This window comes from Tenrec ecaudatus, chromosome 15, assembly GCF_050624435.1.
Source record: "Tenrec ecaudatus isolate mTenEca1 chromosome 15, mTenEca1.hap1, whole genome shotgun sequence".
Taxonomy (NCBI): Eukaryota; Metazoa; Chordata; class Mammalia; order Afrosoricida; family Tenrecidae; genus Tenrec; species Tenrec ecaudatus.
Genome location: NC_134544.1, coordinates 14654831 through 14726535, shown reverse-complemented (window position 1 = coordinate 14726535; position 71705 = coordinate 14654831). Strand labels below are relative to the sequence as shown.

The following is a 71705-nucleotide window of genomic DNA, read 5'->3' as shown; positions in this document are numbered from 1 at the left end:
CAATATGTTGATGTAACAAATTCGGAAAGCAAGGATGAAGCTGTAAATCCACTTTATGAATCTTATTATTCTACTTTGGAGATAATTTTAGCAGGGAATTTGGTTAATGTTTGGTCCCACTTACAAACCCTATTAATTAAAAAAAACTTTTAGAAAAGCAATGTGCATTCATAAAGTTCATATATTCTGGATTATCCTGTAGATATGTATTTGTGATTTTAGTTACTTCTGTATTGTTGGGGTCACCCCTATTTTACTTTGAAAATAGTTGTATCTGTTCTATTAGGATACATTTGTAGTATTAGAAGTCCTGGTGACCTAGAGGATCACCCAATTTGAAAGCAACAGCTGCTCTGAGGGAGGCAGGCGAGGCGTCCTGTTGCGGTGACGATCTACAGCTTCGGAAAGCCACAGGGCCGCTCTGGACTCAGAGGGGACTTGATGGCCAGGAGTTTGTTTGGTTTGAGATTAAATGGAACAAAGTTTCCTCATCTATCCTTCGTCTGGATATAATGATTGATAATGTTTTTCTACATTTGTTCCTTTTTATGCAAGTACTTTTTTTTCTGGAGTCATTTGAAAAATGAACTGAGCTGTAGCTACCATGCCATTTCAACCTTAAATGCATGTACCTCTTGAAAATAAGATTTATTTCTATCTAACTACCATTCTCTCCTAATAAAATGAACACAAATACAATATCTAATAATAAATCTACCTTTGTTTACTTAATTACCCTAAAATATCTTTTATTTGTGTACTTGAATTAAAGAGCCTATCAGGGATCGTGAACTGCGTTTAGTTGGTGCATCCCTTTAGGTTCATTATAAGAGTTCCCTCGCAGGCCTTTGCTTTCATGATATTAATATTTTTGAATATCCAGGTCAGTTATCTTGTATACTGCCCCTCAATCCAGATTTGCCTTATTCATGATTATATTCAGTTTAAATATTGGACTTAGAACACTGCAACTTTTGTTTGGCACTCCAGTGGCCTCGGTGCTCTGGAGAGGAACATACTATTCAGAAAATAACACCATTTTGTTGTTGGCGATGCTAACTTTGATCATAGGCTAAAGGTAGCATTCACTACACTTATCCATGCAAAACTGTCTTTCCTCTTTAAATTAAATCAGAGCATGTGACTATTTCATTCCCCAACACTCTTACGGCAGGAAAGGAAACACCGCAAAGATTTGTGGCTTCAAAATGATACTTTCTTCATCATTTCCTTCTAGATTTTTCTATGTGGCATTTAATTTGTGGAGAAGGGCTATTTTCTGCTCTTCTTGTGTCCCATTTTTTCTTTGAGGGTTTCTTGGACTTGTGATTTTTGCTCAGCAGCACCATCTTAGTTTATGTTTTGATGTTTGAATTCTGCCAAATTAGCCCAGTAAGAAGCCTTTCAGGCTGACTCATGCGTCCTTCTGACTGACCCCAATCATTCTTCAAACAATCGCTTGCTTTCTGGTAAACTCTCCTTCCCATCCTGGAATTAGCCATTTTTCTCATTCTTTTTGGTGGAAACCAACACCTTGGTGCTTCCCTCATTCTCAGAGGCTGACCTTTCCGACCTCCTCGCCATATGCTCTGCTGTGGGGACTTTACTGTAGAGCCCAATGCTGTGTAGCATGTACTACATACTGGAAAGTATGGGAACTCTGCGTGAATGGTAATAATAAGGTATTTTACCAGTTATCACAAAGAGATGATCTAGAAGCAGATGAGAGCTTCGAAACCACAATGACCACTCAGACAATCCCGAAATCATTGCCTCCCTTTCAGAATGTGTTATAGGCGATCCCGGTGGCAATCGGGACGCTTTGGGCTGCAAGTGAGACTCCAGTATAAACGACTTAAGGAATATCTTATTTATCATAATTTAGAAAACTCTGAAAAAATGATACGCTTAGTATGATTGAGACCATGGCTCCTTTCATCTTTAAGGAGTCCTGGTAGTGTAGGTAGTGTGCTATGGGTTGGGCAGCTAACCACGAGGTTTGTAACTCTAGGCCGCCAGCATTCTGAGGGAGAAAGATGAAGTTCTCTCTTCCCATAAAGATCCACCGTGTCTGAAACTCACAGGGGCAGTTCTACTCTGTCCTTCAGTGTCACTCTGAGTCTAAATCAACTCAGTGGCAGTGGGTTTGATTTGGGGGCCCTCCTCTCTGGCATTTCTCATGGTTGAAAATGACCCACAGCAGAAACTCCATGGTAACTACCCCAAAATAGCCACAAGCTCCTCCACAAGTGCTTTTTTCATTTCTTCCATTAGAAGTAGGGTCTGTTTCTTTACTCCTTGCATCTGGGTGTGACCTCGTAATTTCCTCTGGGGAGGGAGAGGTTAACAAACATGGCACCAGCAAGGTTGAAAGCTCTTGCACCCTGGGGCTTGTCTTCACTCACTGTGAGATAATCATGGGAAGGAGCCCATAGTAGCCATGTGGAGCCTGAGAACCCCCAGAGGCCCTCTCCACCAATGCTGTCCCAGCCATCCCAGGAAAATGGGAGGGGCTGTTCTAGACCATTCAGCCCTAATCAAGTGGCTTCAGACTAGCAGCCAATCCAGAATCATGACCTAAAAGTGATTTACTTCAAATCATTACATTTGGGGACGGTTTCTTAAGTAGCTCAAGCTACCTGGCATGTTATTTCCTATATGCGAAAAAAACGGATAAAGTCTTTTTATCTTTTTAAAAAAATCTTTTAATATATTTTTATTCCTTCTAATGTGGCTTTTTTAAATTTTATGCCTACCTCTTTTGATCAATTGTATTTATCAAGGAAATGTCATGGACTGATAGAAACCTGGATTTCTAAACTGATTGGCAAGGAATATGGAATCTCCTGATTGGTGAGCTTATCAAGATCTGGCTAGGGTGTCCCCTGAGCCACATGGACTCTGGGAGAAGGCTGGATACTTGAACAAAACCAAGCTCTTTTACGAAGAAGAAAGGGTAATTGATGGTGAATTTGAATCTGGCTTGACGATCAATGGCATTCAATACATTCACTAATTAGACATTATCATGTGTCATAGATTAAATTGTGGCTGCCCCCCCCCAATAATAGTGGTTTGGCAGTCATATAATGATACACAAGGGGGTAGTTACCCCCCCAAAAACACTGATTTCCCCCCATAGCTGTGTATGTAATTTTTTAAAAACAACCTTTTCACCTTCAAAGTACTCTCCATTACATTTAATACATTTATCACATCTGCCATTCCATTGTTGGAAACATTTTTCAAACTCATCTGCTTGGAAGACTGACAGCACCTCCCTCATTTTTTTCATCACATCTTTTATGTGGTCAAATTGTGCTCTAATGTCCCCCTGCATTCTCAGAAACAAAAAGATGCCGCTTGGTGAGAGGTCAGGTGAGTAAAGTACATGGGGCAAGAAAGGCATGCTATTTTTTGGTCAACAGTTGGCGTAGGGAGATAGCTATGTGAGCAGGTGCATTGTCATGGTGGCAAAACCAGTGCCCACATCTGCCACAAATAAGGCCTATTTTGTTACACAATCTTTTCAGAACCTCTAACTAGAAAACTTGATTAACAGTCTGACTGGGTAAAACAAAGTCCAAATGCACCATGAGTCAGCATTTTCACCCATTTGGGAAATTGATGGATGTCCCGAATGAGGTTTGTCATCGACATTTCACCTTTTGTGAAGCGAGAAAACCACTCATACCCTTGAGCTTTCCCATAGTGCAGTCCTTGCAAGCTGTGTCCAACATCACAACCGTTTCTGCAGCAAACCTTCCTAGGCAACATTGCTGGGAGCACTAACTTAGAGCTGCTGATGCTTGCCCAGGGGCAAAATGCTTACTAGAAAGCATTTTACACGCTTCACAGTGAGTGAAGACAAGCTCCCAGTATGCAAGAGCTGTTCAACCTTGCTTTCCCATTGTTTTGGGGGGCGGGGGTAGGGGAGGGGAACCCTTCATAATTTAGCAGTTACGTGTTGATGTAATCACATAGTCTCTTGTGATTAGCCAATCAGGTGTTGATGAATTAGAGTGGGCTGTAACAGCCCTTACAATTCCCAGCCTTAAGCTACCAGTAGTTTCCCTGAGGTGTGGCCTACATCACCTTTTATCTTACAAAAGTTAGGTGAAAGGAGCAACAAAGAGGGACCTACACCAAGAAAAAACTATGTGTGTGGATGTGCCCTATCCAAGGCCTCAGAGTTGAGAACCTCCTAGACCAGCGGTTCTCAACCTGTGGGTCATGACCCCTTTGGGGGCTGAAGGACCCTTTCATAGGGGTTGCCTAAAATCATCGGAAAACACATATTTCCAATGGTCTTAGGAACTGAGACATCACTCCTCTATCCATCTCCAGGCAGGTCCACCCACATGCTGATACACCCACATCCGAGTACCTGGCGTGAAGACTGTTTACCCATGCTACACTATGCTTCAAGACAAAAATTCATTTACTTGAAATTAGAACTAAATATTTCACAAAATATAATTACTTGTTTTGTGATTAATCCATTTTAATTATGTTCAATTTGTAACAATGAAAATGCATCCTGCATATCAGAGACGTACATTATGATTAATAACAGTAACAAAATGACAGTTATGAAGTGGCGATGAAAAAAATGTTATGGTTGGAGGTCCCTACCACACAAGGAACTGTATTAAAGGGTGGCGGCATTAGGAAGGTTGAGAACCACTGTCCTAGATTCAGGCGAAGATTGACACTAAGGCATATGGAGCATCTCCAAGGAACACTGGGCCGACCGATGTCGAAAAGAGACAACGACCTTCCTCTAGAGCAGTGGTTCTCAGAGAACTAGGGACCTTAGTTCCTGGTCTCTTCCCTGGTAAGCCTCACCATCATCTACTTCTTTAAGTTCTAATAGAAGCTAGCAGTCTGTGCTTTCCCCCAAACACATCACGTTAGGATCTATTTCCTTTTGAGACAGCCTGTTAAAAGATGGGTGGGTTTCAGCATTTCTCTAAGAGTTTCATTGTACATGTGGAGAACTTGGGAGACTGGGCAGCCTGCGCCCTTAAGAGCCCTTCTAACCAATAGAAACTCTGCTCTAAGGAGACCATGTCCTCAACCAAGTCATCTTCCAGAAAAGTGGGGGGCCTGAGGTCCCTGCTTATCGACGGGAACATTGCCACCGTGGTAATCCTGAGGTTCTCTTTTATCTCAAATCTGTTTTATAGAGTTTTTTTTTTTTTTGGTAAAAACCCTTATTCATTTTAATGTATCATTAATTTAGTTCCAAGTTGTGTAACAATGAATAATTTACCTATGATGTTTACAAGACCTTTAGATCCAATTTAAGTGTAATCTTGGAAGAGAAATGGATATTTATTATCTCTAAAAATAAATACTATGAGGGAAGAGGCTTCCAAAAGTCCCTGGGAAATTTTCATTATCTTTTAATTCAATTTTTCCATGAACTCTCTGAAGCCCCTTGTATCTGTTAACCTGAGTAATAATTTATTTTTGAGGTACCAGAACCCTATGACAATTTAAACGATTAGAATGACAGCTGGTAAGTGCCGTGATACTAGACACGGATTGGTAGCTTTCTCCGCTTCTCGGCAGTTCCTCTCTCGCCTTTCCTGCAGCTCCTGATTTCTCCTGGGGGGATCTGTATGATTCCGAAGGCGCTGGCTGCATTTCTCTGGCCCTGGTGATTGATCAGGGATAGGCCATGCATCCTATGCCAATTCAATTAAAGTGAGTCTCGAGACGAACTTGGCACTGCCAGGACGCAGATGTTTTCTCTTTGTGCTAGACACGAACAAGGATGCTGGTACTCTGGGGAGTCACCAGCTGTTGCTTTTAGGTCCCGGGGCTTTACTCCTCATTCATTCACATCGACTCTGCACCAGGTGAGGATAAAAGAAATGGAATTAGACATGGTCACTGACATGAAGACATTTCACTCTTAATGGAAGAAGCAAGATGCACAAGGGGAGAGGTGGCAAATAGGCCGTGCTTCACAAGGACGTGAGGGGACATACTTCTGGGTGGACTGGCTGGACTCATCCAGCTCCCAGTTGAGGGAGAAGTGGGCGTAGGTGGGCATCCCTTGTATACAGTTCATAAAATGTCTGGCGGTGACTTAATTTCCAAAGGGAGGGCTGCACAGTATATAGTCTTTTCAATCACTCATTAGCTAGTGTTTTAGTCCAAAGTACAATTTCAACTTGAAACCAGTTTTCCATGGCTTAACTTGAAACCAAGATTACATATAAAGATTGGGAATGTGATATAAATCATAGCATCTGTTATTGTTAAAGAGGTCGAAGACAGCACTATGTATATATTTTAAATATCTAGGAATGAGAAACATAAGCCATTTGGTCCTTACAGATGTCTTTCATAGGATTACTCTATGAAAGATGTGGATTAAAGACTTCACACTTACTATTTTGACAGTAAACAAAACCTGGCCCAGTTGAACTGGTCAGTCAGAGCCAGGCAGGTTTGGAACCCTGGTGGCACAGAGGGTTAGGTGCTGAGCTGTTACGCACAAAGTCAGGAGTCACAGTCTCAGAAAACCCAGAGGCAGTTCTACCCTGTCCTATAGGGTCACTATGGGTCATAACTGACTTCATGGTAGTGAGTTTTAAGTGAAAGTAGGTCTTCTCAAGAGATAGGGTGGGGTGAGAGGGACACCTCTGTCCGGTATCATTATTAGATACCGGAGTAGAATTTATCAACTAAACATATCCCACACCACCTGGGCTTTTCATCTGCCCCTCTCTCTGAAAAGCAGTGAAATATCGAATCATTTTTATTGGATGAGTTTCATCTCTTATTGCATCAGAGGATATATAGCAAACTGACCAACTGATGGATGGTAACCAGAATCATTATATATCTCACTCATGCATAGGACTTTTTATCACTGCATTTTCATCTGTTGGCCAAAGTTAGGAGCAAAACAGTTATAACCAGCTACTTATCTGAATTCTGATGGTTAGCATACGAATCAAGCATGATGAAGAGTTTATACACAAAATGGTTTTTTAAAATTTTTTATTATTTAAAAAAAATCATTGTATTGGGGGCCCATACAGCTCTTATTACAATACATACTTACATCGTATCAAGATGTATGTACATTTGTTGCCATCATCATCTTCAAAACATTTTCTCTCTACTTGAGCCCTTGGTATCAGCTCATTTTTTCCTCTTCCTCTCTCACGAACTCTTAATAATTTATAAATTATTATTTTTCCATGTTTTACCTGTTTTTTTCTCCATTCCCCAGGGAGGGGGTTATATGTAGACCATTATGATAGGTTCCCCCTTTCTCCCAGAACCTTCCCCTTACCCTCTTGGTATCACTACTCTCATTGTTGGTCCTAAGGGGTTTATCTCTCCTGGATTCCCTGTTTCCAGCTTTTATCTCTACCTATGGACATGCTCTGGTCTAGCCAGATTTTAAGGTAGAATTGGGATCATGATAGAGGTGGGGAGGAAGCATTAAAGAACTAGAGGAAAGTTGTATGTTTCATCAGTGCTATGCTGCACCCTGACTGGCTTGTCTCCTCCTTGTGACCCTTCTTTAAGGGACTGTCCAATTCTCTACAGATGGGCTTTGAGTCTCCACTCTGCACTCCCCCTCATTCACATTGAACAAAATGTGTTCTGGTAGCCAAGGAAAATATAATAAATGAGCTTTCATCTGGGACACGTGTAAAATCCAACTAAGGGTAAATGGGTGGCTGGTGGTAGAGATCTAGCAAGACTAGTAGACCCACAGGAATACTGATGACCTCAAGTATCAAGTATTTCACTCAGCTTTACAAATGTGGGACTAGGAAATGAGACAGGAGAGGATTCAGGGAAGTTGAGGTTGACATCAAAAGAGGCTTTAGTTCTGTCCAAGCTCTTGGCTTTTGTTAATAAAACACAAAACAAACCCACTGTCATTGAGTCAATTCCAACTCATAGACCTTGTAGACAGGGTAGAACTGCCCCTGTGGGTTTCCAAGATGCTCTATAGGAGTAGAAAGCTTAATCTTTCCCCCAATTTGTTAGTAAAAGTCTTCATAACATTGTCACTAAACTGTTGTAACACTCCTATATAACATCCAAAGAATAAAAGGAAATAGCAAATTAATTGGAGGGAAATGGCCTTCATATTTTGCCAATTGCAAATGTGTTGAATTCTCCTGAACCCAAATAATTTTGTCACTCACTATTTTTTTTTTAACTTTGATTGTCAGGTAGGTGAAGGTTAAAGAGCAGGTCATAGTTTTACATGCAACCACTCAGACACATTCTCCTTCAACCCCACCATGCATTCCCCTCAGGGTGCCATCATTTGTGCCACTTCTCCCTGCATTTCCTATTTCCATTCCTCCTCCTTTCCTCCCCTCTGAACTTTATCCTTGGTTAAGCACTGCCCCTTTCACTGACCCACCCAAGGGAAGGGTATTGTTTGTGTCTCCACAGGGAAAGGGGGACCAGATATAAAGCCAGTGCCAGACGAATGCAGTATACCGGCAAGGAGTGGGGAGCCAGTGGAGGGGCCTGAGAGCTCGGCCCCCATACCAGCCACGTGGACAACTGCCCCTCACCCCAGAAGAATTTACTTGAGAGAACGGCACTGAAGCTACAGCTAGGGGAGAGGGCATGTTCAATCAGAGCAAATGGGAGCAAAGAAAGGGGAGGAAGAGAGAGTGGAGCACATCCTGGCCCATCAGGCCTGGAGGATGATCTCTCTGCTCTGAAAAACCAATGGACAGAGTGGACAATATGGCTGATCCCACTATGAGACACACCGTCCCTTGATGGCCCAGGGCCCTAAGGGGGACAACGCTAGAGACTCAGGGCCAGGACTGGCCCAGATTGACCCTGTGACACTGAGGCAAACCACTAAAAACGTGCAGCAAAGCAACCATGGGAGCAGAGCAGGGAGCCCCCAAGGGAGTACAAAGGACAGACTCTGGGGCCAAAGCATGGTACCCCATTGGACCTGAGTGAAGGTCACGCCTAGAGATAAAAAAAAAAAAATCAGACCTTGATCTATTTACAGGTTTTTCTTTCTTTAAAAAATTTTTTTCTTTTAATTAATTTATTCTTCTATGGGTAATTGGTTTCCCTTTTTGTTGTCATAGCTGTGTTCTCACTCATCGCCTATCTCGCTATGACTTGATTTTTGGTGCATATTATTATCTCTACAGATCTATCTAGATAAGATAGACTGGATGAATAATCTGGAGGATAAAACAACGGGACCAATAGAGAGGGGGAGGAGGGGACAAGGAGGTGGTGCTGACCAACCCAGGGATAGGGGAGCAATAAATGATCCAAGATCAGTAGCAAGGAGGGTGTGAGAGGCCTGGTAGGGATTCAGCAAGGGCAAGGTAACCGAGAGAAATTACTGAAACCCAAATGAAGGCTGAGCATGATAGTGGGACAAGAGGAAAGTAAAAGGAAATAGAGGAAAGAACTAGGTGACAAAGGATATTTATAGAGGTCCAAAGACTGGAATGTACATATGTAAATATATTTATATGAATGTAAGGAAACAGAGCTATGTGCATATATTTATAGGTTAAGTACTAAGGCAGCAGATGGACATTGGGCCTCTACTCAAGCACTTATTCAATGCAAGAACATTTTGTTCTATTAAATTGGCATCCCAGGATGCACACCTTCCTGACACGATTCCTGAAGAAAAATGTGTGCATAAGCAAATGTGAAGAAAGATGAGTGTCTGGCTATCAAAAGATATAGCGTCTGGGGTCTTAAAGGCTTGAAGATAAACAAGTGGTCATCTAGCTGAGAAGCATCAAAGCCCACATGGAAGAAGCACACCAGCCTGTCTGGCCACAAGGTGCACAAGGGACCAGTTATTAGACATGAAAGAACTAAAACTCCTATTAATGGGTGCCCACCTCCCTGATACGATCAATGAAGACAAACGTGTGCATAAACAAAGGTGGTGAAGAAAGCTGATGGTGCCCAGCTATCAAAAGATATAGCATCTGGGGTCATAAAGGCTCGAAGATAAACAAGGGGCCATCTATCTCAGAAGCAACAAAGCCCACATGGAACAAACACATCAGCCTGTGTGACCACGAGCTGTCAAAGGGATCATGTATCAAGCATCAAGGAACAAAAAATCATAGCATTGAAAATGTGGGTGAGTGCAGAGTAGAGACTCAAAGCCCATTGGTAGCCAACTGGACACCCCTTACTGAAGGGTTGTGGGGAGGAGATGAGTCAGTCAGGGTACAGGGAAGCAATGATGAAACATAACATTCCTCTAGTTCTTAAATGTTCCCCCCGCCCCACTATCATGATCCCAATTGTACCTTACAAATCTGGCTAGACCAGAGGATACACATAGGCACAGAGAGCAACTGGAAATACAGGGAACCCAGAACAGATGACTCCTTCAGGACCAGTGGTGAGAGTGGCGATGCCTGGAGGGTGGAGAGAATGTGGGGTAGAAAGGGGGAACTGATTATAAGAATGAACATATAGCCTCCTCCCTGGGGGAGGGAAAGCAGAGAAGAAGGCTGGGGGAGACATCAGACAGTGTAATATATGACAAAATAATAATAATTTATGAATTATGAAGGGTTCATGAGGTAGGGGGCAGTGGGGAGGGAGGGGGAAAATGAGCAGCAGATATTAAGGGCTCAAGTAGAAGGCAAATGTTTTGAGAATGATGATGGCAACAAATGTACATATGTGCTTGACACAATGGATATATGTATGGATTGTGATAAAATTGTTTAAGCCCCCAGTAAAATGATTAAATTAAAAAAATACAGTCTTTGACTTTCAATGGTTGACTATTCTAACACAAAGGTTAGTTTCATTCCAGACCAGTCCTGGGGTCTCACCAGTCAGTCTCTATTGGTCCAGTAAGCCTGGTCTCTTTTCTTCCACATTTTCCTCCCACTCGGCCCTTCTACTGTGCGTCTTTCGAGTAGATGGCAGTGGTCGCTGGGCACCATCTTGTTCTTCTGGTTTCAGGGCTGTTTTCATGGGTATTGTTTAGTCCACTGGACAAGTTGTTAACATGTGTCTTCCTATTTTCCTCTGGCCTGGGAGAGACGAAGAGTTTGGGTCCTTCTGGCTACTCACAAGCTTTTAGCCGCTAACTCAATTAAGATGTAGAATATTCTCTTTGTGAACTGTTATGCCAACTGACCATGGCACCCCAGCTCCAAGACTATGGTTCTGATCCCTCAAGTCTAAGAGTCGCTTGATTCATGGCTCTATTTACAGCGAAAGTTAATGTACATGCTGTCAGCTCTACACACGGAGGGGTGTCACCCACTCTTAAAGCTGGAATGCATTTAGGCTTCCATTCAGCCTTTTACTGATTTACCAATTAATTAGCTTCTTGGGGTATGAATGTGAGGCGAAATGGATTATTTCCTCCCCAGACGCCCAGTGGTAGCAGTCTCTCACTGCCATCCAGGCGGTGCCAACTCAAGACCCTGTACGACCTAACTGCCTAACGTGGAACCTCTGTGGCACCCATTAACCATCAACACGCACACCCTAAGTCTAACTATCCAGCTGGGTTTGAAAGATCTGCAGTATGTACTAAAGCAACAGTGCCAGAGAGAGACCTATTGGAGGTGTTCAAAGTGTCACAAAACTTTAATGTGGAGCCTGTCAGCTTACTAGATCCCTGCAGCCAGTGTACCCACCAGGGGGTTTAAAACGCGAGGTGTAGGCATCAAACTGTTCAGCAACTCAACGGATGCACAAAAGATGGTGGAGGCGAGGCGCTGGGCAGTGCGGGTTACTTTTCCTAACACGTCGTTGGTAGAATTTTCGGAGCGTGGCAGGTCCCCGGCAGCCGTTGGTCCGGCCGCCCGGCCTCAGCGACCTCCAGACCTGGCCCAGCGAGCGCCCGGCTCCGCCCGAGCCCGAGTCGAGGCCTCGGAGCGGGGCCTGCGGGCGGCGGGCCCCCAGCCTACCTCGCGACCTGGCCCCTGGCTCCCGGGGGACCGCCGGAGGCAAAGGCACAGGTCCCAGGGGAGTTTCGGTGCGAAGGGTCCCACACGGAGCTTCGGGAAGTCGGCGAGGCTGGGAGCCTCGAGGAGCTTTCCAGGGACGAGCGCGCTCGCTGGCTTCACAGCCAGGATCCCGCTCTAGGACGCCCGCCGTCCGGCACCGAGAGGGCGAGGGCGAGGTGGGCCCGGGCGTTCCTGGAAGCGCTCAGCCTCCGGCTTCCCCTCGCGTTGCCGCGAGCATCCCAACCTCCGTCCACCCTCCGCCCGGCTGGTGGCCGCGGCCTTTAGGAGCGCGCGGGAGCCGCCTGGAGGGAGGCGGCCGGGCAGCAGCGGGGCGTGGCTTCTCGGAGAGGGGCGGGCCCTTGGGGCGGGGAGATCAACGTCACCACCGGCTGGAGGCGCTGATTGGCTGGGGCTCAGTGCGCGGAGCCCGCAAGCGTCTCCGCCCGTCCGGCCGCTCCTCCTCTCCCGCCGCCTGTCGGCACCACCTCGTGAGGAAACCGCTCCGGCGCCGCCGCCGCCGCTGCCGCCCGGCCCAGTGCGGACGACGGGGAGAGTAGGCGGAAGGAGGACCCCTGGTTTGCTCGCTCCCGCCGTGCTTGCGCCCCGGAGCCGGAGCCGGAGCCGGCGCGGAGCCAGGGGGAGGAGCTGCCGCGGCTCGCCCCGCCCCGGCCCGCCGCTGCCCGCGACCCCGCGGCCGGCCGCCGCCCCCAACGCCCCGGCCCGCCCGGCGGCATGGAGCGGCCGCGCTCCTGAGGCCGCCGCCGCCCCCGCTCAATGTCCGCGCCGCCCTAGCCGAGGATGCTGAGGATGAAGCTGCCGCCGAAGCCGACGCACGCCGCCGAGCCGCCGCCCGAGGCGGACGAGCCGGAGGCCAGGGCGCCGCCGCCGCCGCGCCGCCGCCGGGACTGCCGCCCGCCGCCCTCCGGCCCACCGCGGGCCCCGCCGCCCGCCCGTGGGCTCGGGCCGCCTGTTGCCGGCGGGGCGGCGCCGGGGCCGGCGGCGGCGGCGCTGCGCGAGCAGGAGCGCGTGTACGAGTGGTTCGGGCTGGGGCTGGGCTCGGCGCAGCGCCTGGAGTTCCTGTGCGGGCTGCTGGACCTGTGCAACCCGCTGGAGCTGCGCTTTCTCGGCTCGTGCCTCGAGGACCTCGCGCGCAAGGACTACCACTACCTGCGCGACTCGGAGGCCAAGGCCAACGGGCTTTCGGACCCGGGCCCGCTGGCTGACTTCCGCGAGCCCGCCGTGCGCTCGCGCCTCATCGTCTACCTGGCGCTGCTCGGCTCGGAGAACCGCGAGGCCGCCGGCCGCCTGCACCGGCTGCTGCCCCAGGTGGACTCGGTGCTTCAGAGCCTGCGCGCCGCCCGGCCCGAGGGCTCGCAGGTGGACGCCGAGGGCGGCGCGGACGCCGAGCAGGACGGCTCCGGGCCGGAAGGCTGCGGCGCCGAGTCTCGGGCAGGCGGCGCGCTCGGCCTCCGGGCGCAGGAGGAGCTCCTGCTGCTCTTCACCATGGCCTCGCTGCACCCGGCCTTTTCCTTCCACCAGCGGGTCACGCTGCGTGAGCACCTGGAGCGACTCCGCGCCGCGCTGCGCCGGGGCCCCGCCAACGCCCAGCCGGGCCCCTTTGGCGGCCCCAGGGCTCAGGTAAGGCGCGGCCCCGGGGTGTGATTCTCTGCCGCCGCAGGTGGCTCGCGGGCCCTCCCCTCGGCGCAGCCCCAATCCGGGGTTCTGCTGAGCCTGGCCACCAACCCCCCTATCCACACCACGCACGCACACACACACTCGCCATTATCGGAACGCTCTAGAAGTCTTCTCCAGGCCGGAGTTGCCACGAGGGCAAGGACTTCGGGCTTGTGTCACCCCTCGGAGGAAAGGACTTGGGACCTCTGTGGCCTGGAGCATCTTTCCAGCACCAGGTGCCGCTGCCAACTGCAGTGTGCCGGGCCGCACCTCTCCAGGCGGGCTGACATCGTGGGGGAGGGGAGGGGTCGCCCTGCCTCTCTGTCGGGGGCCAAAGGGGCCCTGTGGACATCTTGGTCTCTGACACCTTCAGCTCTTAGAGGAAAGCTAGGTGGGGACCTGTGAATTGACCCCAATGGGCAGGCTCTAAGGTGGTTAGACAGATGCCCCTGTGGCAGGCTGGGCGGGCCCTCTTCCCTCCACACCCTCCCCCCTAAGCTGGGATCACCTTCTTCCTAATAGGCCTGGATCTCCCCACAGAGTGGGATCAGGGGCATTTGATAGACCTTCCCTCCAATCCTGCAGTGGGAGAAGGCTGGGGCCACACAGGACAGCCCTCCATCAACTCAGTGCTATCGAGTTGATTCCAACACGCAGTGGCCCACAGCGACTCATAGGTCAGAGACCTGCCCCTGTGGGTTTCTGAGGCTCTAACCCTTTAAGGAGCTGACAGCCTCGTTTGTTTTGTTTCCTGCAGAGGGGCTGGTGGGTTCCAACTGCTGACCTTATGGTTAGCAGCCCAACCCCTTAGCCCACTATACCACCTGGGCGTGTTAGTTAAAAGGCTGAAGGCAGCCAATTGAATGGGGGATGGGGAGGCTTCAGTTAAGCGTAAATGTCATGTATAATAATGAGCTTCTGTCTTTGGGTCGCAATCTTTTAAAAGATTAAGTTGGATGCCATGCTTTTCAATTTATGTGGTCCTTCGGATGCTAATAGTGCAATAGGCGACCCTCTTGCTTAAAAGTGAACGCACCCTGGGCTTCTGCTGTCACACGGCCTGGCAGCTACAACTGGGTGTTATATATCGCTAATGGCTGTGTCGATCAAGAATTTCTGGGGGATTTAGAGATAATCTAGGTTGAGTTCCTCTTTTGAAAGACAAGTCTTCCAAGAAGTGATTTAGGCATGTACTAGGACTTAACAGCTTATCCAACTCGGAGGTGGCCATGCCTCCTGCCAGCCACATCCTCCACCAGCTTTTGCTGGGTTTTATTTTTAACTGCCTTCCGATGTCTGCTTACTACCACCATAGGAAGCATTGGTACTGGCATATGTCCGCCACCCTCCTTGGAAAAATAATTCCAAAAAGTTGTCAGAATTTACCAGTTTATATGCCAGTCCCCTCCCCCCAGTCCCAGTGCCCTCCAATGGATTCCTACTCATAGCAACCTTAGACGGTAGAGCCCCGTGGGGTTTCCTCCAAAGCCCTGGTAGGCTGGCAGCCTCAGCCCTCTGCGGAGCAGCTGTTGAGTTACCAGCCCAGCGCTTCACCTGTGCTGACAGAGTGCTGCACACACTCCTGTTTAGACCGCCGCAGGAGCACTGCCTAGTTTCCCCAATGGCGTGTGTATTGTAAAGATGACCTTAGATTGTGGGTCCAGTGGCAATACCCCACAGTAAACAGTCTGCTGTCTGATTTAGCCAGCCCGGCTGTCCGAATTCTGATAGTAATGAACTGCCAGCAGCCTAGCTTCCCTTTTTGAAAATACCGATTGCCATGTTGGAAGGCAGCAAGGATCGAGGTGGAAGATTGCAGCCACCACGTGTAAGGAGATTTTGCTCTGGACCGCAGTGCGTGGTCTTCTTGGCCACCGTGGGTGCAGGGAGGGTGGGCAGCCCAGCTGCTGATTACAGAGCCCTTACAAGCCCAGGCTACGGCTGGCACGTGACCTGGGGAGCGAAACCTCGGGGCTCATGGACCACAGGTGAAGGGGAGGCTAGTCCCAGGCCCCGGAGGGTTTGGGGCGTTGTTTCGGAGTGCTGAACCACCTCGTTTTCTGCTCATTAGAGTGGATTCACAGCCCGAGCTGCGGCTGTCTAGCGTAGAGGGCTTCTCAGCGTATCCGGTTGCTCCCAGGCTGTCACCCCAGAGGCTGCTGATGAGCGTGGAGGGATTTCCATCCTGATTCGCTCGCAGCTCGCGCCAGCCGGTGCCCAGTGCCTGGGGAAGGGAGGGTGCCCCTCCGAGTCTGCAGGAACGAGCCCGAGGGTCGTGGCCCTCTGGTGGAAGCGATGAAGCCCTCTTACGGGTCCCTTGGTCTCACTGCGAGACCGGGCCCAGGGCGACGAACGGCGGCCCCAAGCCACGAACGGCGGCCCCGAGCTCCTCCCCTCCCCTCCCCACCCCGGCCCTGCAAGATGGCGGCGGTTCGCAAGTCACGTGAAGGTGCTGGTCACGCCCCCGGGTCGCCTCTGGGCCTCTGCTAGGAGCGGACCGGAGGCTGCGGGCCCGGTGGAAGCCACGTGGGTTACCTACTAGAAAGGTTGGCCTGTGACATTGGATAGGGGATTGTGTGGCAGCGTTTTAGTCCTCCAGAAGTATTCTTTCAGATAGATGCATGCAACTTTTTAATTGCTTAGGAATTCTTTTACACTGTCTAGTCAAGTTCTTTGGCACTACAGACTATATTTGCATCCATATTAAATCGACTGCTTTTCTGTTGCACTGTCTGCGAACCTAGGTGTATCCATCTCGGTGTTCTCTCTAATTTATAAAGGAAACAGCTGCTCTCGAAATAACAGCAGGATGCCTGCGTGATCTCTCCTGGTGATGGGCCGGGTGTTTTTATGCCAATTATATATATATATATATATATATATATATATATATATATATATATATATATATATATATATATTGTCCAGGTGACAAGGACCAGCAACTTTGTAGCAGTGAACCATGGTTATGATTTTAATGGTTGAGTTGACAAGTTCACAAGCTTACCTGGTCATGTTAGAATAATGGAGGAAGATTCAGCAAATCATTTTCTACTTTACTTTTAAATAAATGGGGTTTTTTTCGTTTTATTATAAATCATTTTATTGGGGGCTCCTATCACTCTTATAACAAACCAAACATCAATTGTATCAAGCATCTTTGTGCATATGTTGCCTTCATCATTTTCAAAAAATTTTCTTTCTGTTTGAGCCCTTGGTATCAGCTCCTCTCCCCCCCTCCCTCGTTTTCTACTTTAAAAGTAACACTTTTGGTTACATCTCCATCGTTTTTATTTGTGATATGGATTATCACATACCCCACCCCCCCAAAAAAAAACTCACTGCGGTCACTAGAAAGCTTCATCTGACTTCCACTGAGTGACCGGTGGTTTTGAACTAACTGCTAACCTTGTGGTTAGTAACTCAGCGCCTAACCCAGGACACCATCAGGGCTCTAGGATGATTACATAGTAAATATGAAATAAGATTACTGAAACGTTAACACTACTTTTTAGAGACCTTGTTCATAGATCTCAGGTTCCTTAAAATTGGGCAGCCTGTGTAAATACTCGTTGAAGTATTCTATCTGAGGCTGCTTCAGAAATGGAATTGGAAGATACTGGGATTTTCCCATGAACTCAAAGCCCTCTCGTGTGTGTGTGTGTGTGTGTGTGTGTGTGTGTGTGTGTGTGTGTGTGTATGTGTGTGTGTGTGTATACACACCCATTACATCTAACAGCGACATAAAGGATTGATTAAGGTCTGTGTTAGAACGTTACAGAATTCCCGTTAGCAGGCTCTCCAAAATGGAATACTAAACTAGTAGGATTTTCCATGTGCTTTTTGAAGCCCTTGGTCTAATATAACCGAAAAGACCTGATTTAAGAGACAGGTCCCGCTCTATTTTTTGGAACCCACACTAGAAGTAGGGTTTTAGCAATAGCAACAACACTGCAGATGTATTTGTAAAGGTGATTGCTTCGTGGCTTTCGGAGAGAAGCCAGGTGGATCTAGTGAGGCCTCCTTTGTGAGGACCCTGTCTGGGGAAGTGATCATGGAAACGGTGTTGTGACTTTGGAAGCCTAGCGGCCCACAGACAAGTCACAGAGATGATCACAGCCGTGGTACTTCCCTTGAGGTTTCAGTGTTTTCAAAACTTCATTGATTGACTTGACATAGAGTGCTCAGGCTTAAATGAAACATGCTTAAACGGTCAACTTTAATAAATTCCAATATAGTTTCATTTGAACGCAGAACTGGTAAACTGTGTGATTTGTCAGAAAATTGAGGTAGCCAGGGTCTTTTACTTATAAAAATCTGCAAAGTTAGTTTAAAAACTTGGCAAAATTGCCACATTTCAGAAGCACCTTGTTCTACCAAATACCTTAGCTTATCTTATAGATAAAGGGGTTAGTGGCTTTAGGACGTGGAGAAAGAAATGTCTTGGTAACTTGGCTGCACGCATGGCCACACAATCCTAATACACAGGCAGCCTGCTGAAGGGGGGAACAAAAGAGAAGGCTAGTTGTCTGAATTTTAGTTGCCATTCATTGTAGAAAGCATTAAAAAGACACTTTGCCAACTCATTTCTGTTAAATACACTTACAGTAAAGCATTTGCCATTTCAGCATTTCTTAGGCGTACAGCTCTGACCTTAACTGTGTCTGTCTGTTGTGTGCACTCATGGCCACCAGCCATTCCCTTTTTTTTTCCTTTTCACTCTGTTGATCCTTACTTTTATTGATTTGATTTGTTGTTTCCTGTTGGGAGCTGGGTCGCTGGGAGTCAGAAGTGACTGGAAGATGGTGAGTTGAGGTTAGTGCCACCGGAGGGATGGGTAATGACGGAGAAGCCACCCCACCAAAGTGGAGCCAGTGAGAGTACTTACATTAGGATGGGGTGAACGTGCCCTTGTAGGGTGACATGGGGTATGTGATCTGCAGTAAATGTTAGCTGGTATAAGGCAGTGGTGCCATGTTGGCACATAGGTTAAGCGCTTGGACTACTAGCCTAGAACAGTGATTGGAACCCACCAGTCACACTTCTGGGAGAAAGATGAAAACTGTGTTCCTGGAAGGGTTTACAGTCGAAAACTCTGCGAAGTAGTTGTACTCCGTCCTAGAGGGTTGCTGTGAGTTCAGATGGACTCAAGGCTGTGGATTTTTTATAGAAAAATAGGAAGCCTTGCTAGGAGGACGGAGGAGGGGTGGGTACAAATGAATAAAGGTAATTGAGTTCTAGAAGGCCAATTGGGAAGTCTGTTAGAATACCGGAATTCAATAGTGATTGTTTTGTTTACAAATTAGAGTTATTAGCTGTTCTCTTGTGCAGTTTTCTCAGGGAAGGAGAATTCATTTGTTCCATAGTAGAGAAGAAGAGGGAGTTGTTGGAGTTAGAAGTCCTTTTTTTTTTTTTTTTTTTTTTACATCAATTGCTTGCACTCTTTCCAGGTGTTTTTCCAATTGGAAGAGACCGGAAGTGGGTTATAGACTATGAAGTTGTTGTTAGATATTATCCAACTGGTTCCGACTCACAGTGACTTTACAACAGAACAAGTCACTGCATTGCCCTGTGCCATCCTCAAGTGTTGGTTGTGCTGGAGCTTGTTGTTGGGGCCACTGTGTCCATTTCATTGAGGGTCTCCGCTTTTTCATAGGTCCTGTACCAAGAATGATGTCTTGTCCCCAAAACTGTTCTTTCCTATTGTGAGATAACATCTCATTGTCCTTGCTTCCGACAAGGAACATTCTTTAAAAGCATCTATTTGTTCTTCTCTGGTCTTCTTTATTTTCTGTCCAGATTTCACATGTACATTAAGATGCATGGAAATACCATGGTTTAAGTGAGGTGCACCTTAGTCCTCAAAGTGACACCCTGGCCTTTGAGTTAAGTTGTAGAGTCTCAAAAGGCCACAAAGCTCTGCATGTGACTCTGAAATAGAAACAAGATCTGGCACGTTGGTCTGAACCTTGGGTTCATCCGTAAGGTGGGGCTACCTCTCCTTCACCTCACTTCACCTGTGAGATAGGGATAACTTTATAGAGGGTATGGTGATGGCATTCATGAGAGCAGAGAGAAAGTAATTCACAGTCTGAATTGCACACACATTATCTGCTGAGAATGGTGCTCAGTGGATTGTTCACCATGCTTTAGGCCTCCTCAGACCAGTTGCTTTCCATTGCCTTTGCATTTTAAATTCCATGGAAATCCGTCTAGTTGAATACCTTTTATTTGTTCTCTGTGACCATACTTCCAAATAAATTTATGTCCAGGAAGGAAACATAATTGAAAAGGGTATATTTAAGATCAATTGTTTTGCAGAAGTTATTAATGTGGAAATAAGGAATCTGATATGCTACTGATAAAGCCAAGGAAGTCCTCCTCTGGGTCATGAATCATTAAAATCCATCATCTCCCCAGATTGGATTTGGGGATAATTCGAGGGAAAACACAGATTATGAGTTTGGATTATCATTAATTCCCATGCCATTGCTTATATTTTTGCCCAGTTTTAACTCTTATCTAGAATACTAGTCTACAATCTAAAGCTATTTTATACTTACATTATATAATTCTTCATTAATTCAGAGCACAGTCTGAAATCCAGAGATCATTAAGAAACATTCTTAAGCCATTTTTATAGAAGCAATAATTTGACTTTTGGGGTTTCATGTTTTGTCCTTCCGTGAGACATGTTAAAGCTTAAAAAAATAATAAGTTCCACATTGCCGCCAAAGAGATTGGGCTTGAATTATATTGACTGTATTATTTATAGAGGATCTTTGTCACAAAAACCTCCTCCATCCAGTTACTTTTTTTGGTTCCTATCTATGTAAACAGTCATTCTGGAAGGGAAGTGCCTGATCATGTGTTTATGGTACAGGTGGTGGGGTGGCTTCCTCCTGTGCTTCCTATGTATGCTCCAGGGAGCAGGGATGTGCTTGCAGGAGCACGAGTTCTGCTCATTCCACAGGTCATTTCTTTGAAGTTCCAGTTAGGCTTTAAAAAGGTCCCTTTGCCATGTGACTTGGTCTCAGTGGGTTTCCGACTGTTGCTCAGTATCAGGTAGGGAGATAATTGCCACCCATCGCAGGCCATTGTCCTGGAGATGAATGTGATAATGTGTGTGAAAACGCTTGGTGAACAAGTGATGGCCTGTTAGAGAACATCTCCTTGCAGTGGAGGCCGGAGGAGCTCATAGGGATTTTATTAGAAGCCCTCGGAGTGGTTAGGTTGTCAGCAGGTTGTGTCGGGGCCAATGAAGGCTTGGGTATGTGTCTGTGTTCTGAAGCTCCCTGGATTGCCCTTTGCTGTTTGAGACTTACCTGTATAAAACTAATGCACATTCATTGATATATAGCTCATCCAGTGTTCTCAAAGGTACCATTGTACTTCCAGTCCCTCTGATGTGCTTGATAACTCTAATCCTTAATTAACTCTCTCCTTCTCTGTATCCTGAGTCCATCCTCACCCTCACTCTTGTTGACCCCCTTCTCTTGCCCAGACCTTTGTAGTCTGTCTCCACCAAATCCCCTACTTTGAACCTTCCTCCCATTTACCTGTTGATGTCACTGCCAGATACATCCTTCCCAAATGCCCTTTCCATCCTATTACTTTTGGGCTGCGAACCCAAAAGATCAATGGTTCAAACCCACCAGCCCTTCAGCAGGGGAAAAAAACGGACTGTCTGCTCTTGTGAAGATGTACAAACTCGAAAACTACATAGGGTCATTCAAGTCTAAATCTCCTGATGGCAGTAGGTATTTTTGGTGGTTGCATTTTCTTTCAGAGACCCTTGGAGCATGCCCACTAATAGTATGGAATGGGAAGAGCACCTTGCTTGTGTCTAGAAGAATTGGATAAGTTTTTGGCCCCCAATCCCTCAGCTGCCTTCCCTGTACGTGCCCTACCATTCCTTGAGGCTGAGCTCCTGCATTGTGGTTTTCTTTGGAATCATCACAGTGACCACATTTCCATATTTCTTCAGCACCTCTGAACATATTTTCTGGTGTTCTAATTTTGGTACCTCTCATCCAATACATTGTATTATTTTAACATAGAAAACTGGTCTTCTCTACTAGATTTTAGTCCCCCAAATGCTCAGACATCATTTTGGGCTGCATCACATCTACCCCAACTGTTCAGTCATAATCTCCTATGTGTAGGCTTTTCACAAATATCTCTGATAAATTGTCTGAACATTAAATTGCCTCAGACGGTGATTTTGCCTGTTCTGAATTATACTTGCCCAGTTCTTTCACAAAAAATATTTATCACTAGACTGGAAACCCTATGGGACAGTTCCTCTGTCCTATAGGGTTGCCATGGGTCGGAATCAACTCAACAGCAAGGGCTTCTATTTTTTTAGTTCTGTAGTGGAGGTCCAACTGCGTTGGGAATAACGAAAGAGATTAGTCCATGGATTTGAACTGAGTTGTTGATGGATGCATGTCGAGTAGTTGTGTTTAGTAATCGGATCACATGCACGCCTTAAGTAAACTATGTAAGCTTTTGTGGGGTTAGGCTGTAAAAGAGACAGGAGGGCTGATGGGCCAGGAGGGGAGAGCATGCCTACTCCAGGTCCTCTTGAGTGATAGCTCAGAGTATGGAGTTTGAAGATTTGGGGGCTGCTGGCTGGGTGTAGCATAAATGGGTGCAGACCTCGAGGTGATGTATTGATAGGATGAAAAATTATAAGCAATTTTCTCATCTGGGTGGTTGTCTGTAGGGAGCCATTAGTATTTTACCTCAGTTAATAATTTGCTTGAGTGTCAGTAGGGAATCAGATATGAAATGGGAAGAGCACCTGGTTTGTGACTAGAAGAATTGAAAACTAAGTTTGATCACCAAATTGAACATTCTTTATAGTGTTCGGGTAGTAGTATTTTCATGTTTCTTGTTAAGGAATGTCCAAACTGGAATAGTTGGTAGCATCTTGTACCACAATTAATTTTTCTTGTGCATATCAGTCAAATGGTGGGAACACACTAGAAGGGACACCATGGTGATGTGTAAGTCACTGTCATGTTTGGAGAGGAACAGGTGCTCCAGTGTGCAGGGGGAGTCCACCAACAGAGGTTTTGCTATTCAATGCCTGTTCAGACAGGTGGCATTAAACATAAGTCCTGGCTCAATGCTTTTCAGTTCTGTGATATTTGCCAATCCATAACTCACTGCTGAGGATTTCTCAGACTACGTGAGCATCAGCTCTGGTAGGGGAAGGCTCCTGTGCCAGAGCTGGAAAGCCTGTCAGTTCCCAGAGCTATCGGCTGCTGCACTCTGGTTCCCACTGGGATAAGAAGGGGTCAGGGAGAAGACAGATAGATGGCTAGACCCGGGTGGAGAAGAGATCATGACTTATCTGGATTCCCTGAGTGCTGGAGGGCTCAGAGGTATGAAGGGTTAAAGATCTGGGGATGTTGGCTCAGCTTCCCAATTCCCAGGGTAAGAGAGGAGAGCTTTCCTCTCAGCTAGTAAGCTGAGTCTACACCTCAGGTTTTGTGATCCGGTTTCAGAGTGTATCTATCATACCTGTCCACCCATCTGTTAACAGACAGTGAGCGATATTCAGGTTGGACTTGAAGATGCATAAAAGGAGTTTTACTAGAAAGACACCCCAAATTAATTCTCGGGTAAAAACCGTTGACCTCACTTCTCCATTTCCCTCCTTCCCATAAGCTACCTTATCCATATTCTCTAAGAAAGATAATGACCTCAATAATTTTAAAAAATTTATATTAAATGTATTTAGTTCCCCCCAAATCACAGAGACCGTTATAGCATAGTTTCCCTCTCCCATCTTGCTTACTCAATTCCAACCCACCCCACAAGTAAGCACCATTAGTTCATAAAGGCCTTGCAGTGGGGAACTGATGTAGCTTCTCTTGCAGTGGCCAAGTCTGGTCTGTGGGCTGCAACAACAAGGTTTGTAGAGATCACACCGTTTGCCCCTGCCCCTGCAGGGTTTAGGAATGAAGAGTGCATTTACCTGTGCTGATGGGCCACACTTTCCTTGCTGAATCATCTCAGACCCACGTTTCTGATTTACCTGAACAGTGAATACACTCAATAGGAAGCGATCCTACGATCCAGCAGAATTCTACACCTTGCTGTGTCTGTGCCATGGAGTCACTGCTTTTTCCTGTGTGAACCGGCGGGTGGGTTGGGTGCCTGCAGCACACCTGCCCTGCCTTTCCTTGCCTTGCCTGCAGGGGCCTGGCATCAGGTGCTGCAGGTGACTTAGGCACCACTTTGGGTTTCATTGTGCCAGCTCATTGAACAGAGAGAACAAACGGCCATCTCTCTGCCACATCCTCGCCATCAGGGAGGCCTGCCCTCCCACAGAAATGGATGAGTCTTGACATCAGTGATGTTTTCTAATAAAGAATCATTTTCTAACATTCAGCACAAAACTTGCTTTGAATTTTGTTTAAATAATAACATATTCTTCAGTTGCAGCTCTGATTATTTCAAGATGAGAAGTTTAAAATATATCGTTGTGTAACTACCTTCCCAAAGTGGAGTGATCTAAAACAGCACCCAGTTTAGCTCCCCAACCCCCAGTAGCAGCTGTAGCTATTTCTCACCCGGGCCAGGCATGCAGACAGGTGGTGATAAGAAGGAAGATGTGTTTCCCTGCCCAGGGCCGTCAGGGCACACCTGGGGTAACTTCTGCAGCTGGGGGCCTGGGTAGTCTCTGCAACAACCACCACCCCCAAACACATACTCTATTTCTCTCTCTCTCTCTCTCTCTCTCTCTCTCTCTCTCTCTCCCCCCCCCCCCCCCTAGAATAGTAACCTCTGGGTATGCTGGCTCAGGATAGTGAGGGAAAATCCTCCACGAGGCCCAGCCAACCCTGGAAGATTGCTTCCATCACATCTGATTGGTCAAGCAAGCCGCTCAGGCCAGCTGAGATGCACAGGTGCCTGCTGATGGTGCAGTAGGGTAAATGTTGGGGTGCCAACTGTAGGTTCATTGGTTTAGACACACCAGCCACTCAGGGGTGAAAGATGAAGCTGTCAGCTCCTATAAAGGTTGACATAGTCTCTGAGACACTCAGTGGCAGTGCATTTGGTTTGGTTTACAGTGGGAGGGGTGTCATACGCTGCACGTACTTTCTGTCGGCCAGTGACCAGGTCTCACGGGCCAGCTGTGGAGGTTGCTCCTTCAGAGTTTAGGCCAGTGATTTTATAGTGTCGATACATGCTCTGGGCTCAGTTGCAGGGTCGAGTGTGTTCATGATGGGTTGACAGATTTCATTCCCAGGTAGGCACTGAAACCCACCTCCCTCCTTGGCTTATTAAACTTGTATGTTAAACTGCGTGCTTAAAGTCACTTCAGTCTTTAGCAATATTTACCCACCCCCTTTGCTTCAGTCCTTGGTAAGCATGGATTAACTCTAGCCTCATGGGGTTATTTCTTATAAATGGACTGATAAAATACATGTCCTTCTATGTCTGACTTAATTTTGCTTAGCATGTTTCCAAATACAATGAGTGTAAATGGTGTCTGGGTTGGGCTTTTATTTGCGGGGAGGTTTTTGATACTGGTTCTTGTTACAGGTTAGCTGAGATTTCTGATTTCTTTTTAAATCCCCTTAGGGCAGTGGTTCTCAACCTTCCTAATGCCGCGACCCTTTAATACAATCCCTTGTGTTGTGACCCCCCCCACACCCATAAAATTATTCTTGTTGCTACTTCATAACTGTCATTTTGCTACTGTTAAGAATGAGGTGACCCCTGTGAAAGGGTCGTTCGACCCCCAAAGGGGTCACAACCCACAGGTTGAGAACCACTGCTTTAGGTAAATGGTTGTGGGCATTTGCCCATTTTTATTTAAATTGTCTAATTTGTTAGCTTCCAAGTTATTCATAACATTCCCTTATAATCCTTTTTTTTAATCTGTAGAGTCTGTAGTTCAACATGCTAAGCGAAATCAAGTTCAGTGTTTCATTCCTGATTTTTGGTTTTGCATCTCTTCTCTCTCATCAGTCTAGCTGTACTGATTTTGTAAGTACGAGAGGACATCAAAAAGGTTTTGGAAAAATTGAATGAAAGGATAATGGAAATTTTCTGCAGACTTTTTGAAGCTGCCTTGTACTGAACCAGCAGAATTTATGTTTAAGAAGTAAAGTCTTGCTTCAGCAAGTGTGCTTTTGTCGGTGTCGCTGAGGTCTGGGGTAGGACACACTTCTTTGTTGCAGTGTGGATGGACTCTTTCACACCCACATCTTTGATCAGTATTGAAACTTGGTAACTGCCCTTAAGGTCCCCGCATTCCTCCTTGGGTGGTTTTTTCCTGGGGCATCAGGGAAAGTCAGACAAACTGGCTGGGCTGGAGCCCTCTAGAATCCCCCAGAAATCTAATGGTTCACTGGCACCCCTTCCCTCTCAGGCAGCCCAAGTGCTTAGAAACAGAACAAACTGTGTTCAGTGATACACTTGGGATTTGGGGGGGCCTTTGCCTCACCTCCTCACACATAAATTTTTAAAATTCAGTGTACATTGTTCATCGCAGATTTTTAAAATTGTAAAAGACTCAAAAAGGCAATTTTGGTGTGAGTAGTGTTTGAGCTTCTGCACGTGAATGGGGTGAGGTAAGGTAGGCACTGTGATAAGAGAACAATAGAGAGCTAGGTTTCAGGCCTAGAAAGGTGTCAATTGAAAAGAAAAAAAAAAAACTGCCACAGTGACCCTGTATAGGGTTTCCACAGCTGTAAATCTTTCCTGAGGCAGACAGCTTCATCTCCCCTCACCAGTGTGCCACAGTGACTGAAACAGGCGGTGCCTTCTCCAGGTGATCACACCCGATCTTCGTCATCCCAAGCAGCCCATCTCCTAGGAGTCAGCCTGGCTCCAGTTTACTAGCGGTTGAGCTTTAGAGTCCCCATTGATATTAGACGATTTATCAATAGGATACCCAGTGGCCACGCACATTCTTGGTTCAGAAAAAGATTTGGTGTGTACCGATAATACTTTTTGTGAAATCATCTTTTCCCTGACAAAAATAACTGATTAGAGGTTCCCTAAAACCAAGCAATACATGCAAATTGTATGATGAATATATTAGACTTAAAAATGCAACTGCCCTTTCATATGGGGCATTCATGTAAAGGATGTGTTCTTTCTAGTCTGGTTCAATTTAGTGTAAAATTGGCAACTCAGAATTATAACATGCTAATTTATATGTCCCAAGAAAGCTGGGGCAGGAACTAACCATCAGGCTATCCCTGGGATGGGGAGCCTTGGGGACTGCTCTGCCCATAGTGTGTAACCACAGGTCTGGTCACTGAGCAGTTACCAGCATGGTTGCTGTGTGGAAGTGTAAGACAGTAGACGTTTTCTAATTTAGTTTTGTTTTCTGGCATTTGCCATTCATGGTCTGTGGTGTAGATTGGCACACCCTTCTTTGTCCTCTAGAACGATCCTGCTCCCGGGGATTGCACACACAGTAACGAGAGTGGTATACTAGAAGACGCCTCCGTACCTCACGACGGACTTCCTCTGGCCCCTCACAGGGCCCAACGAGAAGGTATGCATCGTAAAGTATCAACAGATTCAAAGGTCTCTGGATAGTTTTATATTGACAGCTCTGTTGCCTGTGGGAGTGAAGAAAACCTCCTGGCCCTTCTACCCTTCTAGTTCCATTGTGCCCACCCCCCACCCCCAACCTTTATCAACCACATTCTCGGTTCTGCTTGGTCTGTCCATGTCTTTGTGGCTCTCTCTGAAACCAGCTCGGTGATTTTGGATGGCGAGGGCTCTGCTGTGCTCTGTCTATAGTCTGTTACAGCGGTTCGCTGTGAGAGGGGTGGGACTGGAAGGGCATGACCATCTAATTAAAAGACCAAAGTTCTGATAGTCTTTTCCCTCTGGGTCCGTGGGCACAGGAAGGTAAGAACAGGAAGTATGCGCTATCAGAAGCCTGGTACATCATGCTCAGCTGGAATACTTGTGATTTTGTCATGATCACTTTTGAGGAACAAGGACATAGTCTGTGTCTATAAAGAATAAAACCAAGCCCACCACTGTGGAGTCAATGCCATAGGGCACAGTATAACTGCCCAGATGTTCTTTCAAAGCTCTTTGTCTTTCTGGAAGCAACCTGCTACATCCCTGTCCCATATACTGACTATTGGTTTGAACCCAAGTCTAGCACTCTTGGCCACTGTACCTTCCGGCCTTACAACCCTGGGGGCAGCTCAACGTGCCCTGTAGGGTAACTGTGCACTAGAATCAGCTCCTCCATGGCAATAGTCTGCGCGTGTTTAATAACTCTTTTCCGTCCCCGTGATCTTTTTAGCATGATACATTTTATACCTTTTCCTCATAAAGAAAAAAACAATATGATGCGTAATGTTTTAAAGCCTTTGCATAATTAATTGTTACTGCTGGAGTCTTCCCTGCCATCTCCTCCTCATTCCAGCCAAGCCATGTAGTCCTGAAGCTGGAGTGACCTCGGGGTGAATGGAAGTGTTTTTGTGAAGTGGTGACCTGTGCAAAGGAAGCTTAGTTGACTTTTATTATATTCCTATATACTTTTAAATTTTACTTTAACTTTAATCCCATTATCATCCATTCCTCACCGCAGACAGCTCTTCTTTTGATTCTGACAGCAGCCAGGGTGTGGGGTAGTGCCATGGAGGCTGCAGGGGTAGCCATGCCCTTGGACTCTGTGAGGCCATCGTTGCCTGTGTCTGCTAAGACAAACTCGGATCTGACCCAACAAGGGAGCCCTTCCCCCTTGGGCCTCTGGTTTGCCTAGTAGAGCCCCTTTATTTCTGCATTAGCTGGTGGTGCCGTCCTTTTAATAATGTGCTAGTGAAACCTTTGCAGGCTGCAGACTTGGTCTTTCTACAGTATTCTTGGCCTTTCACCTGGCGTTGGGCTTCTGCCTCAGTAAGGGAAAATTGGCCCATCAAACACATTACTATGGAGTTGAAAGAAGTTCATGGAAAAAAGAATTCAAGGATAACTTTTCCATGAACTTTCTGAAGCTTCCGGTGTATATTTGAATGATGTTGCCACAGAGTGTCAGGAGCCTCTGCTTCACACTGCCTTTCCCTCCTTGGCCTGTAACAGTCTGTTCTCCAGCACGCCTGTAACTCTGTGTTCTGCGTCATCTGCTCTAACTTTTCCCTTTAGGGCCAAACACATCGTTCTCTTTCCTCCCCTGTGTCCTGCTCCCCTGTTCTGTCCAGGCATGCTCCTTCCTTTGTGACCTTTGTCCTATCCCTGTCACCAACCTCTTGACCCCTTGGTCTCCCAGCAATCGTGCTGCTGTTGTGCACACCATGTTCACACTGTCACCGAAGGGCTCCATTTGTAAAATGCGTATGTTCTTTTCTTGCTATGTTCACATTTGTATGGACGTTCACTTCGTGAATAAGCTGCTATTTTTATCTAGTTCTGTTCTGAGTTACTATGTTTAAGTCATGACAGTCACCTATCTCTACTGTTTTAGTTTTATGATTAGTTGAAATTTCGATAACCTTCAGAGTTCAGTATGATATGTTGTATTAAAGATCACGTTTGAGAAAACAATTTTTTTAAATTTCTGGTTTGACAGCAATTGTTACCAGTTTGGGATATTATTTTTGAGTAATTTTTTTCATCTTCTAATCTATAATCAGCTGAATGAACCATATTTACCCCACCAAAACCTATTGGCTCATAGCAACCCTGTATAGGGTTTCTAAGTCTAAATCTTCATGGGAGCAGATCACCCCATTGCTGCAGGGCAATGGTGGATTTGAACTGCCAACCTTGTTAGCAGCCCAGTGCTTGCCCGACAGCATCACCAAGTTTAGTTCATCCTAAAATGAGTTACTGTTGATATCATCCAGAAACAAAACCTTAATGCTAGCATCTATTATTATACAGTGTGGTTTCAAGAAGGCCATGGAAAATGGGATTTAAAAGAGAATGGAATTTTCCCGTGAGCATTTCTAAGCCTCCTTGTATATATATCTTTTCAGTGTCTGGAGCTGAGCAGGGCACTCAAAACTACCCAGTCCCTCAGCCTGGTAGATAGATAGAGCAAACATCGTTTCCCTGCTGGAGGGTGCCCCGCTCCTGCATGCTTATGTTATGACTGAGGGCCAGTGGTAAAGACCAGGTCAATAGCTTAATTATTACGTATTTGTCAAATTATAGGGCTGCTCTCGGTAACTGAAAGTTTTATCTAGACGCTGAAAGTAAAGTTACATGTGCTTTTTTTCATGTCAGCTGTACACATCGAGAAGATTCTGCTGACGGGGGTCCAGAGTAAAAGGGCTGACAAGTATTGGGAGTACACCTTCAAGGTAAGTTGCTGGCTCCCATCCCAGACCAATGAGCTTGGGAGAGAATGAAAACCGATCTTTGGGAAAACATATGGCAGATTTGTGAACTTAAGAACACTAATTAGATGTAGATAAATAAAAGATAGGTGTGTGTATTCTCTCTAATTAATGGAAGAACTATTTTTAGTGTACTTAGCATGGTTTGCTATGTTAAACACTCTTTAATTTTATCCCTATAAAATTACTTTGAAAATCTTGATGAAAAACAAAACCGGCAAGCAGCCTTAGATTTCGGGAGGCCCTTCCGGTGTGAGGTGTACCTGCAGAGAGGAGGGACTGGCATCTTTTCCAGTGTTTCTAATCCTGGTTGCAGGCACATTCTTTCCTGGCTTTGTTCTCTCTCCTCTCCTTGTCTCTGTGACATGTTTATTCCCTGGCCTTTTGTCACTTGACTTTTTCACCATCACTTCTCTCGTGCCAGCCCAGTTCTGATCATGTTCCTCCCAGGTTATGGGCTACAATGCCTCTTTATTGCCTATTGGCTGCCATGGGATTTCTCAGTACATGGCCCTTATTCTTCCCTGCGTGGACATCAGCTCCCCGCTGTGGCCTTTCCCTCAACAGCTGGACTGCACACACTCTGAGGTAGTGAGGGACACCTGCGGGAGACGCATTTCTCTCATGGGCTCATGACTGATGTGCCAACAGAGTGTCTTCTCGGTCATTCAAATGTCACCTTACCAGCTGCTTCTCATCTTGTGGAAAGCAGGACTTTATGTCCGTGGGCCATCCCACCATTTCTGAGCTACTTAGGACATTTATTGGATGACTTCTGCCTAGTGGGAGAAATGGCCTCTCCATGTGCCCGGCCTGCAGCTTGGCCATGTGGGGTCCCAGCCCCTCTGCTCTGCACTTAGTCCCAAGCTCCCCTCCAGGTGCCACAGCTTACAGGTTCTCTCCCCACAGGGTAAGTGGGGTCCTCTGCTCTGGTACAATGCTCGCTGCGTGTTCTGTATTGGCACTGGGCACTGGTTAAAGGGCTTTGGTTTGGACTTGCTTTCTTGTCTCCTGCAGTAGGCGCAGGCTCTGGTCCCTCCCTCCACCAAGAACAGTGCTCCCGGCCTAGCAACAGGACGGAAAGCCACTTCACAGATTTTTGTTGTGTGAGATAAATTTCGGTGTATTTTAAAGTATCTCATTATGATGTGAGTAGTGGATAAGGTGTAGATGATGGCATATCTCAGATGGTATTTGTGGGGAAGAACTTGTTAGTGGGCTACAAGTAAGTCCACTGAATGGAAAAGGAGCTCCCAGAACTGGGGAGGTGGTTGGTTTCAGCACTGGCTCTCACACTCGGTTGGGCTGCATTACACTAAAGTCCCCTTCTGCAAGTGGGGGTTATGGGGGGTGATACCTGCCTCATTCCCCTTAGGTCTGTAAAGTTTTTAGATAAAGATGAAATCTCTTTATCAACCACAAGCCCCCAAGGAAGAGGGTGTCGTTCTGTCAGAGGGGCAGGACATGCTCCTCTTGCTCCTACGGTGTGGATGCAGTGGGCTCCCAAGAGGTCAGACTTGGTCTTTTCTTGGACAGAGGTCTGCTGCACTTGTAGACTGAAGTTCATTTTGGAATCCTGCAACTTTACCAAAAGGGATGTGACATTTCCTCTTCTCAAATAGTGCTTAAACTTTGTCACCTTGTTTGAATACTGCTTTAAAAAAAACTTGAAAAGAATGGCTAGAATATGTCAATAGTTCATTTTAACATTTTTGAAGAAATCATGACAATGCCAGATTAACATGTATAACTTCTCATTGTTAATAAAGGTTAAGGTGAGGCCCTTTATTTTTGAAGGACTTTCCTCCCAACTAACTGACTCTTGCCTAAGGAATAACCGTATTGTGTTTGTGTGTGTGTTTTTTAATCAGGTAAATTGGTCTGATCTTTCAGTAACAACAGTAACAAAAACCCAGCAAGAACTACAAGAATTCCTACTGAAGGTAAATGTGCGGATTTTACTGTTAAAGTGGTTTTGACATGATACATTAGCATCCCAAATTAGCCTCCATGCCAAAACAAACCAGCAGGAAAATTAAAACAAACATCTGTAAATGAGATTGCTTAGAATGCTCCATGAACATTAGCTGTAGCAAGTGTCGTGCTATTTTAAACACACATGTTATTACCTTAAAATGCCAATGGTGAAAGGTGTATCCTAGGCTTTAAAATTTGAGCCTTTCCTAGTTTCTTGCTAAGGTGAGTATTACTGGGGTCCCTTCAAGGGGAGTTTAGGCAAAAGAGCATCTGCGTGGTGAAATGAATCCTGTGATCATTTGGGTACTGGCTTCCAGACCTACCAGCTCTTCAGCCTCCACTGACAACCTCCTTTGTGGGCCTACAGCGTCCTCCCTGCAGACCATTGAGAATAAGACAATGATGGGGACTTACAGGGATGAGCAATAGCTTAGATCATTTTGTTCAAACTTTCTATTTTGTATACTTAATTTTATTCAGAGATATATAGGTAGAAGTAAATACGTTATTTCTCAGTAGGCAAGGGAGGTAAAACAGACGATCCAGAAACCGGAATTATACCCAACTCACGCTGAACCCAGAATCTGAATGTCCCAAGAAAGTGCTCGCTTTTAAATTGTCAGCTTATCACCAGCACTGTATTCCTGTTAGATCATGTGTGTCTATCCAGTCATTAAGCTGAAAGAGATTTTATCAACTTGCAGAACTTGGAGTAGCAAATAGAACTTAGCTTAAATGCTTAAAAAGAAAATCCTCAAATAGGTAATTCATGCCTCAAAATGATCATCATTAATGATCCCCATTGAACCAAAATTTGATTGTAAGTATTTTTCTAAAGTAGAATTGTGACTTCTCAGGTCTTGTGACATCATTCTGTCACATGGTGTGCTTAACCAGACCACTGACCAACTAGCCTGTCAAGTTCACGGTTGACACTGTCTCCTTTCCTTTCAAAACTGGCCTGGCAGAAGCACGGACATTGCCATCTGACCACCTGTGCAAATTAGAGGCCTTTACTTTGCAGCACTCTTGTACCTCTAATCTACTGTAATATTAAAAATGCCTAAGTCTGGGGTCCAGGCTTTCATTCCTGCTTCCCCGCTTCCATTTAAATTACAGTCTTGGCCCATTCCCCCTATTTCCTTTTTTATTTTTAGCAGCTGCTCCAACAGACCCGGACCCGGGTTTTGAGGGTGGGGCTTGTGTCTTCTTCACTGCTACAGCCCCAGAGCAAAGACAGAAGAGGGGGGTTACAGATCTGAATTGGTCTGAACTTTTGTAGATAGTTCCCATGAGACCTCGGTGTGTATAGTTAAACAAATGTAGGTGCCGGCATGTGTAGGTATCAGTCTATGCTAGGAGCTCATGCAGAGGCTGAGCCAGCCCCTGAGGTGTGCAGAGGCCAGGTGTTCAGAGAGGGAGAGTTGAGAGGTGGGTAAATTCCAAACAGGTCCCGAAAATGTGGAAGATAGGGTGTAGAACTAGGCTTTTCACAGACAGACCCTCCTCCAGGACTGAAATTGGCAGACAAAAATGCACCTCAGAATAAATTAGTTGCAAGTATTTATTGTAGGTCAGTTTTCTGCCCAGTGTTGTGATGGATGGCACTGCCATGGTAAACATTCAGACCTGAGTTGGAGACTCTGTCGGAGTGGGCTGTTCAGACAGACTTCCCCTCCCTGTCTGTCTCTGAGGGGTTACTCTGCTCCTCGGGGGTCCCGAGGTGCACAGGAGACAGAGGGCAGGCTTCCTGGTGGAGAAGCATCTGTACTTCTCCAGGGTGGGACCCTGGGCTGGGCAGGAAAGGCTGGAAAAGAAACTGCTTTTGGGTGATTCATAGAAGCAGGAGATGCTTACCCTCATGTTGTCCTGGCTTGTAGCATGTTTAGTACTAAATACAAAATTTAACTTTGAACGTATCTTGATGTATGTGTATCCTAACCTTTTCTAGCTTCCAAAGGAATTGTCTTCAGAAACCTTTGACAAGACCATCCTAAGAGCGCTAAACCAGGGCTCTTTGAAAAGGGAAGAGCGACGACATCCCGATCTCGAGCCCATCCTAAGGTAGGCATTCTGTCAGTGTGGTTCCAGCACCAACAGTGGGGCAGCAAGCCTGTCGGCACTCGGAGGTGGGCCAGTTGGGTAGATTAAAGAGGGTCTTTTTCTGGTACTATAGAAATAGGCTTTCTCCTAGCATTACCACTGATATCTAGTGTCACATGAAAGGCACCACACGACGTCAGTACTGTGCACTGAGCTGGAAGCTCTAAGACACTGTCGAGAGTCATTTCTAAAGCAGACAGACGCTCCGTGAGACCTCTTACTGCCTCTGTAATATACTGCCTCAATTAGACCTGGAATGAAAGACTTTGGGTTTGCGTTTGGTTTGCCTTCCAAGTTGTCACATGAGAAGGCGGGGCCATGAAATGGGACTGAGAAGACAAGTTCACTTTGAACACCTGGTTCCCATCTGCTGTTCGGGAGGTGCCAAATTAGGGTCAGGGACTTGGCCCTCGTGCCACTTACAGACTGCTGGAAGAGACTGGTATTGGCAAGGTGGGTGTGCAGGGGGCTGCCAGGGGTGTCAGCAGAAGAGGAGGCAGGGTGTGGATCTGTAGTACATTTGCCCTGTTGTACGAGGGTCCTGTTGCCAATGGTTTGTGTTTTCTGTGACGTAGGAGGCATACTTCAGAGGGGCTAAATTGAGGATCAAATGTCTGAGAGGAGAGAAGGGTCTAAACTAGTTGTGGGGGCACTTGGGAGATCAACCTGCTCAAGGTAGCCGAGTCCACCGGGCAAGCCAGAAGATCAGTGAATTACAATGGCCTCGGTCTGTCTTGAGGTGTGATTTCCAGCAGTCCAGGTCCCAGTGTTGGGGAAACAGATGGTTGAATGTGTACTGAATTAGGCCTTTCTTGAATGGATGTGACAAGGACAGTGAGGCAGGGGCATTTAGGAAACACTGTCAGGCTATCAGAAAAAACACTGGACAAGGACCTAAAAATAGGGTCAGCTGGGTGGAAGGAATAGGCAGCAGGGGAATAGCCATGAGACCCAGCAGGGAGCATCCGGTTGGGATGACAGCATGGGATGTGCGGCTTAGTGGTTTCTAGGTCGACTTCGGGCTTTCCCGTTTAAGGGAGAGCTGCTGAGGAACTGTGGCCTAAGAAGAAGCAAATGTGGTTGACGGGAAACTGCTGTCATTAATAACACCCAGGGCAGAGTGCAATCCCAGTGTTGGAGCATGGGTGGGGGAGTCATGGCTTGACAGAGACTCCCACCCATCTGCCCCCAAGTCTAAGGTGGCTCCCTGGGAAACACACACATTGAGACAGAGGGTCATCTGCGCCCCCCCCCCCCCCCCCCCAGCAATGAACGAGCCCTAGTGCTGTCTCAGGATGGAGCGGGACTGAGGCCAGAGAAGAACTTCCCCAAAGAGAGGCAGAAATCTAGGGGCCGGGGAAAAGTGTTTTCCATGTGTGACAAGACCCAGGCTGTGACTGGAAGTAAATGAGTAGAATGAGTCACTGGACAAAGACAACCAAGCAAAGAGCCTCTCGGGTCAGATGGGTGACTGGTGAATGCTGACATAACCAGCAGGGGTCCAGACAATGAACAAGTTTGTATAAGAGAGGCTTAAAGTCTAGTGCCTGGCAGAAAACCAAAAAACATTCACACTAACATCGAGTCGATGCTGACACATAGACAGCGACCCTATTATAGGACAGGGTAGAGCTTCACAGACTATAACTCTTTATGGGAGTAGAAAATGCTAACTTTCTCCGATTGAGCAGCTGATGCAGTTAGCAGCCCAACTTGACCACTACACCACCAGGGCTTCAGCAGAGGCTAGGTGGAAGTTGGGGACAGTAGCTGTGGGACAGCTTCCCTGGGTATACCCACCTGTCTACAGGGAAGGCTTGCTCCCAGGGGCCCATCAGACTTTGGTCAGAAAAAAAAGCAGAGGGCTCCTTTATTGAGAGGGGGCTGAGTATTGGGGCATCTCGGAAGCCACAGTGGAAGGGTTTGGAGGGAATGGCGCAAAGGCAGGGCTAGGCCAGGGAGCAGTCGCTTAAAGGCTTCATAAGGAGCAAGGGAAAAGTTGGCTAGGATCAGTTTTGAATTCCTGAGTTGTCCCCAGTGTTGCTTAGCTCTATTGGGCACATAGATCCTCTGGGATCCTGTTGAATGCAGACTCTTAGGCTGCACTATTGGACCAGGCTCTAGAACCTGCATTTCTCATAAGCTCTAGCGCCCTGGTGGAATAGTAGGGGAAGCACAAGGCTACTGGGCTGCTAACTGCGAGGTCAGCAGTTTGAAACTATCAGCAGCTCCTTGGGAGGAAGATGACGCTTTCTACTCCCATAAAGATTTACAGCCTTGCATATCTACCGGGACAGGTCTACCCTGTCCGGTAGGGTCACCATGAGTTGGAATCAACTTGATGGCAATGAGTTTGGTTCAAGAGGAAATGCTGGAGGTCCAAGGAGACAGTTTGAGTGGCAAAGCCTTCTTTGAGGCTGTTGGGCACTCAGGCCTTGGCATCTCAGTGTGCTTTAGGAAGAGCTGTTGCTACTGTGTGGGAACAGGCAGCAGACAGGACTGTGAAGGCTGCTGGTCAATGCTTGGGGAAACAGTAAGGAAGCCAGGTGGCAGCTGGGTGTGTGTGTGTGCTCATAACTCCCCATCCAGGCTGCAGTGAGTGCTTGGGCCCCAGCAGGTTATGTTTTATCACTTGACCTCAGATGCAAATGAAGGTCATTGACTTGTGTGAGGTCAGCTGGCTGGCCAATGGTAAACTCAGAGATGCAGTGGTACACTGCTACAGCTGAAGGGATGAAGCATAAAATCATACTCAGTATGTTTGTGTACAAAGTAGTGCTTGACCTAGAATCATTGGGTTGATTTTAGATCAATTAGGGGTTTCATGAAGAGTTAACAGATGCCTGATGCAGAGCGTGGGGAAAATAGAGAAAAGGAGCAGTAAAGAGAGTAGCCACCAAGTGAGCTGGAATGACATCGTGATTTTTCCTTCCAGGGTTGTTTTGCCTGTGATGCTAGATAAGTCAGTTTTAGGCCCCATTTCTCTTCTCAGGTTCTGAGCGTGTATATTGAATTCCTCAGAAACATCTTCACGGGCTGCAGGTAAATCCCTTCTGACTATCCTTGTGCAGCCCTTACATTCTGTGTTGTCCTTAGAGGAAGTTTTCTGTTTGCAGCTTTTTTTTCCCTAAAAATCTCCGACTAGCTTTACTTAAAACATGTTCCAGATTTATGATGAAGTGCTGTGGAGGGATTCTTTGAAAATGATTTACAGAGTCAAAGAGCGTATCAGCAGTCTTTGTAAAGGACTAGAAAATTCTAAGCCAGTGACTCTCAACTTTCCTAATGCCATTTAATATAGTTCCTCATGTTGCGGTGACCCCCCCAACCATAAAATTAATTTAGTTGTTACTTCATAACTGTCATTTTGCTACTGTTGTGAATCGGGCGACCCCTGTGAAAGGGCCGTTTGACCCCCAAAGGGGTTGCGATCCACAGGTTGAGAACCGCTGTTCTAAGCAGAGATGATGTCAGCAGCAGACAGAACCATGTAGATTAATCTATCGTTGCCACGTGGCTAGCTTGTCATACTCCTTTAACAAGTGCTGCTAATAGAGTAGGTCAGTCATTGGCTCGTTGGTATCATTTTCATTAACTTTAATAAATAATCAGTCAGTGTCTTTATAGGTTTAGCCATTTATGGTTTTTGTGAGATTGTTTCTTTGCCAGTTTCTTTTGGATCTCAATTTTCCCCTTAAATTTACAGTGATGTGCATTAATGTTAAATACTTAGCTTTCGTATTTATTACATGTAAAATGAAGTTTCATTAAAAATATTATGTTTAGTCCTTCAGTGTTTGTTCCTGCATCCTCACACATGTAGTTCAAGATTACAAAATCATTCCCAAATTATCTGTCAAGTGTTGGGTCCTTCTCAGTAGCTGTCTGCGAGTAGTTAAGTTAGAGTCCTGTGCCATCCTTACATCCAAGAAACTGTATGGCGCAGTGGTGTCGCTGAAGCAAAGAGAACAGGAAGTTGATGGTGTGAGTGTGAATGTCAAGCAAAAGCAACATTCATGCACTTAAAATCAGTGTTCTGCATGGGACCAAAAAGGAAATGCCGAGGGAAGACAAAGCTCAAGTTCAGAAAAGATACTTGGAGTTAATTTATTTCTTGTCTAACACACTCATTAACAACAGTTATGAGAAGCTGATTTTTAGGAGTGTGTGCTACAAGAAAGTGGGCGCTGTGGTCAGGTTTGTTGGGGACTTGTGTGTGTCATGCCATGGCAAAGATTAGTTTCCTTTCAGTATTTCTCTTTTCAAAAACTGTGCATCGGTGGTGTTTTCTTTGGGCCCAGGAACATGGTAGCGGGTATAGTTGCATGCTCTCCTGATGACCGCCTGTGGCCTGAACACTCTCAATAGGGTTTTAGGACACTTCATGCTCAGATTCTGAATTTTCTATTAGTATTGTAGGAGCCCTGGAGGTGCAGTGGTTATACACTTGACTGTTAACAGAAAGGGTAGTGCTTTGAGCACCCCTAGCTGCTCTGAGGGGAAAGATGAGGGAACCTGTTAAATATTTGCAACTTTGGAAACTCAATGAGACATTTCTCCTCTATCCTGAGGGGTCACTCTGAGTCATAATCGACTCAGTCGCTAGCAGTGGGTTTGATTTATGAATGGTGATGCTTAAGTAATGGAGCTCTTAAAGAGGAGGGGGAAATGGGAGTGGGAGATAGGAACAGACTTTCTAAGTGCATTTATTTAATCCCAGACACTCTGTAAATGAAAATGTGGTGCTGAAGTACACTTGTGGGGGAGGTATGCGTTCTGTTGTGTCAAAATGTACCCATATTTTTCTTATTTAATGTAATAGGTAGTCTGTGGTCACTTTATGTAATAATTGCCATCTTGTGGTTTTGCATTAGTACATAAGGACATGCAATTGATACTTGAAACCGTAGATGGGGTCTGGGTTTAGATCCTGAGCTGAGGGCAGCTTGTACTTTGGATCAATAGCTGGGTGTGGATTCCACAATGGCCTTTTGGTTTTGAATCTCAGCCTTCAGTGACAATGCGTCTGTCAGACCCAGAGCATCCAGCCCGGATCTTGGTGGTGTCTCCCCTCACCCCCTTTGTCTGCCTCTTGAAATATTTCTTTTTTAATTTATTTTATTTTTTTTTTATTTTTATTTTGAGAGAGTGAGTGAGTGAGTAAGAGAGTGAGAGTGTGAGTGAGTTAGAGTGAGTGAGTCTCGAAATATTTCATACTAAGGAATTTTTGCCACATACACAAGACAGCCTTGGCTCATAAGGGCTATCTCTTGGCATGGTTATTTAATTAATTCTTAATCTGAATGACAGGCCAAAAACCTTGGGGAGAAATGAATTATGACATGAGCAATGAAAGTGTTTCAAACTAATGGAAGGGGGGGGGTATGTTAACCACCAAAGTACTATGCTGGTGGAGTTCATTTTATTTAAGACTTCGAACCTCACGGAATGGGTCCTGCCCTTGAGGGAGGAAATTGTGTCTAAAAGAGGAACTATCTAGCTTAATCGGGGTGAGTTCGCTTCTAAGTTCACGGGTGTCAGATCCATGGTGGACTCCAGACCCCTTTCTACAGGCACCACTGGCGGGAAGAACTCTGATGGGAATTCTTTCAGGGCATCAAGGAAAGTTGGGAGAGGGAGCTTTTAAGGATAATATTTAACTTGGAATCTTGGCATGATTCACACTGAGCCTGAGTCTTCACTTAGGCCTGCCTCAGTGCACTAGTAATTGTGTAATACAAATTAAGTGTGTGCTCCACTAGAGCATGTAATATTTAAGAGATTAAAAGTGGACCTTTTTGGTAGTTTCTTGAAAATGATAATTAAGCCCTCCTCACTTTCTCCTAGCGGAAATAACGTTAGAGGGTGGTATTCTTTGCTTCCAAAAAAAAAAAGCAAATGCAAGAAAACTCTTTCTATCTGAATTAAACTGCCACGGACGTTTGCATTATAATCTAAACTGAGCTACTGTGGATTCATATTACATGAAATTAACAAATCTCTTTTCTGTTTTTATGCAGGCAGCTATTTTCAACTTCATCACAAGCTTTTCTACAGAGTCAGAAAGTGCACAGCTTTTTTCAGTCCATCTCATCAGAGGCCTTGCACAGGCTCGGTAAACAGCCCTCTCCTCTCTGTGTCTCCTGCCTTGGTTTTTCTGTTTCCTTGCTTTCTTGTGCCATCTTGTATGGGGTTGCCCTTCTGTTAAGACTCAAGGAGCAGTGGCATATCTTTTGGGAATACTGGTAGTTTTTAATACATCTTACAGGGTTTTTTATGTTTTGTTTTAAAAAAAACAATCGCCTATAACACCAATGTAGGAAAACAGTGATTACAGACAAGGTCTGCGTACCTGATCCACTTCTGGACCCACTTGATCCTTGGGTTGCTTGACATGGATGGCGAGATGTCAGATGCGGCTGCATGATGTCCACTTAGCCTGTGCCCTGCCTTTCCTCTGTGTGCCTGTTCCCACCCCGCTGGAAAGAGTAGCCTGTCCTCTCCTCCCTTTCCCACTTACATTCCGTCTGAAGTTTAAAGGTCAGCCACACTACATGAAGAATGCCTTCCCATTTCCTTAATATTACTTTTGATAAAATCTTGCTTCCGAGCTTAAGCTATGTAGTCTGTAAAGCCTCCATCTTCTCTCTAGTCATCTCTGTTTTTAACCTACCCCAAGATTGCTCAAAATTAAATTGGATGGTTAAGACCCAGGCCAAGCCCTTGACGTGTTTTCAGCTTCTTCGGAGCTTGGTTTCCACCTGTGCTGTAACTGCTCGAGACCTGCTGAGCATTTAGGTGGCGCACCTTCCAGGTTTAGCCTCAGGGCCTTTGAGCAATCTGACCCCTCCCTTGAACTTCCTGTAATGTTCAAGAGTTCAGGAGCAGTTCTGCCCTGTTCTGTAGTGTCACTATGAGTCAGAACCAGCTTAATGGCAGTGAGTTTGTTTTGTTTTTAAAGAGGGACAAAGTCCATGTTTCCTCGATTTGAGTAGGATGAAAGAAAAGCAAAAACTAATATAATTGGATATTATAAAATGTTGGCTTTAACTTTTAATTTTTTCTAATTGTGTATATACGCCTTCAATATTTTAAACAGATTATTAACCAATAGAATGAAAATGCCTGACGCTTCATGACTGACTGAAGCAGGGTGAACAGCTCCATGTGTAAATGTATGCCTGGATAATGGTGGTCTTTTTGTTTGTTGTTGTTGTAAACTAGAATCCTGATTATTCTAGGGATACACAAACTTGTAACATCCAGTGCTTTCAGCCTTGAACCAAGTCTAAATACCTTCTTAATGAATATCTATTAGAATTAATTCCAAAAAGGCTTTGAAGAAAAATTATACTGTTGTTGAGGTTAACAGACTACCCAGGAGAACTCACCCAAGTGGGTGGTTTGCATAAAAACATTAGAAAACACAATTTTCAGAGCTTGACAGCATGCAGAGCTATAGAGGTGGGTAGAATTTATGCACTGGTATTACATTGTCACAGAGGTAAAATACTGTGTTAAAGTCCATGAACACAATGTCACCCAGGTTCATTTGCCCGATCGTCTTCTGAAAAACAGCCAGCACCATGGTTTGTTCCCCAGGGATAGAGCTCAGTATAACATATTCTCACAGCTCAACTTGGTAACTTAGAGCAGAGTGTTGTGCTTGGGAATCCCTTCCAGGCTGTCCTCTAGTAGAGAAGCAGGTTAGGGCGTCTGATGTGTCCTGTGGGGGTCAGTGCTGGGCCACAGGCCACTTGTCCCTGGTCTGTAATGAGAGAACAGACACCGAGCTGAGAGGCTTAGAGTCGGTTGGCATCACCGCCACACTACTGCTGCACTCATGGACAGTGAACACAACAGCCCCGCCACCTCAGCCACCACACATGGCTTCAGAAGCACGCTCTGGCCCATCACCCTTGAGTAAACTTGGCTGGCAGCTATACGTAACCTGCTGGGGAGTGCTGCTTCCATGAGTCAGGACTCTGAGCTGTGTCCTCCTGCTTTCCTAACAGCTAACTGGTAGGCTTTACTGGTAACCCTCCACTTTTCTGATAGGGGAGTAATAATTATATTTGTTGTCATTTTCTTGAGTCGTTAACAGTATTGAAAACTTCCTGCAGATAATTTACCGCCCTCTTTGAAGTCACCTAAGATATTAGAACACTTAAAAGAAGACAGCTCAGAGGCTTCAAGTCAGGAAGAAGGTAAGTACTTAACTCGCTGGAAGTTCTTCTTGCCTGTGGTGACCTCAGGGCAAGGACATAGGAAAACTCGGAATGTGAGAGCGATAGCATTTCAAATAGGCAGAGAGGTAATGGAATTTCCAATGAATGGTTTTGGCACAATTGACTTTCCATATTGTATGTGTGTCGGGGACCATACATATTTTATATAGAGAATCCTTACAGTGTCCAAAAATTGTATCTGAATAACAATCTATATGTAAAATATAAAGCTTTGAGAAGAAAATACAATCTGGGAAAGGAGATTTTCTTCAACAAGGCAGCAGTGTATGACTGTAGTGGTGATATTACCTGTCTAAGCTAGAAGTATCAAGCCAGACAACAGGTGATACTTGCTGCATCTTTACAGATGAAAGAACACCTGTATGCTCTAGAAAGAGCCTCCTGTAAACCAGTGAGAGCGGGAACCTGATAGAAGTTTGCATCCAAGACCTCAACAGGCAGTTCATAGAAGAAACGTAGATTGACCCTTAAACAATGCTTAGCCTCACTACTAAGTAAAATGCAAATGAAAGCACCTAGCTTAACATTTCACACTCAGTAGATTGGCAAAAATTTTAGGGTCTGGCAAAAATTGAAGAGCCCTCTATTGTGGAGTATGTGAAGGAAAGGCGCTCTCAGCCCCTGCTAATGGTAGTGTGGATTGTTACAGTGACTCTTGGAGGGACTCTTAGAAGGACATTTGGCACTGTGTAATCAAATTGGGGATCATTTATATGGCTCCCCATTAGTTCTGCTTTAAAAATTGTTCTGCATGACCTCAGTAGAGATGTGCACAGGGGGCTCACGGTAAATAAGTGGAAGTAGCCCAAGTGTTTTAAGTGTCGGTAAAGCTGTAAAGAAGTTGTGATGTGATCATGGTAGATAGCAGTTGAAACAAAGGGTATTTATGGGATGTGCTGTATTTTTTCGAATAAGGTATCCATGTATAACCCCCCATTCCCCCACCATAGTGTGCTTTTGAAAAGAGGGAGTGACCGACTGGGTTTTGCATAACTAGCAGAAACTGTGCACTCCATTTGCCTGAAAACACAGCATTATACCGTGCCTCGGCGCTGTGCCCGCTCGGGTACTGGAGTGCCCCTCCAGAGGCCCAGGGGCTGGACAGGCCCTTGATTGTATCCCTACGAAGTCATTTCTTAAGGGTTACCTGAATTTGGAAGCTGTGGTTTTGCAGAGGCCTGCTCTTAATAGATACTCATTATTTTGCATGAGATTGGTTTGCCCTCAGGGTGGGACACCTGAAAGGTTATTTAAGAAAATTCAACAGGTTGCGCTCTGAAAAATTGCTGCTTTAAGAAATTCCCTGTCTTAATCCTTAAGCGTGCTAAACACAATCTATTACCAACAGCATTGTTTTGCGTGATCACAGAGTTAGCTCCTGGGGTTTGCTGCAGCCGCGAGTATGATAAAGTACTGCTTTTCCCTTCTCCAGATGTGTTGCAGCGCACTCTAATCCACAAGAAGCATCCCGGCAAAGTGCCCGTTGTGAAGTAGGTATCCCTTCCCAAAATACCAGGCTGCAGTTGCTGTATACTTGAATGCATGCTACCTTTTTGCTACTTGCTTTCTGTTTGTCCTACCTCTCCTGTGTTAACATTTCAGATCACTTTGGTTTTCTGTTTTTCTCATCCCTAAGCTTTAGTAGTTTCAGATTGATTTTTCTGTTGACACTGGAGACTGTCATGCATCTTTGATTTATTAATGTCTAATACTAATTTGTGCTTTTACCACTTCCACAACTATGTGACCGCTTTAGATCACTGTAACTTCATTTATCTCCTCCCAACTTATAAATCCTAAACAAAAAACAACCCAAAAAACCCCACTCTCAAACTCACTGCCATTGAGTCAATTCTGACTCATAGCAACCCCATAAGACAGGGGAACTGCCCTTGTGGGTACCAGAGACTGGCAATGTATAGGAGTAGAAATCCTCATCTTTACGCTTCAGAGCAGCTGGTGGTTTTGAACTGCTGACCTTGCAGATCACAACCCAACTTATAACCACTATATCACCAGGGCTCATATTTTCATTCTGTGTGTACTTTAAGCCCCATGAAACCTTTTCCAGTAAGTGCTTAAGGTATGCTCATTCCGTTGCTCTTCTTCGTTTGCAGTGTTTCTTAGTATTCATCTGTGATTATTTTCTTCTAACTAATGCATGTAGTCAGTCTGCCTGTGATAAATCCACTTGTTTTTTTGTCTGAAGGAAAAAAACAAACAAACCATGTATTTTTCCTGTGTAGGAGTCTAGGTTGGCAGATGTTCTCTTGTTGTTAGGGGCTGTGAGTCAGAGTCGGTTTCAACCTCTCGCGACGTGGTAAAACGCTGTCCACTGGTGCACCGTCCTCACAACCGTTCACATGCTTGAGCCCACCAGTTAGTGCCGAGAAACAATCCTTTCCTGGACTTTGGGTCCAGAACTTTGCTCCCAGGCTCAGTAGCCTCTCTTAGTCCACCTCTGGCTTATGCTGCAGATTTTGGGGCTGGGCAGTGTGAGCTCACGCTTGCCTGCCTGCCTGCCTTCCACGGGTGCTGGCTTCCTGACCCTGCCTGGCTCTCATGAGCACCATCCAGAAGTGAAGGGACTTCATTTGCTGGGGTCAGCCTGCACTGCTAGGTGTCCGCCTGTGAGGAGATAGTTCTGGGAGGTCCTGGCAGCTTTGAGCCTCTGGTGCTTGTAACAGCACCTTCTCCAGTGGATTCTTTTGCTGTTTTTATCAGCCTTCCTGCTCTCTGACCCTCACTCTTCTTCCTGGAATTGCCTCCCAAATGAATGCCGGTGTTCTAGACTGCTTCTGGGGGCACTCAGCCTCCAGCTGCCCAGCTCCATTGGTTCTGCCACTCTTGTGGCTCTTTACCCCCACTCCCATTGTCTGGTTTTCATTGTTTGCCTGTGATGTGCTTTGTCATTTTCTTAGAGTTAAGTCTGCTTCTTGAGTCTGTAGGCTGGTCTCTTTGAGCTTGAGAAAATTTAGTGCCTTCATATGGGCCCTGCCCCGGGCTGGCTCTTCTTCTCATTGTCAGTCACTTGGTTCTTTCCCTTGATGTGCCTGGTTCTACAGAGGTGTTATACAGGAACATCTCACACACTGTTTGCCAGCCTGGTTGGCATTTGCTAGACAAGTCGTAGTTCATAATTAAGAGGACACTTCAAGAAAAAAAGGAAGCTTCAAAAAATTCATAGAAAAATTCCATTATATTTTAATTCCATTTTCCCACAAAACTTTTGGAAACCCTTTTATAAATACACATTGATTTATTTCCCAGGTTAAATGAGGGGAACTTGAAAACTTGTGGGAATACTCTATTCTTTTTCCTACAAACTGTTTGAAACTCCTTCATCCATGCTACCGCGTGGCATTCTATAGGAAAATCAGTTTGCTGAGGAAGGGGGACTCCAGGTTCTCCGTGATACCATGTGACCGGTGAGACTAGTGAGATCAGCTTGTCTCATTTGAAAGCCCTGTAAACTTTTCTCTTGGTAGCACTGTTGGTACGAGCTGTTCTCCACTGGATGGGTTTCCCCTGCGATACCCTGAACAGAATGGGATTGTGGATTGGAGGAAGCAAAGCTATACCACCATACACCACCCAGAGCGCTGTGTGACCTTGGCTGACCAGGTACAGGGGTGTTGGCCTTTCTGTTGGCCACACAGTAAACTCACTGTAAGAAAATTGAGTTCTGTGGAAATGATATCTAGCATGATTAAATGTTCAAGTGTTAATTTTTAAATGACTTTATGTGTTCTAAGCTCTTCAGAGTGGGAAAAAACCATATTTAGGTTATTTTTATTGTTCATGTAAAATTACTGTTGCCAGGGGCTATGAAGCGAGTTCTAGCACTTAGAGACTCTCTGTACGTGAAGGAAACAGGTCTGGCACCCTCCCACAGCCATTGCTATGTTCGAGCCCCAGTCCACCTCAGGAAGGGACCTTCAAAAATTGCTACACACTAATAGGATATCGCAAGTGTTTATTCTAACTAGAGCAACATATTAAATTATTAATCTAAATGTCTCTGCTTTTGAGATCGATTTTCACATTTTAATCACCATTTCATTGTAAGGAACATGAAGTTTAAAGCTGATCTGCATTTTTTTGTGTGGGGGCGGTTGTGGCCCAGTGTACCAGCACTCCTAAATGTAATTAGGAAATACTTGCTTTCTTATCATTTCGGTGCAGAAAGTAGAACATTTATTGATATTATTGCTGGTATAATGAAAACCTTCCTTTGTCTAGAAAATGGATTCCTTAACCTGCTGCTGTCTCTGGCCAGCATGCAGTTCTAAGTGCTAATCCCTCCTGGAGGATTTGTCTCTATGAACTAACTCCCTCAAGTGTGGTTTTTGCAATTGTAAGTTGTCTCAGTCCAGCATTTTTGATGGTCTGCTCCCAGACCCATTGGGTTTTCCCTTCTGTCTGGGCTGTCAGTTTTCCCTGCCTGCACTTGGAGAGGGGACGAGCAAACTTGTGGCCAGTGCCAGGCCCTTCCAGGAGGTTTTGGTTTGTGGGCAGGAGAAAGGATACAGGTCCAATTTAAAAACAAAATATGTGATAGATATTCATTGTTAATATGAAATATTTTTCACAGGAAATGTAAAATTAATGACTCAGGTAGATGACATCAAAACACATTGGATATGAAAATGTGCTGGGATATGTAACTGGGAATGTTACTTTACATGATTTTGTCTGTTGGATTTCTTTTCACTCTTTCTACCAGCCATCAGCTGACAAGTGGAGCTTATCTTCAGTAAATAAGAAGAAAGGAAAGCCACAGATAGAAAAGTAGGTTCAATTTACAGTGACCATTAGTAGAAATGAGTGAGGAAAGACCATCTTATTTCAATTGTGGGCATGTTTACTTAGTATCTCTCCATAAGCTTTCTTTGGATTTTTATTCTGGGGTTTACTTTTTTAGTTTAAAATATTTGAAATATTATTTTGGTGACAAGCTATTGTTAAATAGTGTATTCCAACTAAAGGGCGAAAAATCTCAATTTGTACATTAAAAATGGTAAATCTTGTATTTAAGTTATATTTTACTTTTTTAAAATTTAGAAGAAAATTTCAGGAGAATTTTATGCTGTACTTAAATGTGCTCAGTAAAAACCCTCAGGGGAAAAATTACTAATCTGTATATGTTTGGTATAGGGAGAAAATTAAGAAATTGGACAACAGGTTGAACAGTAGACTAAATGGCATTCGTCTCTCAACTCCACAGGCTCATGATGGTTCCGCGAAAGGTAAGAACAGTTACTTTTCTCTCAAAGACCCCACCACCTACACTTGTTTTACCTGATGTTTTTTATATCAGAGGTGTTAAGCTGCCATATCAAATCTTTTTTTTTCCTCACACTTTTAAAAAAATTTTTTTTCATATCAAATCTTGACATACTTTTACCTCACTTTGATGCAAAGCAATTTCTGAATTAAACAAGTTTGAGGTCTTAATAACATTAATTGAAGCAATTTAATTTAGCCTTAGAGACAAACATTTCCTTTGTCAGAGTTAGTAACTACCTTTCCCTCCCTTGAGCAACAGCCTCCTAAACTGATCTTCCCAAGCCCCGGGTGGGCTCTGCTCGCCTCTGCCTGCTGCCCTCAGGGATGTCTCCCAGATGGAGCGTCTGTGCCGGTTTCTTAGTCATGGATAGAACTAACCATGGGTAGAACTAAGACTGTATTTATCAATCATTTTCTACTAAGTTTAGAGATCAATGATTAATTTTTTGCTTAGTGCAAGGCAAGCTCTTTAGGTGGCTATGGAAAAACTGGGAAAGGGGAGAAGTTTATAACTGCAACTAATTTCTAATGATTTTATTCAGAAAGTAATTTGCCTGCCTGGCCTGACTGTTAAAATGGAGTTGCTCTTTTTAGATGGGAATTTGGACATTGGGTCTGGACATGATACATGTGGAGAAACGTCCTCCGAGAGCTACAGTTCCCCATCCAGCCCTCGGCACGACGGAAGAGAAAGCTTTGAGAGCGAAGAAGAAAAAGACAGAGGTTTGCCACTTAGGTGGGGGGGAGGGGGAGACCTGGGGGAAAATGTGTTTTGTCTCTTAAAATCAAACTGAAATATAAACAACTTTATATTTCTATATATGCCATTACTGATTTTAAAGGGCTTCTTAAAACCAATTTCTCAGCAGTTCCCTAGCAGTGTTGATTTTAAGCTTATTACATATGAAACTAACTTTTTTAAAAAGTGGAAGCAAAATGGAGCATTAAGGTAGAAGGAGTGAAAATGTTTAGACTTATGTTATATATGTGTATATATATAAACATGAGTGTATCTGTGTGTGAACATATCCGGTGTGTACATAGATAAACACATCAAGCACATATATGTTTATAATTTTCATGTATTCCTGATAGGTTGACACTTTTATCATAAAATAACCTGCCCCATAAAAACTGCTCCCTCCCTCCAAGGTGGTGTTGGCATCTCTTTTTCTGTTATTTTACCTCTTAAGGTTTGACTTAGTGTCTTTGCTTCTAAAGCTTATCTCTTGTAGAAAGCAGAGAGTTGGATAATCTTATAAAAGTATTCATTCTGCCACTCTTGCTTGCTCTTTGAAGAGAGTAAACTGTAACCCATTTAGATTTAATGTGGCTCGTTTGCCGTTTGTTATCTATTCGTTTCAGAGCCCCTTTGAGCTGGAGAAAAGAAGGAAGAGTTAGGGCGAAATCGAAAATATCTCAGTGCTGCCTATTCTGACCACATTTGGATTGCTGTGTGCTTTTATTTGGTTAATTTCCAATATTCAGAGAGAATTTGCCCCAGTGTCCTCAATGCTTTTCTGGAGGAGAGAGAGGGAAGGGGAAGGGGTGTCCCTCCTTCACCATCCAGGAATTATCCCTTGGTGATGATGGCAGTCCCCAGCTGGTAACACTTGGACTTGAGGTGTGCCACCCCTACTGGGAAGACAAGGATCACATGGCTTCTCTTGGACTACTTGGTAAACCGATTGATTGTGTGGTTTCATCAGGTGCAGCTTCTACATGAGGAAGTAGTATCAGGTGATGTTGGTGAAACTATGGTAGCTGTATTGCTATATCATATAGGATTAGAGTCGTTTACTCAGATAGCTAGTGTAGAATGCAATTACTCCCAGTTTTCCTCATCTGAGGGGGAAATGAAGGTAGCCTTTCCCAAAGCTGTTTGCCGGCTAACTGAGAGGATGTGAGTTTCTTACCCAGAATAGACAAGCATGGGGCATCTTTCATTCCACAGATTGTGGTTGAGGCTGTAGGACGTACAGATAGTCCTGTGGACTGTAGCTGACATTGCAGATCTGGCCTCTGTGTCGCTGTTGTTAGAATAATGCTGCATACTTGGGCAGGGGGGCGGGGGGCTTGGTAGCAACCATTCCTCTGGTCACAAAGCATAAGGTGGGCCACTGCGAAGGACTTTTCACATGGCTCGGTTATTAGATGACTTAATGAGCTTTCTCTAAGCAAAAGGATGGCTGAAAGTGCTCTTAAACCATATACAATACCTACTTTGCTAGAAGGCTTTAGCACAGGGTTCTCAACCTGTGGGTTACGACCCTTTCACAGGGGTCACCTAAGACCATCAGAAAACACATATTTCCAATGGTCTTCGGAACCGATACACCGCTCCTCTATCTGTCTCCAGGTGGGTCCACCCACATGCAGCTACGCCCTCAGAGGAGCACCTGACGTCAAGACTGTGACCCATGCTATACCAAGCTTCAAGATAAAATTTCATTGATTTGTCAATAGAAATAAATGTTTCTTAATATATAATTACATGTTGTTTTTGTGATTAATCACTATGCTTCAATTATGTTCAATTTGTAACAAGGAAAATACATCCTGCATATCAGGTATTTACATTACAATTCATAACTAGCAAAATTACAGCTATGAAGTAGCGATGAAAATAATTTTATGGTTGGGGGTCACTACAACATAAGGAACTGTATGAAAGGGTTGCGGCATTAGGAAGGTTGAGAACCACTGCTGTAGCCATTTCTAGAACATTGACTACATGAAGGGGTTGCTTTGAAAAGCATGTGACTTTGTCTTTCTTATTGGGTATATTGTTGTTAGGTACCATCTGGTCAGTTCTGACTCGAGGAATCCCTCAGGTCATGCTCCAATCTCACAGTTTTTCTTGTGCTTAAGCCCCTTTTTGCAGCTCCTGTGTCAACCCATCTTGTCGAGGGTCATCCTTCTTGTTGACTGCCCCTCTGTTTACCAATCAAGATGACCAACCTTCTCCAGGAACTGCTCTTTCCTGGCATCTCCAAAGTACGTGGGACCAAGTCTTGCCAGCTTTGCCCTAAGGTGCATTCTGGCTGTACTTGATCCAAGGACGATCTGGTTGTTCTTCTGGTAGGCCATGGTACTTTCAGTGTCCTTCGCCGGCCCCACAATTTAAATGCATCAGTTCTTCCTTATTCAATGTCCAACTTTCACATGCATATGAAGCAATCGAAATACCATGACTTGGGTCAGGCGCACCTTAGTCCTTTCAACACTTTAGAGGTCTTGTGCAGCAGATTGACCACCTGCAGTGTACTTTTTAATCTCTCGACTGCTGCTGCTATGAGCATTGATTGTGAGTCCAACCAGAACAAAATTCCTGACAACTTCCATTTTTTCTCCATTATGATGTTCCCTATTGGCCCAGTCGTGAGGATTTTTGTTTTCTCTACATTGAGTAATAATCCATTCTGAAGGCTGAAAACCTTGATCTTCATCAACAAGTACTTAAGCCCTCCTCACGTCTCACCTGCATATCACATATTGTTATTAAGCCTTTCTCCAATCCTGATGCCGCACTCCTCTTTATATCATCTAGCTTTCCATCATTTGTTCAGCCTACAGATTGAATAAGTATGGTGAGAGGCTACAACCCAGGTGCACACCTTTCCTGCATGTAAGCCATGCAGCATTCCTCTGTTCTGTTGCATAGCTGTCTCTTGATCCCTGTACAGGCTCCCCATGAGCACAACAGTGTCAGGATTCCCATTCTTCTCGAGGCTGTGCATAGTTTATGATGCACACAGTTGAATGCCTTTGCACAGTTAGTAAATCACAAGTATCTTTCTGGGATTCATTGGTTTTAGCCCAGCTCTATCTGATGTCAGCCATGATAACCCTTGTTCCATATCCTCTAATGAAGCTGGCCTGGACCTTTAGCAGTTCCCTGTCAATGTACTGCTGCAACCATTGTTGGATGATCTTCAGCAGTAGTTTATTTGCATGTGATATCAATGATACTGTTCTATACCTTGAGCATCCTGTTGGGTCATCTTTCTTTGGAAGGGTACAAATATGGATTTCGTTGAATCAGTTGGCCAAGTAGCTGTCTTCCAAATTTCCTGGCATAGAGAAGTGAGCGCTTCCAGTGCTTCCTCAGCTTGTTGAACATTTCCATTGGTCTCCTATCCATTCCTGGAGACTTGTTTTTTAGTTAATACTTGCAGTGCACCTTGAATTTAATCCTTCAGCACAATTGGCTCTTGCTTATATGGGAACTCTTGAAATGACTGAATGTCAACTAGTTCTTTGTGGTATAGTGACTGTATTCTTTTTTTTTTAAGTTTCCTTCATTATTCACTATTTCGCCCATCTAAACTCACTGCCTTGAGTTGATTCTGACCCATAATGACCCTATAAGGCAGGGTGTAACTGTCCCTGTGGATTTTCCAAGACACTAAATCTTTATGGGAGTAGAAAACCCCATATCTTCCTCCCAGGGAACAGCTGGTGGTTTTGAACTGCTGGCCTTCAGGTTCCCAACCCAACTCATGTAACCAGAACACCACCAGGGCCCCTTATTTTGCTCATAGAATCTTTCAGTATTGCAACTCAAGGATTGAATTTTTCTTGAGGGTTTTTTTCCCCCCAGTTTAAAATGTGCTAGGTGTCTTCTTCTGTTTTCATTTTCAAACTCTTGATCTTTGCACATTCCATTATAATTGAGTGCTTTGTCTTCTCAAGGTGCCCTTTGAAAGGCTCCTTTCAGCTCTGTTACTTCACCATTTCTTCCATTTTCCTTAGCTACTGTACGATAAAGAACAAGCTTCAGAGTGTCTTCTGACGTATATTCTGATCATTCATTGCTTCCGGTCTTTATAATGACCTTTTGATTCCTTCGTGAACAGTCTTGATATAATTCCACAGTTCATCAAGTCTGTCATTAATATTCAGTTTCAAATCTCTTCTTGAGATCTTCTCGCAGTTCCAATGGAACACACTCAGGGTTATGTTTTAGCTCTTGTGGACTTTTCATTTTCTTCAGCTTCAACCTGAACTTACATGTGAGAAATTGTTGATCTTCTTCACAGTTGGTCCCTGGCCTGGTTTTACCAGCTTATATTGGACTTCTCCTTGGTCTCTTCTCACAGATGTAGTCAATTTCATTTATTAGACAAGTCCACGTGTATAAATCATCTTTTTTTTTAACATTTTATTAGGGGCTCACACAACTCTTAGCACAATCCATACGTATACATACATCAGTTGTATAAAGCACATCCGTACATTCTTTGCCCTAATCATTTTCAAAGCATTTGCTCTCCACTTAAGCCCTTTGCATCAGGTCCTCTTTTTTTTCCCCTCCCTCCCCGCTCCCCACTCCCTCATGAGCCCTTGGTAATTTATAGATTGTTATTTTGTCATATCTTGCCCTATCCGGAGTCTCCCTTCCCCCCTTCTCTGCCGTCCATCTCCCAGGGAGGAGGTCACATGTGGATCCTTGTAATCAGTTCCCCCTTTCCAACTCACTCACCCACCACTCTCCCAGCATCGCCCCTCACACCCCTGGTCCTGAAGGTATCGTCCACCCTGGATTCCCTGTGCCTCCAGCTCCCATATGTACCAGTGTACAACCTCTGCCCTATCCAGCCCTGCAAGGTAGAATTCGGATCATGGTAGTTGGGGGAAGGAAGCATCCAGGATCTGGGGGAAAGCTGTGTTCTTCATCGGTACTTCATCGCACCCTGACTGACCCATCTCCTCTCCTAAACCCCTCTGTGAGGGGATCTCCAGTGGCCAACAAATGGGCCTTGGGTCTCCACTCTGCACTTCCCCCTTCATTCACTATGGTATATATATATATTTGTTTTTGCATGATGCCTTATACCTTGTCCCTTTGGCACCTCGTGATCCCACTGACTGGTGTGCTTCTTCCCTGTGGGTTTTGTTGCTTCTGAGCTAGATGGCCGCTTGTTCACCTTCAAGCCTTTAAGACCCCAGACACTATCTCTTTTGATAGCCGGGCACCATCAGCTTTCTTCGCCACATTTGTTTATGCACCTGTTTGTCTTCAGCGATCATATCATGGAGGTGTGCAGCCAATGATATGATTTTTTGTTCTTTGATACCTGGTAACTGATCCCTTCGGGACCACGTGATCACACAGGCTGGTGTGTTCTTCCATGTGGGCTTTGTTGCTTCTGAGCTAGATGGCCGCTTGTTTATCTTCAAGCCTTTAAGACCCCAGACACTATCTCTTTTGATAGCCAGGCACCATCAGCTTTCTTCACCACATTTACTTGTTCACCCACTTTGGCTTCAGCAGTTGTGTCGGGAGGGTGAGCATCGTAGAGTGCCAATTTAATAATAGAAAGTATTCATGCATTGAGGGAGTGCTTGAGTAGAGGCCCAAGGTCCTTCTGCCACCTTAATACTAAACCTATAAATATAGACACATAGATCTATTTCCCCATCCTCATATATATATTTGCATTTACATGTCTTTGTCTAGACCTCTATAAATGCCCTTTGACTCCTAGCTCTTTCCTCCATCTCCCTTGACCTTCCTCCTGCCCTACTACCATGCTCCGTCCCCACCTGCGTTACAGCTATACCTCTTCTTTACGTAACCTAACCCTTGATTATTCTTTTATGTTATTGGTGAAGGGTATTTGTGAAGAAGAAATAGTTTATCTTGCAAAATTCTATTGTCTGAATTCAGCTCTATTTGTGTCACCAAGACCATATATTCCACCTACTGTTCCTTCCTTTGAGGTGACTTAGTGGTTACAAATTGGGCTGCAATCCTCTAGGTCAGCAGTTGGAAAACAGCAGCTGCTCCGTGAGAGAAAGGCTGGGCTTTCTGTTCCCGTTAACAGCTACAGTCTGAGACACTCACAGGGACAATTTATATCTTTGTTCCATAACATTTTTTAACACCTTCCAGTGTTCCTAGGTTTATAGTCATACATTCCAAGTTCCAGTTATTAATTGATGTTTGCAGCTATTTCGTCTTATTTTGAGTCATGACCCATCAGCCACTGACGATCCCAAAGGCTTTACTCCTATGGGCCTTCCGTCTGAGTCATCATGCTTGAACCTGAGTCATATTTTGAGTGTCATCTGGCCTGAAAGGCACATCTTACAATCCTCTGCTTCTGTTTGTGAGGTTTTCACTATCTGATGATGTTTCAATGCTATCCATAAGGGTTTCAGCGACTCATACCTCATAAGCGGACAGCCTGTTCCTTCCTCATAGTCTGTACCTAGGCAGGAGGCTCTGCTGAAACCTGTTCACTTTGGTGACCCTGCTGATAGTGGACAGACCAGTGACATAGCTTCCACCAACACGCAAGCCACCACAGTACAATAAACTGACAGACTAGTGATGCTTATTGGGTATAGAGGTGGGTTTTGTTGTGTTCTTTTTGAGATGTTTTTATTTTTCACAGGTGGTTTTTTAAAAGGATGGCACCTGTTACTACATAACTAGTTGAAACTTTAATATATTCAGAAAACCATTTGGCACCACTTAAAATCATTGGATCCTTAATACCATGACAAGTTGCAGGCCAAAGCCCAGTTCATATAGACATCTAATTAGCCACCCCAAACTGTTTGTTTCTTTTGGATTTAAACAGTAATCTTAGACCTTGCACTGGTTAATGTCGTAAATAAATGATTACACCATGGATAGGTTTTATATTTGGAAAGCTTAGCAAAAAGCATTCTGATTGGGGGAGATTTATTCTAGAACCATTTAATTATTCATTTAATCTCTAATATAAATAGCTGAATTAATAACCATATAGATTCTATATAATCTTTTTCTAAGACGACAAACCTGATTTGTCTTTAGAGAATACTAAAGAAAATGACATTTTGAACTGACTTTAATCAATGTTTCTTAATATTAATAATAAACATCTTTGTTTATACAAAATACAATTAACTTATACAAGAGACTTCAAGAAAATCATGGAAAAATGAAATACAAGGTAATGCAATTTTTCTACAGACTTTTTGTCTCCCCCTGGTATCTATGAGCAGAAACACTGAAAAGTAGACATTTAATCTCATGACCTATGTCAGTGCAGTGGCTGTGTTAATGAATTTTTAAAATCATTTTATCAGGGACTCTTAAAGTTCTTATAACAATCCATAATATCAATTGTAACAAGCACATTTGTACATATGTCGTCATAATTTCCAAAACATTTTCTTTCTATTTGAGCCCTTGATATCAGCTCCTTTTTTCCCTCCTCCTCCTCCCCTCTCCCACCCTCATGAACCCTTGATAATTTATTTTTTTAATTGTCCTATCTTACATCAACTGCTATCTCCCTTCACCCACGTTTCTGTTGTTCGTCCCCCTGGGAGTGGGAGGAGAGTTATACGTTGATCATTGCAATCAGTTCCCCCATCTCCCTTCACCTTCCCCCTTTCCTCATGGTATCATTATTCCCATTATGGGTCCTGAGGGGTTTATCTTTCTGTGTGTTGAGAGCTCTTATCTATACCAGTGTACATGCTCTGGTCTAGCCGGATTTGTAAGGGAGGTGGGTGTTGCGGAAGCATTAAGCATTAAAGAACTAGAGAAATGTTGTGTGTCCCATGATGCTGTACTGCACCCTGGCTGACTCATCCCTTCCTGGTGGTCCTTCTCTGAGGGAATATCCAACTGTCTACACATGGGCTCTGACCCCCCCTGTTCACATCGAAATGGTTATTTGGGGTCTTCTGAGGTTTTATACCTGATCCTAGTGACACTCTGTGATCACAAGGGGTTTGTGTGCTTCTTCCATGTGGGCTTCGTTGCTTTTCTGCTAGATGGTCGCTTGATTAACTAAAATCCTTTAAGACCCCAGGCGCTTTAACTTTTTCCTTTTAAAAAAAATCCTTTTATTGGGGGCTCGTACAACTCATCACAGTCCGTACATCAGTTGAATCAGGCATGTTTGCACATCTGTTGCCTTCATTTTTTGCTAGACACACACTTTCTATTGAATGGTATCAGCTCTTCTTTCCCCACCTCTCCCGTACCCTCCTAACCCCCTGATAAGTTGTACATTGTTACTATTTTCATCTCTCACACTGACCACTGTCTCCCTTCATCCATGTTTTCTGTTCTTCTCCCAGTAGTGGGGGTGTATGGTTATGTGTCGATCATTGCAATCGTTTCCCCCTTTCTCCCTTCTTCTCCCCCACTTCCCCCTACCCTTCTGGTGTCACTATTCCCACTCCTGTTCCTGGATTCTGTGACCTGAGCTCCCATCCCTTTCTATATCTGTGTACATGTTCCAGTCTAGTCTGAATTGGGGAGCAGCACTGGAGTCGTGGTGGGGGGTGAGAGGGCCTCAAGGAACCAGCAGAACACAGTGAGTTTCATCGATGCTTTACTGCACCCTGGTGACTCATCCCTTCCCTGTGCCCCTCTGTAGGGAGATTGTTTTACTTTCTACAGATGGGCTTTGGGTCTCTGCTCCAGCCCCCCTCGTTCTCAACAATATGTTTTTGTTTTGTTATGTGTCTGCTAATGCCTATTACCCGGTCCCTATGCCTCTTCATGATCACACCAGCGATGTGCTTCTTCCATGTGGACTTGTTGCTTCACTGCTGAATGGCAGCTTGTGTAACTTCAAGCCTATATCTTTTAATAGCCGGGCACCATCCGCCTACTTCACCACATTTGCTTATGCACCCGTTTTGTCTTCAGCAGTTGTGTCAGGAGGGTAGACATCTCAGACTGCCGATAGGTTAGAACACAGTGTTCTTGTTTTGCGGGAGGGTATGAACAGAGGTTCAAAATATATCTTATAAATGTCTTTTGCCTTCTAGTTATTTCCTCTTAACTTTCTTCCTGTCCCACTATCATTGAGACATTTGGCTCTCTGTACTTCCTCTTGGCTACATTGCACTTGACCAAACCCCACAGGCATTCAATGCGCTCCTTGCCATCGATTTTAGATCTTATTTTCCCTTGTCCCTTGGTTTGTTGGGTTTTACCACACTGCATTTGACTTTATCTTGATCTCAGAAGCCCCGGTCCAGAGAGTCTGGAATGACGTTACTCCTGGCACAGGATGCAGCAGAGAAGCCACGTGCTTTTATGACTTGGGAGACATTACAGTGGGTTTACCTTCGCTCTGCTCTGTCGCTTCTAGTGTTGTTTTCGACAGCCGTCAGACCACTAGTGAAACCTTTAAGAGCAAGAGTATTCCATTCTAAGAACGACCCCTTTCCCACCTATCTCCTCTAGATGTTTGAGTTAAACTCTTGATTGAATCCTTTTAAATATGCACCATATCTGAGACAAACAGGAAGAACTTGGGTTTGGCAGTGTAGAGTGTAAAACCAGTGGATTGCTTAAAGTTATTGATCGTCAAAGGGGCATCGTTGTCTCTGTATGAAGATGGGATGAAGCAAAGGCTTCCTCCAGCCTCCAGTTGACCACTTGCATTGGTTTGCCCTTATCTTCCGTGCTCTTTACGCAAGGCCTGGAAACGTTCCAGAAACGAACTGAAACGTGGTGTGTCTGGGCAGCAGGAGCCCTGGGGGTGAGAGTTGCCCTTGTGTTGATGTCTGTGCCTGTTTGTCTCCCCCAGACACGGACAGCAATTCCGAGGACTCTGGGAACCCACCAGCTACCAGGTTCGCGGGCTACGCTTCTGTCAGCCAGACTGCCAAGCCACCTGCTCCGATAGTCTCCTTAGGCAGTGAGCACGGGAGCCTCCTGGAAGCTTCCTTGAACTCGCCCAAGTACCCACATATTTCTTTCATGCCAACCTTACACTGTGTCATGCACAATGGTGCCCCGAAGCCAGAGGTGGTGCCTCCCCCCAAAGCTGTGGATGGGAAAACAATAGGAGTGCTGGTTCCTAGTCCTGTGGCTATTTCTGCCCTCCGAGAGTCGACCACATCCACCCCCATTGGGCTGCTCGGGCCAGCAGCAGCTGCTGGCGAATCAGACAAGCACTTGGAACTGCTGGCGTCCCCGTTGCCGATCCCATCAACTTTCCTTCCGCACGGTGGTGCTCCTGCTTTGCATCTGACTATCCAGAGGCTAAAGCTGCCCCCGCCACAGGGGTCGTCTGAGGGTTGCGCCATCAATGTGCCACAGCAGCCAGCCGGGAGTCTGAGCGTCGGGTCACCAAATGCTGCCTTCATCCCCGTCCACGACCCAGGTAGTTTTCCAGGATCGCCTGTGGCTGCCACGGACCCCATCACAAAGCCTGCGTCCCAGGTGGTAGGACTCAGTCAAATGGTGCCTCAAGGTGAGGGGAGCACAGGCACGATCCCTCAGCCTACCAATGTAAAGGGCATCCTCTCAGCCGCGGGCCTACAGGCTGCCCCGCCTCCAGCCTCCTACCAGGTGCCTGGCTCGCCCCTGGCGGCCAGTGTGTTACCCAACCCGAGTTCCAATGTGCTAAGCGCGGCATCCACTTCCACGCAGCCCACAAGCGCCGGCCTCGGCCAGGTCCAGCCTACAGTCCCTCCAGCTGTTCCCACCCACACCCCCGGCCCTGCCCCGAGCCCAAGCCCCGCGTTGACCCACAGCACTGCCCAGAGCGACAGCACCTCCTATATCAGTGCTGTGGGCAACACGAGCGCCGGTGGGACCGTGCTGCCACCGCCGCCACCACCACCACCGCAGCAGCACATGGGCTCGGGTCCTTGTGGGTCGTGCGGGCGAAGGTGTAGCTGTGGGACCAATGGGAACCTTCAGCTCAACAGTTACTATTACCCTAATCCAGTGCCCGGGCCAGTGTACCGCGTCCCATCCTTCTTTACTCTGCCGTCCATTTGCAACGGCAGCTACCTCAGCCAAGCACATCAGAGCAACGGAAACCAGCTTCCTTTCTTTCTGCCTCAGACGCCATATGCAAACGGACTGATGCATGACCCTGTGATGGGCGGCCAGGCCAACTACGGCATGCAGCAGATGGCAGGCTTTGGGAGGTTCTACCCCGTGTACCCAGCTCCTAGTGTAGTGGCCAGCACTAATGGCTCAGGGCCCAAGAAGAGCGGCAGTGTGTCCTGTTACAACTGTGGTGTCAGCGGGCACTATGCACAGGACTGTAAGCAGGCGTCCATGGAGGCCAGCCAACAAGGTAATGCTGATAGCGCCCAGACGACTTGCTTCTGAACGGCGGTGGTGGCTCTGAGAGCAGACAGCCAGGGGTGCACCCACTGGCGTGGGCTGTGCTGTCTGTAACCAACCACACAGGGCAGGCGTAGACCCTGCAAGCCAAGAGCAGGAGGCGGGTCTGAGATGTCAACTTCCAATCGGGCCCACGGAAGGCTGGCCAGTCAAGCCCTCCCTGCAGTGGCCCAGCTCTGGCTAGCAATACTTTCCTAAAGCTTTAGCCCTGTTTTGTATCATAAGCAACGTTTTTAAAAATTAAAAAAAAAATAGGGCGTGCTCTAAGTCATCGAACATAGAAGGTTCTTAGAAACAATGTAGTCTGTCTATGCATAACCAGCTGCCCCGTCCTTCCCAGCTCGGGCTAGAAAGCAAACCAGACCCAAGACGGGATTGCATTGCCCAGGTTTGAGCCTGGTGGGGTTGAGTATGCTCACCACCCCCCGAGTGCAGTGAGGACCCTTGAGTATGAGCCTGGCCTGCCGTGGCCACAGCCCCAACTCCTCCACTCACATGTGGCTTTCGTCACTGTGTCCGACCCTGCCCCACCCCCAGAGAGAAGGCAGTACTCGAGTGCCCGTCCTCTGGAGCAGAAACACTGGCTATGGCTGGCTAGCTCCGGGTTGCTGCTAGTGAAGCGCGTGCTTCTGCGATCTGGCGGTGGTGTGCGGGACAATGAATTGTGAGCAGTGACTGAGCAGTTCTGTCTTTCCTGTTTTAGGCACTTACAGACTGAGATACGCGCCGCCCCTCCCCCCTTCTAATGATTCGTTGGATTCTGCAGACTGAACCAAGGAAAGCGTGCCTGCCTGATACTGTGACCCGGGGCAGCAGTGGGCCGGGGAGGGACAGAGCGCTATCTAGCTCCTTGGTGTTTTTGTCGTGACACTTCCTGATCACTATGCAGTTGGGAGTTGGGGTCTCTCCTATACCAGTGTCCATAACAAAAGAAGAAATGCGATGCCTTTGAGCCGCAGGCCTCCTGGTTCAACAGTAGCCTTCTGTTTCTGACACGTGTCACTGAACTGTGAACAGACTGAGCAGTGTGGCACGGCTTCCCCTTCTCCACACTGAACATGTGCCGTGTGCAATGTTTACTGACACTTAAAAACTGGGTAGTTGACCTTTTTTTAAAACAACGCTAGTGACAGTCATGGTTTTGAAAAAGACACTGCTTCTTCTTCCCTAGCTTTCTACTGTGCCCCCCACCCCACCCCCCGCCCCCGGCCGGCAGGAGCAGCCGGCAGTGGACGGCCGCCCTGAGCAAACCGCTCTGCAGAGGAAGCCTGCTGGGGCCGGCGGCTCCTCTCCCCAGACTGTGTGTGAGGACGCTGCCATAGACCAGCGCTCGTGGGCCAAATGAAAACGGGTGGGGGTGGGACACGGGCGGGGGTGGGGAGGTTATGACAAACCTTATGATACTGAAAAAAAAAACAGGAAAATGACAAAGAGCTGTTTCTTTAAACAAAATAACCCACAGAACTTGTTACCACCCTTTCTTAGCCTATTACTTCCCAGAGACGCCACGTGAACAAGCTGGTATGACTGTTGTCTGTGTGTGCGTGCGTGCGCGTGTGTCATGAATGGCAGCAGCCCCTTGTAAGTCCTGCCATCCACGGCTGTGTTGTAGTGAAAGATGTGAGTGTGGTGGGTTTCCTGGGCCACATGTTACAGTGTTGCGTCGTGTTTGACCGTGTCTGCTTTATTTCAATCTGAGCAAAGCTGGGGGCTGCTACCATGGGGCAGGCGTTGGCACCCTCCCTGTCTCTGATAGCAAAGTCACGCCGACTGTGCCCCAGCATGCGCCACCATCCGCGGGAAAGCAGGACTCTGCGGGGACAGTTGGCGGCGGTATTAATCATGTCCGTGTCATGTCACTTAAGTGTAAAAATGCTGCTGTTTAAACAAACAAAAAGGTTTTGTTTTTGTTTTTAAAGCCAATCTATGTACTAAATTGCTTCCAGGTAACGTTTGATTTCCTAAAGTGCACTGAGGTCTTCTGGAAGCCGGCCGTGTCCTTAGGGAGGGAGGGAGGGAGGGCTGCACTCGGCAGCCACCGGTGAGAGTGGCTGCCCCAGTTGTCCCCCGAAAGCCAGGCACTCAGGCCCTTTCCTCCTCCTCCGAGCAGAAGAAGCCTTGGCTGTCCCTGCCTGGGGCCATGCTGCTGAGGCATGCACATAACTTGGTCTTGGTTCAGAAGCCTAACAGATTGCTAGACAAAAGGAAAAACTTGAAAAATAAAAAGAAGCTTAATGGAATGCTTCCTCGGTAGCATTTATATTTATAGCACCAATTGGGGGGAGAACTGGGGAGGGGGGAGACAAAGGGGCTGATAAAAGCTTTAATTTAAAAAGAAAAAGTTTGAGTAAAGGAAATTATTTTGAGTAAATCTATTTTATTTGATCTGGGTATTTTTGGACCACATTATTGAATTAATTGTTAAGCTGCAGTTGAGTTGTCCCAAGTGAGAGCTTTGATAGGCCACGGATGGATTGCATGGTGAATCACTCGCCAGTTGTATTTCATGGAGCTTATTTTATGATTTAAAATACTGTACTGTACACAGGAGGTATGTTACCTTCTCCTTATTTGTATGTTTACCATATACTTTGATATTTGAAATGTTATGTACTGGAAAGGCCACTTATATTTCTAGAACAGATTGGATTTTATGCAACCTTTTTTCCTTGAATTAACAGCAATAAAAAATGAAAAACAGCTTACGACTTGTGATTGATTACAGTCTTATAGATATGAAAGATACAGCTTCACACTGGATGTTGGATGCTGCCCCAGTGGTCTCACCGTGGCTGGGGTTGGGGTCCACACTGTGTGTGTGCAGGGGCGTTGGTGGGGGGGGGGCGGTATCTCAGGCCCTCCCAGACTGAAAGGGCCCAGTGTGCCAAGAGTCCCCCCCCTACCAGCCCAGGGCCACAGGCTGGTATTGGGCACCAGTTCTGTCCCCTAGCACTCAGTCCCGAGAAAACGTTTGGCCACAGTCATGTGCCAGAGGTGGTGGGAGGCCCTCGGAAGCACCCTGCACTTCAGTGGTGGCTGAGGTAGCCGGGTGCTATCCTAGCCGTCCATCCCCGTGGGAATCACATGGACCATGAAAGACTTCAGAGCATGAGCAGTTTAGTCAGTGGTCTGTTTGAAATGGTCATGGTGTTGCTTATGTCGACCGGGTGTCGGCTTTGCCCACTTCCAGTCAACACAGGACATCCCCGAGGACAACATGTAAGCCTTGAACCGATTCCCACGCCGATGAGCGCATTTCCACACCAGCGTGGGCCGTGACCCAGTGTTACCCACCCCAGCCCCCCCTGTCCTCTACTTGGAGAGCTGTCATCCGCCCTCAATGGTTCCGGCCCCTGCTTTTTTTGTCTTTTGAAGTGTTTATCCCCTCGGAACGCAGGTTTCTTCTGCTTCCCTAGAGCTTGTTAACAGTGATGGGACAAGTCTTCTGTGACTTGTTTCTGGCTTTGTGGTTCTGACACTGTCCCTGCAGCTCATTCATTTCACTGCTTCACAAGGGTCCAGAGACCATTTCTCAGTGTGCTTGTAGCGTTTTCTAGCTGTTCCACGCGGGGCGGGGCCAGGCAAGACGGGTGTGTGTCTGGCTGGCTGGAGCAAGCAAGTGTGCTGAGGGCCGGGGCAGGGCCTTGCGCGTCAAAGGGCCTTGCTGGCCTGAAGGATGTACCAAGCCTCCCTTTCCCAAGAGCCCATCGTCGTGCTTTCCAGGTGGTGGGCACCCTCCAGCGGTGTCCAGGTGTCCCCATACCTCCTCAAGCAACTCCCTAGTCCTGTGGGCTGCTAGACCAGGGGGCCAGAAGGGTAGCCCAGAGATGGTCTGTGGGCTGAGGCAGGAGTGGGGCCCAAGAAATCTAACATCACTTTGCTTCAGCAGAGGAAAGGGGCTCCAGCCACCACGTAACCAACCCCAGACCAAGTTCACTCCCATACTGTCCATTCTGACCCTTAACAATCCTCCCTGTGGATTTCCAAGATTGGACCTTCACAGAGGTAGAAAGCATCTCTCTCCCACAGAGTGGCTGATTTTTCAGAACCCGTATGCATAACCCACTGTGCCAGAGGGCTTCTGCCATCACAGGAGTGATTAACTGTTTGACAGCAACGAGTCATAATCTCCACATGGCCCTTGGCAGAGCAAAGGTTCCTCACCGCTGGGCTAAGGTGCTGGCCTTGGCTGTTGCCCGTGGAAAAGGCCCTGGTGAAGCCAATTTAGGAAAAAACAGGACACACACAGAAAAGACCCTTTGGGCTTCCTTTTCCCCTGCTACCAATTGAGAAGATCCAAATCCTCACAACCGGCCCAATAGGTAGCATCAGGATAAATGGATAAAAGCTGGACGTTGTCAAGGATCCACACTTAATGCTCATGGAAGGAGTAGTTACATGACATGACACGATGGCATTGGGCAAATCTGCACAAGACCTCTAGAGTATTAAAAAGCCAAGGGTGTTACTTTGAGGACTAAGGTGTACCTGACCTAAGCCGTGGGATTTTCATTTGCCTTACACTGGTGTGAAAAGACATTGAATAAAGAAACTGGGAGGGAGGGGAAAGGGAAAAAAAAGAGGACCTGATGCAAAGGGCTTAAGTGGAGAGCAAATGCTTTGAAAATGATTAGGGCAAAGAATGTACAGATGTGCTTTATACAATTGTTGTAAGTATATGTATGGATTGTGATAAGAGCAGAGTTGTATGAGCCCCTAATGTAAAAAAAAAAAACAAAAACTGAAGAAGATTCAGAGCATTTTAATTGTGCCAGTGAAGAATGTTGGAAGTACCACAGACTGCCAAAAAGGCTGCTCGTTACAGGCCAGGCTGACAAGACTTGGTTGGTCTTGCTTACTTTGGGCATTTCAGGAGCGAGCGATCCCTGGAGAAGGACATCATGCCTGGAAGAGTGGTAGTGCCTAAGAGGGAGTCCCTCAACAAGATGGATCGCCACAGGGGCTGCAACACTGGGCTCAGGCACAGGAACAATGGTGAGGATGGCGGACGACCAGGCAGTGTTTCGTTCTGTGGTGCACAGGGTCGCTGTGGGTCAGAACTGACTCAATGGCAGCAAACAACGACGATACAATGGGGTTGTTTTCGAAGACTCAAATGTGAGGTGGATTCTGTTTTGATGAGCTGAGTTGTGATAGTACCTCAAGAGACAGACAATGTAGAAGAGAAGGTGGCCTCGGACTTACAGTGATGGTAAGGGCTGCTGAGGAATGTACTGAACCTAATTCTGCAGTGGATCAGTTGACTGGGCTCCAATTAACTACTAACAGCCTACCTCACCCTCAGAGAAGAGATCTAGTTGGAGAGTGGATCCGTTCCAGATAATATGGGCCAAGACAGGCAGGACTGGTGGTTAGGTACCAACTAAAACAGGTTCATTGGGAGGTAAACCAGATTTATTTTTTTCTTTAATGTAAATACACTAAAATTCACATCTTCCTGAGAGAGTTCTAGAGAGATTAAGACACAGTGTAAAATACCTATAAAAACATAGGACTTAAGAAGGAGCCCAGTTGGCCCACAACATCAGTGGTTTCCAGGGAGCAAGACGAGGCTTCCTGTGCCCATAAAGCTTTGAAGACAAGCTCGGGACCTGAGCTCAGGAAGACACACTTTTCCCAGTCCCACGTGCAGCTTACAAGAGCTTTCCGAGGTCCAGGCAGCAGAAGCAACCAAGGCAAATCGTGGTCGCTCTAACCCACAACACTTCCCTCATTTCATCTCTAAAGATCATAGAAGATTGCTGGCTCCCCCCTAACCCATCCTGTGCCACCTTACCCCACACCAAGGACTCGCTTCCTATCAGAATGGAGTTTGGGCTTGAGGAAATCGAGGCTCTGGTGTGGGCCTTCTTTCTCTTTAGGAAGTGACTGAGACCCTAGGCCCTGTTGACTCTAGCCATACAGCCCCTTTGATGTGGCCAGTGCAGAGGGTGGTGGTGGGGTACAGGAGAGGCTTGTGCAGTGTGGGCCCCTCTAAGGTCAGTCTATCAATACTGAGCTCCGGGGTTCAGACCACAGCTCGTGCACCAATGCCCTAAGCCAAACTCACTGTCCTCGAGTCGATGGTGACTCCTAGTCACCCTATAGAGCAGGATAGTTACAACTTCCCTGTGAGTTTCTGAGACTAACTTTCCTGGAGTAGAAAGCCCCATCTCTTGCCCGTGGAAGAACAGCATGGGACAAAGAACGCATTCTTTGATGGCAACATATGTACAAATCTGCCTGATATGATTGATTGGTGGTTTGAAATAAGAGTTGTTAAGAGCCCCCAATAAAATGATATTTTAATAAACAAATAAAACGTATTCTTGGCAAACGTAAAGCCTCTACTTGGCCCATTGGGGAGCATGGCATGTCCTTTGTACACAAGGATTTCCCTGTTGGATGCACCCTGGCCCTAGGGCTTCTCCTTGGGGCACCTCACAGGCAGGGACCAAACACCCCTGTAGTCCCTTTTCCTGTAGTCCCTTTTCCATCCTAGGCAACTGTAGACCTTGGCCACCGGAAGTCCCTAATCCCAACATTCTGTCTGACTTGCAATTTCCGGACCAGGGAGGGGAATGGTGCTTGTTTCCTGTGTGACTTGGTCCCCTAAGCAGTCTCTATCTGCCTGCCCAACTGGCCACCTGGGAGCGGCGCCCCCTGGTGGGAGATGAGGCCCTGGCCGGATGCCGTGGTCATTTCCCCCTGGCCTAATTAAGAGAAAACGGACAGACGTCTGCAGAGAAGACGTTTGAAATTGTAAACCTTACAAGTCTGCAGGCAGCTGGCTATAAAGTAACTTCATCAGACTTTTCGCCATTGAAATTTAAGCTTGTGTATAAGCATCTGTTATGGATTAAATTGTACATTCCTCTCGCGCACACTTGGTGTAAAACGTAGCCTCTGTTGTCTTTCCATGCGGGAAGCGTTTGTCTTTGTTTTCTCAATGAGAGCGGATTCCTGGAGGGTGTGCCGTGAGTCCCTCTCTTCTGCCATATAAGAGAGCAAGCAAGCCAGGAGGAGAAGCAGAGTCACCTGATGGTGGCCCAGGAGCCGAGGTTCAGAGACATGGACCCTCCTCCAGAAGCAATGGAGGGAGAAGACCGCTCCTGGGGTGGGGCCTGACTGTAGAGTTCCAGTCCCTAAACCGAGCCAGAGAAAATAAACGTCAGTGGTATTTCTGATAGAGCAGCTCAGAACTCGGACTAATGAAGACCACACCTGTGCAGGTGTTTGTGGTTGTTTCTTCATGCTGTCCTGGAGCCTGTTCGATCCTTTGCACCCACACCCACCCCCTACAGGTGAGGAACCCAGGGCTCAGAGCCTCCGATGCACCCCAACCCACCAAGCTTGAGTTCCCTTCCCTCCTGAGTCTGAACCCACTTCTCCGAACCAAGAACAGTAGATTCAAATGTTGTTGTTGTTGTTGTTGTTATTGTTGTCAGGTGCCATCGAGTTGTTTCCCCCTCATAGCAGCCCTAGTGCAGCAAAGGGAAGTAGCTCCCCGTCCTGTGCCAGCCGCATCCGCATCATTGATCTCACGTGTGAGCCCGCGGCTGCTGCCGCTGCGTGTATGCATGCGATGGAAGGCCTCCCTCTTTCCCACTGTCCCTCTGCTCGCCGAGCATGATGTCCTTTCACGGCTCCTGAGAACATGCGCCAGTCGGTGAGATGAAGTCCTGCCACCCTTGCTTCTAAGGAGCATTCTGGCTGCATCCTCTGCAGCTGGTGGTGCTTTCCATATCGTTGCCAGCACGATCATTCAAAGGCATCTCTTCTTCTTCGGCGTGCCTTATTCAGGGACCACCTTTCACATGCATGTGAGGCAATCAAGAATACCATGACTTGGGTCAGGTGCACCTTAATCCTCAAAATAACATCCTTGCTTTTCAACACTTCAACAAAGGTTTTGCGCCGCAGATTCGCCCAATGTAATGCATCTTTGGACCTCTGGGCTGCTGCTCCCATGAACACTGATGGCAGATCAAACCCAGATGACATCCTTGAATCTTCAAGCTTCCCTCTTGTTTATCATGATGTTACCGACTGACCCAGTTGTGAGGATTTTGGTTTTCTGTACATTGAGTTGTAAGCCATACCGATAGCCGACATCATTGATCTTCGTCAGCAAGTGCTTCTAGTTCAAAGTGATGGAAACCGAACGAACAGCAAGGCCACTTCAATCTCTGAGAGAGCCGTGCTGTGCCTCATCCATCCGGACGTCTCTTTACTGCATCTCTGTTGGCAGATTTAAAGACACGGAGTCGGGACAGATTTCCAGGGTTCGGCGTTTGGCTACCTCGAATGAGCTCCTGGGACACGGGCTCTTGCCCCAGCCTGAGGATGTGGACGCGAGGGACGACCCTCTACGAGGATGCCAACTTGTGCCCTGTCTGCACACAAAGGTGCTTCTCCCCTCTTGATAAACGGACGGTGACATTTATCACAGCCTTACTTTTAAAATGATTTTATTCGGTTCAGTCGTATTTTAGTGTGTTTTCAGAGAAGGTGGGCGAGGTTCACCTTCGACGGTTTCTGACACTGGCCGCCACCTTCTCCACGGGGTGGGTGGGGACATCCCCGTTCGTGTTGTGAGTTTTCTGAAAGGAAGGAATGAGGCAGTAGCGCAAGCAGAAAGGTCCACTGATATTTTGAAAGCCATTATCGTCCAGAGGCGTTTCTGAAGACAGAGGGACGCCTGAGCAAGAACCATAGCCCACTTCCAGAAGCCCCTCGAAAGGCCAGGGATGTCACAAAGGCTAACTCTCGATTATTAGCACTCTTTGGGGGTGGGAGTCCATTATAAGGGATGTGTGCCCACTGGGCTCAGTGTTCGCCCTGAAGGCTGGTCTATGGTTTCCCTGGTTGAGTTCAGTTCCAGGCCTGAAGGGTGACTGAGGGTTTCACCAGTCTCTATCTGACCTTTAACCCTTGCCTGTTTTATTTTTTCTAACATTTTACTTGGGACTCTTACAGATATTATAACAGTCCATAAATCCATTATATCAAGCAAACTTGTACATATGTTGCCACCATCATTTTCAAAACATTATCTTTCTACTTGAGCCTTTTGATAGCTCCTCCTTTATCTCTCCATCCCCCACCCTCCCACCTCATAAATCCTTAATAAATGATATATATTTATGTATTTTTTCCATATGCTAAACCTGGTCTTTTAATGATTTTAAGTTTTGGTCTGTATTTTTATTCCATTCTATCCAGGACCTTCTAATGCAGTAGTTCTCAATCTGTGGGTCGAGACCCCTTTGGGGGGGTCAAACGACACTTTCACAGGGGTCGCCCGATTCATAACAGTACAAAATTACAGTTATGAAGTAGCAATAGTTTTATGGTTGTGGGTTACCACAACATGGGAACTGTGTGAAAGGGTCACGTCATGAAGAAGGTTGAGAACCACTGCTCTAATGGGATCCCTTTCAGAGCAGTCAGTAGTGGTAGCTGGGCACCATGTAGTCCTTCTGGTCTCAGGGTCTTGGAAGTTCATGTTCACCTGGCCAATTAGACTGTTGATCTGATTGCTTCTAAGTATCTTCAGTTTTCTTCACTCGTCTTTGCTCTACGTGGGGGAGGCCACTAGTTGCACCTTAGCTTGTAATGCTCACACTGGCCAACACGTCCACTGGCTACATTGGCTGCCTTCATACAACCTTCCTGCAGACAAGGTGGCTCCCTGAGGGCCTTCCTTTCCAGCAGTCACTGACAAGACAAGTGAGTGACCCTCCACTCAGCTCTGTAGTAGAATGGGGAGCATCACACCTTTGTGGAATCGTTGTGAGGATTAGATCTGGCAAAATGCATAAAGTATGCTGTGTCTGACATGGCCAAGGAAGTCAACTGACTGCCATCAAGCCGCTTGAGGCAAAGAAACCCTGTAGGACAGGGGCAAATTGCCCCTGTGGGTTTCCGAGACTGACTCTTGACAGGAGTAGAGTGCCCAGGGGTTGAGTGCCGACACGTTCCTGCACACTTGGTTGACTCTCATTAGGGGCCTTCAAAGATAGGTCCCACCCAAGCATCAGCATGGGAGGGCATCCTCTAGCCCAATTCCATTCAAGGCGTGGTGCCAGCTGTTTGGGGAGGGGAGGGGAGGAGATTCCAAAGGGATAATCTCCACAGATCTTCTCAAAGGACACAGGACAGTGACAACCGTTGTAAGAAAATCAAAAACTGCATTTTGGGGGGTGGGGGGAGGCCAGGAGAATTAAAGTGGGGAATTTTTTCCTCCATCATGACAATGCGCCTGCTTCTTGTGTGGAGGGTGGGAAGGGCTGTTTTAGGAGAATTGTGTTGGAAATTCTATCCCATCTGCCCTGCAAGTCTGATCTTGCCCTTGCCAACAACTTCTTCTCCTTCTCCTTCTAGGATTTGAAAAAAAAAATCATTTAATAGGAGGGTCTTACAGCTCTTATCAGCATCCATTCATTGTGTCAAGCACATTTGTACATCTGTTTCTTCCAACTTCTTTTTGTTCTCCAAATTCAACACTGGAAAGGGACACGATGGTTTCAGCTCCTTCCAATTGCAGATTGTTCTGTGAGGCCGCCGGCATTCTTCCCGTGTGACAACAGGGAAAGTTGAGGCAAAGGGCAAGTGTCTGTCCAACGGCATAAAGCAAGCAGTCAGCAAACTGGGGCTCTCGGGCCATATGCAGCTCTTTGGGTGCGTATATGTGTCGCTGAAATAAAGTGGGAAAAATTACAGTAAAATTTTCAGATAATGGTCATGTCATTGCTTGGAGACATATATGCATGGCTCACGAGTAGTTTTTAAATGGTTGTGAAGGGCAAGACTGGCTCTTCCATCTCAAAAGTTAGCCAACCCCTGGCATAAACCCCCTAAGAACCAGGACTGGGCCTTGATCCCGGGCAGCTTGGCTCGGCTCCGCCGTGTGTTCTTGGTGCCCCTATCACAGGACTGCAGGAGGACGTCCGTGCGCTGTGCAGAGGCTGGCGTTGGGGTTAGACCCGCAGTACTCGCCCAGGCTCTGCAGTTCACGCTACCCTTCCACAGCTGAGCCTTCCTGGGCCTTTCTTCATCTTACCTGGGCCTGTGCAGATGGAACGAAATGACCTTAAAGGTTCTTTTCGTTCGCAACATCTGTGACTTGAAGCCATTTTCCCCCTGTTTAAATGGTTATGAAGATTTAGAACTCTTTACTTTGACAATATGACCTCTCTCTCTCTCTCTCTCTCTCTCTCTCTCTCTCTCTCTCTCTCTCTCTCTCTCTCTCTCTCTCTCTCTCTCACACACACACACACACACACACACACACACACACTCATACACACACACAAATAAAAACTACATTGCCATCAGGCAATTCCAACTATAAGCTACCCAAGGTAGACTTTTGGAGGCTGGAAATCTTCACCAGAGCCGGCAGCCTCATCTTTCTCCTGAGAAGCAGCTGGTGGATTTGAACTGCCCATCTAGCAGCGAGCAGTACAATGCTGACCCTTACTCTGGGGCCGTAAAAAGTTCGTGGGGAAATTCCAATATTTTTAAGGTACATTTTTTTTCCCCACGAGCTTTTTTTTTTTTTTTTAATCGCTCTCATATTCAGGGCGGTCAGGAACCTTGGTGGGAAGGGAAAATGCTTTCAGGATGGTAGGTGCAGAGGGCTGCGAGCGAAGCAGCCATCCGGCCACTGGGGGGCAGCATAAGCACAGCTCTTGCTGTGCACGGCCTCCCACTGAGCTCTGTGCCTGCCAGGCCGGTCGCTTAGATCAGTTGTTCTCAACCTGGGGGGTCGAACGACCCTTTCACCGGGGTTGCCTAAGACCCTCGGCAAACACATCTTTCTGATGGTCTTAGGAAGCAAGACACGGCTCCTCTATCTGTCTCTAGGCAGGTCTGCCCACATGCCGATACACCCACATGCGAGTACCGGAAGACTGACTCATGCTACACCAAGCTTCAAGAAAACATCTCATTTATTTGTAATCAGAAATAAATA

General features: G+C 46.2%; 1 protein-coding gene across 1 annotated transcript; it reads left to right on the top strand.

Annotated features, from left to right (window-relative positions):
• Positions 1-12461: 12461 nt before the first annotated feature.
• ZCCHC2 (zinc finger CCHC-type containing 2) lies at positions 12462-62418 on the top strand. Its single transcript, XM_075532512.1, has 14 exons — positions 12462-13619; positions 27075-27186; positions 29883-29959; positions 31867-31938; positions 33924-34036; positions 40096-40190; positions 42199-42282; positions 43757-43814; positions 45813-45948; positions 47051-47115; positions 47482-47573; positions 48208-48336; positions 58170-59675; positions 60429-62418. Exons 1-14 carry the CDS (start codon positions 12780-12782, stop codon positions 60494-60496), a joined length of 3447 nt encoding a protein of 1148 aa, XP_075388627.1. The 5' UTR covers positions 12462-12779; the 3' UTR covers positions 60497-62418.
• Positions 62419-71705: the final 9287 nt, after the last annotated feature.

Bases quoted from the DNA above. Each gene is read 5' to 3' on its own strand.
- ZCCHC2 (XM_075532512.1), top strand. From the start codon at position 12,780: ATGCTGAGGATGAAGCTGCCGCCGAAGCCGACGCACGCCGCCGAGCCG. The intron at 34,037-40,095 runs GTAGGCATTCTG...GTTTTTATGCAG, and splicing joins GATCTCGAGCCCATCCTAAG to GCAGCTATTTTCAACTTCAT. The intron at 40,191-42,198 runs GTAAACAGCCCT...AACTTCCTGCAG, and splicing joins AGAGGCCTTGCACAGGCTCG to ATAATTTACCGCCCTCTTTG.